This window comes from Marmota flaviventris, chromosome 10 (genome assembly GCF_047511675.1).
Source record: "Marmota flaviventris isolate mMarFla1 chromosome 10, mMarFla1.hap1, whole genome shotgun sequence".
Classification (NCBI taxonomy): Eukaryota; Metazoa; Chordata; class Mammalia; order Rodentia; family Sciuridae; genus Marmota; species Marmota flaviventris.
The window spans coordinates 68,756,389-68,828,477 of record NC_092507.1 but is presented as its reverse complement, the minus strand read 5'-3'; the positions used below and the strand labels follow the sequence as shown (position 1 = coordinate 68,828,477).

General features: G+C 36.0%; 1 pseudogene; it reads left to right on the top strand.

Moving 5' to 3' along the window:
* The first annotated feature begins 44,582 nt into the window (after positions 1 to 44,582).
* Positions 44,583 to 46,817, top strand: LOC114092555 (elongin-A-like; annotated as a pseudogene).
* Positions 46,818 to 72,089: the final 25,272 nt, after the last annotated feature.

Sequence of the window (72,089 nt, the reverse complement as noted above, 5' to 3'; positions counted from 1 at the left end):
GGGTATATTCTCACCATCACCACCTTCTGTCACTGAATTTGTGGTTTTGCATTTTACCTGAGAGGCTGATTAAATCACTGACACTTGGAGCAGAACAGGGACTTGTAATCTTTACACTGTGCTGAGCTCAATGGGGTCAGCAACTGTTCAAGGGACAGAGAGCCCTACACTGCCACATGGATAGCATTAAGTGGAGGAGACAAGGGAAGTGCAATATCTCAAGTTACTCTGGCTGAGCACTGGTTATTTCAGTCTAAGGGAGAAAAGGTCATGTATCCAGGAGATGTGCCTACAGTCAGGTTATTAATTGTGAGAAGAAAAGATGATTTGTTCATCCTCAATATGCCAGCTTCTGCCAACAGTACATCTTCCTAATTTTCCTAGCTCCTCCTCAAAGTATGAATGGGAAAGAATGAGGAAAAGAATAGGAGAGGTAAAGGGAAAAAAGAAGTCTAGAATATATCTTCAGTACTGGCTTGTTTAAGCTTATATACTAATAATCTAGGCAGAGCCAATAATTGAACGCACATCTTTTTTTATTTTTATTTTTGAATTTTTGGAGCCAAAGTATAGCTCTAAGTCTGACACTAGAAAATGCATCTTTTCTGAATTTATTCAGCAGTCCCATATTTGGTTAATTCACAATAAGAATTCTCCAGACACCAGTTGGTAGAGACTGAGCATTCCTTTTAGGAGACAGGCTCACTTGTCACCAGCATGTGCACAGTTTTCTTCGCTCTCATAGTTCAGCTCCCAAATATCCCCAATTTTTCTAACTTGCCCCAAACTCACTGTCCTTCATGTTCTTCAAGACCCAGGAACATATCTTTGTACGTTCTAATGCCATATAATGTAGATTTTTAAATTTATTTCTTTATATGATTATGAGCAAAAAAAAAAACCCAAATAAGTACTTTATTTTGTTTGGGTTTGAATTCAAAAGGCACCAAGCCAAAGTTTCCATATGCCAAGAAACCAAATTAGTTGATGGCATCCTATTTAAATTTCATTCCTCTGAACAAATCTTCATATGGCTTAGTCTAGATTCTACCAATTGCTTTTTAAATGCATTGTCAAATTGATTTGGCATGTAAAAGAGGTTTCTGGCAAGTTTTATATTTTTATAGAAAGCAAATCACAACCTTGAATTTTAAATATCTGGATGATAAATAATAAGTTAATCCAAAAATGTAGGTTTTGCAATGTATTCAGTTTATCTTGCATACACATGACAATATAATACAGAATTTGCACATTATTGGGACATCCTTGACTCTACCTCTTGGGACCCATTTTTTCCTGTAAACTAATCTTTACGGTGTCAGAATCAGTGTCAGATCTACACAAAGTAAAACAGCAATTTTGTTTGCAAAAGGTTAGCTACAGATAGCTGAGATGCTTCACTTTCTGACAAATGAGAGGAAATAATAAAATCTCAAGTTGTTGAACTATGACTTTGAATCAGAGTACAGCTACCATTAACATCCAGATAGAGATTGTGTGTAGCACTTTTAATGGATATTATATCTGAAGAAGATTCAGGGCAAGTCTTTTTTATTCCTTCTACAGAAGGTTTCTTCTTAGATAACAGGGTTAAATAGAGTTGATAATTGGAAGAGAGGAAGTACTAAATATGCAAACATAATCTCTGTAAAATATCTGAAACATGCCATACCCCTTCACCCCATGAAGTCCTTTAGTGGTCTCCACTGCCTACTAGATAAACATGGAACTCTGTAGCACACAATGTGGTCCCTGTGGTTTGGTTCTCATCTCTCCCTCTTTTCTTCCCTCTCACCTGGAGCCACCCTGTTCTCAGACAACACTGTGCTCTTTATCTCTGTGCCTTTTCACAGCAGTGTGGATGCAGCTGCCATAGTCTCATTGTGGTGTGCTTTCCTGTTCTGAGGAGACCTGGAAAGCGAAGATCACATTTCCCAATCTCTTCTTAAGCCAGGTTTCTAGACGAATTATAGGTTCCACCAATCAGATGCACTAGAAAAGGAAGATAAGAAGAAAAATAAAGACAAAAATATCATTGACACAAACAACATCATGTCAAATATTACTTTAAAAATTCACTGGTCAATTTCTATTTCTAAAGAGGAATTACCAAAACAAAATTAAAGTTAGCTTTAAAAAACTGTAATTTTAAACAAACATAATTACATGAGAATATTAAACCCTTTAATTAAAGTAAAAATTAGAATAATTGTATGATCATTCGTTAACTCAAGTAGATATTTGCTGGTTTCCTTCAATATATTCACTGAAAGAACTATATTCTCTGTATATGCTGGTGACCCAGTGTCTATCTAAATTGACAGAATAAATCATGCCATAGTATCAAAGAATCTCCAAAGCTTAGTAACTTAGATAAACAAAGTCTTCTTCGTATTCATGCTACCATTCCACCCACTGCTTCACTTTAGCACCTAGGATGAGAAAGTAAACGCCTTCTTGCACATTCCTCTTTGCTGAGTTACAGGACAAAGACATGCTCAGATAGGTCACTCGTCTAGAAGTTATAAATCACTTTTATGCACTGATTAGCCAGAACTAGTCCTATGGCCTGACACAACCATAAGCAAGCCAGGATGCCCTTGGAAGGAAAGAAAACCTGAAATATTTAGTAAATGTCGCAATTTCTAATATAATCTCTTTTGGATCACCGAGTATTTGGTTTATCTTTCTTTCTTTCATAAACTTCTGCACTCATTATTACGTGTAGGAGAAGATCTTCAAAATTCCACACAGTCACGGCATCAACTCTGGACTATCTATGATAATTACTACACATGGTTATGTACAGTAGTATGTACATCCTAACTTGGTGAAGGGCTATAATTAGGGGGAAAAAGAGACAAATTAGCTGTTTTTTTTTTTCCTCAAATAATATGAAACAGCAGAACAGGAAGAAAATAACTGCACTAGATAGTCCCATTTCCAAAGGGAAAGAATGAGACACAGCCCCCTAATCTGGGTAAGAAATGTTTCTGATTAGGCCTAAAGTCCATTCCCTACAGGAATTCTATAGGATTCCCTGGTTTCACTAGTTCCCCAGTGTTCTCCTGGGTCCTTAAATCTAATTTTTATGTTCTGTCTGTGTGAAACTGAGCATTAGTGACTTACTTGGCCACCTTCTGAGCTGAGCAATTTCTAAGCAGTCAGCTTTCTGCACACAGAAGATGGGAGGTCCCTGGGTTACCCTAAGTATCAAGCAGGCACAAAATCTATTAATCCAGGACCTGGTTTCTTCTTAATTGGTGTATTTTGTCTTGTTCTTGTTTTGTTCTCATTTATTTTGTTGTTGCGTGATAGCACCATGTGCCAACAACTGCATCAAAAATTCTTTCCAAGACCTTTGCCTCTTTTTTTTTTTTTTCCCCTAGTCTTAGCTGCTCTGACTGGGGCCTATGGCTTTAGTGATAGGACCAGACACTTATTCTGCTTTTCCTGAGTTGTTTTTCTTCAAACTGAGAAGATTTTACATGTGAGGCACTCCTTAGTCAGTTTCGAGTTGTTAAAAATAGATATGAAAGCCATACCCTTGATTTTATCCTTGTTTTTGAGTTTTATTCTTTGTAGCTTAAGTATTTCTCAACTTTATATTTCACTATTGGGAGTTTAGAAAGTGCTGCTTCTTATAATTTTTGGACTCTTCCTTTTTCATTCCTACTTGGAAACTGACCAGTTCTTTTCTAGGTGTGTCTCTCTTTCTTATGTTTTCATAATGTCACAAGAAGGTATCGACATATTAAACTAACATTCTGATATCCAATTCCTACCTTTAAAGCTACAATCTCATTAATTGTACCATAGTCTTCTCCCAAGCAATGGTCTTATCAACTTTTGGTAGACACATAATATGGATCGATGGCCTTTCTTCTGGTCTCCAATATCAGTTTCTTTAACATGTGCAAATTATTCCCACATGAAGTTAATTTCTCATACCAACTTCTGAAGCTTTCTGAAGGTGTTGGTTTAAACTGAGTATTAATGATCCCCCAAATCTCAGTGATTTAAAAAAAATCATGTTCCTTATAAGGGAACAATGTATAACTCCCTTTTTCTCTTCTGCCAAAATTTTGGTTTTAAAAAATGACCATAATTTATTTGTGGGGAGAGGGGTCATTTCCAAAAATCTCCCTTTCTTCAGACTTGAAAGTACAGCTCTTATTTCTGTGGGAATTACCTATATGATACAAATTCGATTACATCCCTGTGTTTACATCTTTTAATTATTCCCAATTATTCTAAGGATAATAGAACACAAATCCTTTTTTTGTTTGTTTGTTTTTAAGCATCGCATGATAAATGTTTTCATGATCTAATGGCTTACTATCTTTCTAATTAATGTTTGCCTATTCACCAACTTTATTCAGTTCTGGACATTAAAAAAAATTACTGAGTATTCTCACCTCTACCTAGAAGAAACCTCCACCTATTTCTTCCTTTTTGTTAACTTTACACATTCTTTAAGACATTCCTCAAACACAGTCAAATCATGCTTAATCCCATAAATGGTATTACTTGGAATTTCTTCCTTTAATAGTATCCTGTTAATATGATCATCAAATTTTTCTTATTGCATTATAATTTATGGTTTCTGTTTCTGTCTCCTAGAGTGAACTGTTAATTTTATAAGGCTAGTGAATTGTTTTCTTATTTATCTCAATTCCTTGGACAGTGAGATATAATAGATATCTGTTAATCACTAATTTACTCAATTCACATTTATGGAGTGCAGACTGGGTCTCTGGACACTGTGGTGGGCCAAGAAAAGAGAGGTCCCAGGCTAATGACCTAGGTGTAGGTCTATATTCAAAGTAGGGACTGGGAGCATGGGAGGAATAGATGAACTCTAGATAGGGCAGAGGAGTTGGAGGGGAAGGGAGAGGGCATGGAGTTATTAATGATGGTGAGATGTGATGACCATTATTATCCAAAATACAGGTATAAAGGCACAAATTGGTATGAATATACTATTTATACAACAAGAGATATGAAAAATTGTGCTCTATATATGTAATAAGAATTGTAATGCATTCTGCTGTCATATATAAATAAAAAAATGAATCTATATTCAAAGTATAGATTCAGGGAAGACTTCTCTGTTACCAGAGAAAAGATATCACCAGAGGAAGGTACCAAGGAATTCCTGGAGAAGGGGGGTAACTCTACTTAGGACAAGTGGGGTCCTTGATTTACATGACAGAAAAGAATTTCAAGATGTGTCAGTAGAGGCACAGAGATTTATTTAGGAAAACAAGGAATAGACATTCAAGGAAAAATGCAGACACTTTGGGGTTTTAGGATCTTCTTTTAAAAGTACTTGGTGAGGGTTAGGCATGGGGAAAATGTGAAATTGATGTCAGTCTCGTATTCCCAAGATCCTTAGGTCTCAATTATTTGATTAGTAAACAACTTGGAAAGTCCTCTAAATTATGTGTTTCTCAAAAAGTCATATAAGGAGAGTAACTAAGATCAGAGTAGGGACGAAGAGCAGGAGAAGAAGATTAACATTTAACAGGGATGAGAGGTGGGAGGGAAAGGGAGAGAGAAGGGAAATTGCATGGTAATGGAAGGAGACCCTCAGGGCTATACAGTGGAGGGGGTAGAGAGAGAGGAGGGGAGGGGAGGGGAGAGGTGGGGAGGGGGGAGGGTGGAGGATGGGAAAGGCAGAGGAGCACAACAGACACTAGTATGACAATATGTAAATCAATGGATGTGTAACTGATGTGATTCTGTGATTTGTGTATGGGGTGAAGGTGGGAGTTCATAACCCACTTGAATTAAAGTGTGGAATATGATATGTCAAGAAATTTGTAATGTTTTGAACAACCCACAATAAAAAATTAAAAAAAAAAGAAAAAAAGTCATATAGATCTTTACTTAATCTATTTATTAATGGACTAATTATCAGTACATATGTCATCATTGTAAGTGATTTTATGGCAACACTAAGATTTAAAATTTTTTTCCAGAAATTTGGGAATGACAGACCTGTGAGAAGAATTAACATTAGAATGACTGAAAATACATACAGAACTTTAAATTATATTTTGTTTTTCTTTGTTTCTTTTTTATGTATTTTTAAAATTTATATGACAGCAGAATGCATTACAATTCTTATTACATATATAGAGCACAATTTTCCATATCTCTGATTGTATACACAGTATATTCATACCAATTTGTACCTTCGTTCCTGTACTTTGGATAATAATGATTTTCACATTCTTCCATCATTAATAACCCCATGCCCCCTCTCTTCCCCTCTCACCCCTCTGCCCTATCTAGAGTTCGTCTGTTCCTTCCATGCTCTCGCTCCCTATCCCACTATGAATCAGCCTCCTTATATCAAAGAAAACATTTGGCATTTTTTTTTTTTTGGATTGGCTAACTTCACTTAGCTTCTGTGTACTTTTTAAAATTTCTTCTATCATACCTCAATTCCATTCTGGTTGGGGAAAGGAGCAATTATAGAAATAAGTTCATTCTCTATATCTTCTTATGTAAAAAAAGAAAAAAAAGGAAGAGATACGCTTTCGTTTCAAATTGTTCCACATAGATATTCACAAGAACAAGAAATTTTCAGAACTAAACAGTTTAGAATTTTTTTCTGGTATTAATTATTGACACATCTTTTAATTTCAGTTAGGAAATGGTTTAGCCAAGCCAATTTTCTTATAGTAGGCTGAATATTATTTGTCTTTTTTTTCCAGATTGTCTCTGAAGAACAAAAATATGATTGTTCACTTTATTTTTCAACTTTTGGAGCCATTTGTTCTCCATTAGCCATTGCTACTGTTAGGGCTTTGAACACTTTTAATTTACTCAGGATGCTTTGCCACTGAGAACAGCTGATGTCATTTCCTGAGCATGCCATGAAGCTCTTCTGTGCCCCAAAGGCATGAATAAAAACTTCTGCTATGACAAAGAAATCCAAGTTAGACAAGTTGGACTGTTACCTTGTCAAAATCTTGACCCTGATCCCTAACACCAAAGGTGGCCTGGTTCCATTACATAGGGTTTTGTAATACATTGTGCTAAACCCAATGTAAGCCACAAGGCCAAGTTTCAATTCTCTCATTTCTTCTATTCTGGAACCATATACTTTTATTAATGAAAAATTAATTTAAAAAAATTCTTAACACATTTATTTATTATTTATTTAATATGTTGCAGAACCGTTTTTCACAATGATTATGTGGATTTAGGTTTTGAACACCTGGAATCAGGATCATAAATTTTTAAGCTGGGTTATCCTGCTTTTAGTACATGGATATTTTCATTTCCGATGGATTACTCCAATATCTATTATTTTTCAGCTTTCTTCATATAGCAAAATCTACTTAGCACAATATTTTATAATGCCTCCAGGGGTATGCTTTTATGATCCTGATTTTTAAAAAATTATTTGTTTCTTTTTGTGAAGCTTTTCATAGCCTGGGGAGTATTTATCTTGCCATATACTCACCAAATTATTTTAGCTTCAACATTTCTTTTCTGAAAAGCTTTACATTTGTTTGTATGTTTGTTTGTTTGTTGTTCTGTTTACTTGGAACTGTTAAATGTTCTAAAATGAAAGAAGAGGAAGTCTAGATAAATAAGTTTTTTTTGTAATTGTTTTTTAATGTTTGTGCCTTTGCTAATGGTAATGACGAGCAAATGATAGAAAGGACAGTCACAGTCAACATAACCCTGGCCCAATGCTCACCTTCATCAGGTTAAGCCTTATTTCTGAGGTTTGCTTGGTTTTGTTTTTGACAGAACGTGAGTTACATGGAAGATATGGAAGACATATGCTATGATGGAGATAATCTGGAATTAGGCAAACCTGAGAATGTGCCCTTGCAAACCACTAATCCTTCAGATGAAATTGTTTCTAGAATCTGAGAATAATTCCTCACCTTGCAGGATTGCTGTCAGGTGTGGAGATAAAATACCACACTTGTGAAAGCATTAATACTATTTTTGCTGCTATCTTTTAAGAGAGAAAGATTATTCTCTTTAACCTTGTATAATTTTACTCGATTGGTCATTTGGGACCTTCTGCCTTTTTCACAAATTATTATTCCTTTAAAAATAGAATAAATGAAATTATAATTATTACTTCACATTCTAGCCACAATTATGAATAATGTTGACACAAAAATTCCAATGTGATCAGCAGTATTTGATTTTTTAATGAAATAAAAAAAAGAAAATCTTATCATATGTCAAGTATTTAGGGAACCTGAATTGAACTGTTACAATCTGCAAGGTCTAGCAACCTGAAATGGGAAGTGTAGGGCCCTCCAGCTGTTCACTGTGCCTTTAACTTAAGTCTTGGATAAGCAGAGAGTTTGGGGGAATATGAATCAGGGAATAACAGATGGTGATAACCTGACAACTTATCCTAGTGGAGGTGAACGGCGATGGCAGCAAATCAGTGTGCACCAAGACTTGGAATGCAAATAAGGTACAAGTAAAACTGACATCTCACACACACTGCTCCTAATTTATGCCTCAGAAGAGAGATTTTTAATGAACAATCAAAAATCCAATTGAGTGAACTCTTGATTAACTGTAAATGTAGAACAGGAATATGTGGATAATATTTTTTAAAAATAAACAACATTAAAAGTTGCTATATGAAGTTGAAAAGCAGGCATCTCTAAGATGGCATACACATTCTCAGATGCACACATACTCTGCTCTAAGATTTGAAACCTGAAGCAGTCATATTATTAGTTGCTCAGACTCTATGTATATGTGAGGAAAATCGTTTAAGATTATCACTTACAGAATTTGATTTCCACTTTTATTCTTCTTTGACACCTTGGCTTTTAGTCTACCAATTCATGAGTTCATGGATTATAATTAGTATTTCCCCTATGGAATGAAACACTGGTTTTAACATTAGTTTTCACCAATTAACAACAACTGGAGCCCTCAGGACCCTGAAAATTAAAAACGCTCATCAGAAGATATAGACATGGTCTTTGCTCTGCCATTCAGTTGCTGTGTGATCCTGAGGAAGTCATTCAACTACATAAAGATCTCAACCTCAAGTCCTCATTCAACCCGCACATCAGTCATTTAATCATCTCTGTGGTATTTAGCATTGGCCTTATTTTAAAGATATGGGAATTGAAGGACTAGCAGAATAGGTGACCCATCCAAGTCCCTCAGCAATTAAGAGACAAAGACAAAGTTTGAACTCTCTTATCTATCAAGTTCATGCTCATAGTATCTATACTACCTAGGAACATAGGATTAGGGCTTTAGTATAGCTGACCTTAAGTGCCTGGGAGAAGGGTCTCTATTTAATTTGTAAAGAAACCAGAACCTACTGAAGAATGTTGAAAAGCAGAACATGTTATGACTCAATTTGCATCTGAAGGAACAGTATGAAAAGAGTATGCCAAATGGAAAATGTAGAAAAGAAAAAAGCAGTTAGGAAAGTATCAAAGTGATGTGAACACAGTCAAATGTCCTCCCCCACCACCAACTTTTTTTCCTGATTTCACAATATTCTATTCTTCTGGTCTGATGAGAAAATGTTAGACACCTAACAAAGCAATATATAAGGAGCACCTTAGTTCAATTTCATAGCACACACATAGCTCAATAGACACAGACTTCTCCAAATGTGGATTATAACTAATCCAAATGGTGGCCAAGAGGTAGAATTAAACAACATAGTCGGCTATCTGTACGAATTTCCTGACCTTTGGAACTTCCTAATTTTAAAATAATAGCATTCCAGTAACAAATTCTATTGAAATATCCCCACATTTTAGAGAATCCTGAATGTGTCATTCTCTTTCAAGATGCCAGTAAGAAAAACATTCTGAATTACTTTTAAATTTCCAACACTGAAAAACCAAAAAGTCCCACATATAAATCCACAGAACAGAATTCTGATCTGCCCTTTCATTGAAGTAAAAAAACCCATCAAAACCACCACCTTTCTTTTTATGAAGTTTGCTAGTGGTTTCACACTTTTGTTTGAGTGACATGGTGCCCCTGCAAAGGTCAGGGTTTTTTTTTGTTTGTTTGTTTTGTTTTCCTCAGTGCTGGGGACAAATGGGAAAATCAAGCCTGCAAATGTGGATGCGCACTACTGTACTCAGCCTATACTCCCTTTTATTCATTCAAATTGAATTTATTGAATATTGAACATCTCCTAAGTACCACTGTGCTTGGAAGGGAAATGTGCATAAAGATGTGAAATGATCCTGCTTTTCCTGAGGATGAGAAAGAAACACAAAACCAAGGTGCACAGAGCACATTAAAATGCCGAATGGGTAGTATGACTAATACTTTGGAGAGGGAAAAAGATCAGATCTGAGTAGCAAAAGCTGCTTTATATACTCTTAGAATACTGTGCCTTCTCATATACCTTGTGTGTGTGTGTGTGTGTGTGTGTGTGTGTGTGTGTGTGTGTTTTAATAGACTTTCTGAGCCTTTGCATGGAGAAATCCCCAAACTCCAGTTGCTTTTCTTTTCCTGATAAATTACTTTTTCTTTAATATTCTACTTAACACTAACTCCTTACAGAAGGCCTGACTCAGCATGGGTCAAGATGTGTGTTTCCTCAGTTCCTTCTCACAATGCAATCTGTATTATAGTGACTGGTATCCTGAAAGTAAATGACATATTCATTATTCTGTAAAATGTGGAAATGCTCAACAAATTTCTATTACTGAAATGGTATATTTTTAATTGATATATATATTAACATATATAACATATTATACACGTATATATTATTAGATAGTATAGTATATTTCTATTTAAGAATAACGCTATTTATCTGTTTTCTCAGTGCACTACACAAATTCTGGAACATTGTAAGCATTTTTTAAATGTTTGTGGAATAAACACATACCCTGTTTTAACTGGATCTCCAAGAATGGGTAGAATTTCTACAACTCAAGATGACAGGGAGGGGACACCAAGAAAGAAGAATATGTAGAAAAACATAGACTTGTTCAAAGAATGATAAAAGGCGAATATTTTTTTTAATGGGGAGTATATCATGAGTAATGGGAGAGAAGTATTAAAGGCAAATAAAGATAAAGAGAGACCTTAAACATGAGAGTAAAACTGGATATTTTCGGCCACAGTTAATGAGGAATTTCTAAGCAGATGACAGTCATAATCAAGCTGTCATTTTAGCAATGTACCTTATGAGGTAGTTGCAATGGATTACCAGAGTGGAGAACCAGTACAGAGAACACAGATGTGATTTCAAAAAGTTATGATAGAGTGGTCAGTACCTGAACAAGGTCCCTGGCAGAAGAAATGAGATGAACCAAGAGAGCTAGGGACCCAAGTGGATAGAAGGGTAAAGAGTAGGGGACAAAGAAGCATGAAATACTATGTTTGCGTGAAATATAAATGTTGCATACTGATTGACACCACGTGTGGGCTTACAGGAATTTTAAGGGGTGGAACATGCACAAAATTAAGTGAATTAAAAACCAACTGGAATAGGCAGAATTTAGTTTAGTTCTGGGGATACAGAGTTTTATTTGGTTTTCTATTCTGACCTTTAGTTTTACTTGTTTACTTCTTGATTGGTACTTCTAGATTTCCTCCTGTTTGCTCTGCATTCCATTTCTTGTGTATTTATCTTTGGCTTTCTTACATTTACCTCTAGATATACTTCATTGAGGCAACCATCTAAACCATGAACTTCTTCAATTTTCCTCTACTTTTGATTCTGAACTAAATTCTACATAGAACTTTAGTCAATCTGAGGGCCACACAAGATGACTGGCAAATTAGTGAAAATACTGAGAGACATTTATAATCCTGAAGGAGAAATATTTGGAGGTGAATAGGGATAATGAGTCCAGCTAAATACCTGTAACTAGTTTCAGTGTAACTTAGACATCAGTTCAATTCCTTAGCCATTTATACTTAGGTGGGCTTTAACCAAACAAAAACTCATGTTTTGGGGGAAACCTAAAGCCTCCCAAAGATGTGTAGTTAGTATCATTGGTTTCCAGACTGTCAGAACGATATAGTATTTAAGGTGCTGAACTGTGAAACTCAGTTTCTGAAAACAATTAAATTATATGCACACACGTCCACAAAATATGAACCATTCAACAGTTTTCATCTTTGTTCAATATAGGGTACAGAATATTAATCTTGGATTTATATCAACTGCTCCATACTAAACAACTTACAAACAGATTAAATATTCTGTCTCCAAAATTTCTTTCAGTATTGTGTATCTCCAATTTCCCTCTTCCACTCAATGAGAGTTAATGAAACACCCAAAGAGCTTTGAAAACTGGCTACCTATAGGAGGTGAGAATAAAAAAAAAAAAATGATGAACACCAAAGGAGGGGTAGCCAGGATTAACTGCAACATAAAATCTCAATGAAGCACCAGTAAACAGAGTTCTAAGGAGGAAACGTGGCACACATCAGGTCTGCAAAGCGGGTGAAGAGCATGAAAACTGAGGAATTGTCCATGGTGAGTGTGGTAATTAGAGCCTCCTTACTGAATTCATGGCAAAAGAGAAAATTCAGAAGAGTCAAAGTAGAAGGCAGAGGGGAGAGGCTGAGAAAGGCTGTCAGAGATGTGGGCCCCAGGGAAATATTGTCTAAGCCAGCGCAGGCAACTGGATGGTATACATGTGCACATATCGGCAACATATGTGCTGATGAGCACAGACTCTATGCTATCAAGGCACTTAACAGTTTGTCATTGGAGTGAGAAGTCTCCATCTCCAATCTCTTTGTTCTTTTATCATTGATGAATAAAAATGAGAAAGTTTCACATTCACCTTTACTCATTCCATAAACATCATATCATCAGCCACGGGCAGAATAAGGGGGTGTGAAGAGGAAAGAAAGGTAGAGTGGGGAGGAGAGAGATGTCTGTTTTAGTTCATTCTAGCTCTCCAAGTATTCAGAAGCTCAAGTCAATTTACTGGTAACCATTGAATTCCCCTCCTGAGCTGGAATTAGGAATGCAGCTGTGACATGTGTCTGATTTGGGAGACTTTCCATACAGATTCCCAGTACAAAATCACTGTCTACAAAATCAGCTTACTACTTGATTTGATATGAACAACCCACAAAGTAACCTACCACTTGGAGACTGTGCAGTTGCCTTCAGCAGAAAATTTTGAGCTGTGAAGTAACAAATTTCACTTTAACACCTGGACATTCACTCATTCACTCTACGTGAGCTGGTTTATTTCCTTCCCAAGCAACCAGATCAATAAGCACATTTTCTAGATAATTCTTCTGATACCACTTTATTTTGTGTTTGGAGACAATGCTTTTAATCATATTATTTCAGAGTTAAAGAGGACTACCTAGAATATATGCCCTAACCCTCTCATTAAGGGATAAAACCTCAGTACTCCATAAAAATATTCCAGATCACACAGCCAGTGAGTTTCCAAGAAAGGAACAGAATTCCTGTGTTCTGACTGCAGATCCAGGGCTCTGCCCTGAAGTGCACATTTCTGTTAGCATTGGAGATTGCCAGCCCTTCTTACTGCTCATCTGAGTGTCTAGTCTCAGTTTTGCCATTAAGTACCTTTTCAGCCATGAGTATATTGCTTTCCTTATAGGCCTTAGTTTTGTCATGTGTAAAATGAGTTGAGTGGAATCGACATCAATTATCCAGTCAAGCTAAGCAATAACATGATTCTCTGACCATTGTGAAACCAACTGTCTTATACATTGGGTCTTTTTGTCTCACATAGTAGAATCCCAGTCAAGCAAGTGCAATTAAAAAGGAACACGGGCTATGTCAGAGATCACGAGGTAAAGTACAAGGAGGCCTTATCCAGAACTGGGACTAGAAACTGACACAATAAAGTTATAATTTTTTTCTTTTCTTATCTCTTGGGGGCTCCTGGACTGTTATATGAATATTAATCATATATTTCTTCCCGCTCAAATCAGTTCTCTGATTTACCAGACACAGAACATATTTGTCCACGGGGGCAGCCTTCACTCTCTGTTCAAACACTAGCAGGGACTAACTGGCATCTCTGAATCCTAATTCCAAATCTTTTCTCTATCAAATCTGATTGTTTCAGCCTGGGTTAGACGTCTACCCAGCTCAACGTACTGGAACTGGTAGGTCAATTCCAAGCTCCACTCCATCTGCAGAGATGGGCAACCTGATCTTGGCAGAGTCCCCAAAGGAATGTTGTATATTCAGAGCTCCTCGATTGACACCAGAATGACAACAGCTAAGATTCTGTGGCTATATCAAGGATGCTGTGTGCAGAACACCTGGGATGAATATTTTTCTTTCTGGGTTCGATCACAATCTACACCAATAACTAACTAGAAGAGATGCACGCCCTACTTAGCTATTCCAGACTATGTCTAAAGGATTCCATATTAGGGACTTGAAAAAGATCCTGCATGAAAGAGAAAAAGTAAAGTCAAGTTAACAGTTTAGAATGAAAAAAAAAAATAGAGTCAGGAAGTAAAGAAGCAATGAAAACCTCTCCAGAGAGGACAGCAAACCCAAAGCAACAACTAAAGAAATTCCACAAAAGTGAGGAATCTCTAGATACAGGAAGATGTGCAACTACTCCTTTGGGAGGGCCATGGTTTAAAGGGATTAAGGTAAATATTTAGGATAAAAACAGTATCAAGGAGGACAAGACAGCAAGGAGTTCAGTGTGATTTCTCTTTGAGAAGGAGCTGGTTTGTTATTATAATGAAACAAGCCCCCCGCTGGCACCTTTTCCGTGACTTATTTCCAATCCTATTGAGATTTCTACCCTTCAAAAGAAAGGATGTGGATTATTAGACTCTTGGCAGGGGGTACAGAAAAATCTATGTTGCTCTGGGTCCATCCCAGCAGTGGCGGATTAAGGTGTGATTGAATGGATTGTCTGCCCCACACTCTGAGGAGGTCCTCCATGTTCTGTCAAGAATCCCAACAAAGCAGTTTTCCCAGCAGAATTCCCCAGTGATGCTGCCATTTCTTTTTAATTCTTTTTGCTCACTCCACTGAACTGCCCCTGTTAGGTACTAGCAGTCATCCAGACAGTGTCTCTTCAGACACGGATGTCTTTGAAAGTTTTGAGGAGGAGATGGTGTCCTTTATTATTTTTGAAGTAAAAACAATGTTGAGCACCTTTGTGATCATCACTGTGCATCTGAATGGTTGGAATCAGATTCAGGCTGGGACAGAGAGATTTCTTTTATGAGCACTTTGCTATTCTTTAAAATGAAAGGATAGCTGTTCCCATCTTCTGTTGCTTTACCCTAGAGAATTCACAAATACTGCTTTATGAACAAGATAACACCAAAGCTTGTTTTCTTATATCTTTTATGGGAAATATTTAAAAACATACCTAAAGTATTACTTATTATTACCTATTTGTGTTTATATGTGAATTACACATACTCCATTACTATGTTATCAGAGACATATATGCTATGCTACTTTATATATATATATATATATATATATATATATATATATATATATATATATATATATATATATTATATGACATAGACACATTGTGCTTATGCTATCACAAATATAAAGCACAGACAAAGGCAAATAATCTGAATTGCTATCAAATTCATGGAGCTTATATAACTAAATATATAATATGTCCCGGAGAATTTGACATAACCAAGACAAAATTTATCAAGTAAGTTTTATGGACTTCTCCCCCTAAATGGGGAGGCCCTATGTGCCTTTTGTATACCTTAGTGAATCATTTGAAAGTTAAAGTAGTCTTGTTTTTGAATGGGAATTTCAGTTCTAATTATCAACTAAAGGCAAAAGAGACTTCTTAAGCATTCCCTTAGGAATACAAGTAGGAATGAAACAGAATGACTCTGAGGGGTTTGGGGTGGGGGAGTTCCCCTCTGAATTACGAACAATTTCCTCTTGTTAGGAGTGGAGACTGAAGGACTGCAAAAGCCCATCCCAACAGGTACCAAGAAAGCTGGGCACCCATTGTGCCCTCCTCAGTACTGTGTAACAGGCTACCTAGGTCTGCATCTGCATCGGCACATCTCCTGCCCTTTGTTTCACATCACTGCCTGGTCTCTAACCCTTCTCATTTGAAAGCTATACACACCTTCAGAGATTTTGAAAATGCAACTTCTGAAACAGTTTCTTCCATCCTTCTTCAAAGCTGCCTTTGAATAAAAACCTATTTTCATATCAATTTGACTTTGAATATTTCTGGAACAGCAAGCATTGTAGTCCAGGCTCTTCCTCCCAAGAAGAACTGGTACCATTTGGCAACATAAATAGAATGTATTTGTCATTTCCATGATCACAACTTCCTCCATGGATTATGATTAATCATTTTTAATGTCATGCATTATAACTATTATGTAGAATGGTCCTATTTCTTAATTAGTATATTTTATCCATGCAAGAACTTGCAAGTTTTTTACCAAAATGTAGATACCATACTTCTCAAACTCCAAGGATTAATTTCTATAACTCTAGATACATATATAAAAAAAGGATGCTCTAATGAAAACCAGTTTTCTGCCCTTTTCTGCTTTTCTGAATTATTAAGACCATGGGTTTTGTGCTTAATTTAATTTTTGTTAACATGTATTAACTGTAAACATTAGTGGAAGTTACTGTGATATTTCCTTGCATAGGTCCATACAGTATGCATTAACCATATCCATCCACACTTCACCCCTCCCTCTGCACCCCCCCCCCCCAGTCCCCCTCGACCCTTTCCAGTCTCTAAGAATTACTGTTCTACTTCCAGGTCAACTTATTTAGTTTCCACATAAAACAGAGGATATGTGATATTTTCTTTCTTTGGCTTATTTCATTTAATATTGTGTCCTCTAATTCTTTCCATTTTGTTGCAATGACAGGATTTCATTCTTCCTTATGGCTGAATTGTGTATATATGCCATATTTTCTTTATTCATTCACCTGTTGATAGGCAACTAGGCTGATGCAATCTTAGCTGTTGTGAATAGTGCTGAAATAACATGGACATGCAAGTATCTTTTGCAACCTGACTTCATTTCCTTTATGGTAGTTCATAAAGGAGCTAGTTCATAAAGGTAGATAACATGGTAGTTCTTTTTTTAGGTTTTTAAGAATTCTCCATACTGATTTTTTATAGTGGCTGTGTTAATTTTATATCCCCACCAACAATGTGTTCCTTTTTCTCCACATCCTATCCAACATTTGTTGGGTTTTTTTTTTTTTTTTTTTGTATATATATATATATATATATATATATATATATATATATATATATATATATTTTTTATATAAATATGTTATTTTATGTATATACATTTTACATATAAATATTTTATAATTATGAAATAAAATAATTTATAAAATAAAAATATATTTATATATTTATAAAATTAAAATATAATTATATTTTGGTTAAATATATTTTACATATATGTAAATATAGGTGTTGTTTTACATATACTTTTTTTGTTTTTACAAAAGCTATCCCAACTGAGGTGCAATGGTATCCCATTGTAGCTCTGATTTGCATTTCACTGAGCTGAACGTTTGTGTTTCTTTTGAGAAGTATCTATTTAGAATACTTGCCCATTTTTACATTGGATTAATCATTTTTGTTATTGTTGTGAAGGTTTTTGAGTTATTTATTTATTCTTGAAATCAATTTGTCAGATGAATATCGGGAAAATATTTTCTTCCAATTCTGTAGCTGTTATCTTCACTCTTGATTTTTTTTTCTTTTGCTGTGCAGAAGGTTTTTAGTTTGATGTAATCCTGTTTGACAATTTTTGCTTTTATTCCTGTTCTTTTGGGGTCCTGTCCAGAAAAATAATTTCCTGAACCAATGTCTTAAAGTACTTTCTAAGTCTCTTCTAATAATTTCATTGTTTTAGTCTTACATTTAGGTCTTCCACCCATTTTGAGTTTATTTTTGTACAGGGTGAGAGAGAAGGGGTCAAGTTTCAATCATACACATGCAACTATCCAGTTTTTCCAGCACAATTTATTGATGAAGCTGTCTTTTCTCCAATGTAAGTTTTTGGTATCTTTGTTAAGAATCAGTTGGCTCTGGGCTCTCTCTTCTGTTCCATTGTTTTATGTGTCTGTTTTTATTTCAAAACCCATGCTGTTTTGGTTATCATGGACCTGTAGTATATCTTGAAATCAGGTATTGTTATGCCTCAAGCTTTCTCCTTTTTGCTCAAGATTGCTTTGGCTATCTGGGGTCTATTGTGCTTTCACATGAATTTTAGGACTCTTTTCTAGTTCTGTGAAGAATGTCTTTGGTATCTCTTATGGAATCCACATTGAATCTATAGATTGCTTTAGGCAGTATAGACATTTTAACAATATTAATTCTTCCAGTTTATAAACAAGGGAGATCTTTCTACCTTTTCGTGTCTTCTTCAATTTCTTTCTTCAGTTCTTGTAATTTTTAATCTCATAGTTAAATTTATTCTTAGGCAATATAAGGGGTAAAAATAAGGATTGCTTTCATGATTTCTTTCTCAGCAAATTCATTACTTTTGTATAAAAAAAGCTACTGATTTTTATATGTTGATATTGTATCCTACTATTTTGCTGAATTTATTTATCAGTTCTTACTGTCTTTGATGTAGTCTTTATGTTCTTCAATGTAGAAAATAATTTCATCTGTGTAAAAAAATCATTTCATCTGCAGAGACAATTGACTTCCTTCTTTCCTATATGTATGTCTTTTATTTCTTTTCCTTGCCTTGTTGCTCTGGTTTAAATTTCTAGTACTTATATGTAAATAACAGCAACAAGACTGGATACCTTAGTCTTGTTTCTGATCTTAAAGGAAAAGTATTCAGTTTTTCCTCATTGAGTATGATGTTGGTGATGAATTTCTTATAGGGTCCTTACTATTTTGAGGTATAATCCTTCTGTACATAATTTGTTCAAAACTTCTATCATGAAGGAATGGCAAATTTTATCAAAGACTTTTATTTCATCTATTGAGAACATCATGATTTTTATCCCTCATTCTATTTATACAATATTTTATATTTTTTGACTCATGTAGATGAACCATTCTTGCATCTTGAAATAAAATTAACTTGATAACTGTGTATGATACTTTGACATGCTATTGAATTCAATTTGCTAGTATTTTGTTAAGAATTTTTGCACCTATGTTCATAAGAGATATATATCTATATATTCTCTGTATATTGTCAAACAGGATACCATCAGATAAAGGCAAAATGAACTAAGCAGTTCTAGTTAGGGATTAGATCTCTAGGGATTCCTATAGTTAGGGATTGATTTAAGTCAGTCTGCACTGGAAAACTTTGTTCCCTATAATGGTAAAAAGGGGAATAATTAATTCTAGAGCAGTTGTTTCCAACCTATTCCTTGCATTCTCACATTCCAATATGGAAAGTTGGAGACTATAAAGGGTTCTCTGTTTTAACAAAGACTTGCAGAAAAACAAAATGGAAATCAAATTGTTAACAAAGCAGAGGAGTATTAAAAGATTCAGAAGACATACCTAGTAATTCAAACAATCTATTACTATTTTTTTTTAAGTAGCAATTAGTCCGGTTGCACATGTCTATCATCTCAGTAACTCAGGAGAATCAAAATTTTAATTCAGCCTGAAGACTATCTTCAGAAAGACCCCATCTAGAAATACAGCAATGAAAAAGATTGGGAATGGGGCTCAATGATAGAATGACCATGGTTTCAATTCCCAGCACTGGAAAATAAAAGCAACTGAAATCATCACAATATCAAGATGCTCAGAAAATGAAGCAGTCTTTATCATACCCCAATCTAAAGGAGTTCCATGTGTAGGAATAAAATGGGAGTTTGTCAAATATGTTATAAGAATTCTGTGGCAGTCTACCTTCTACAGGAACCCTGCACTGGGGTCTTCCTAGTCTCATAACATGCTATTTTTTTCCTAAAGATATAAAATTTTGATTAATCCTTACTTTATTTGTAAATAGCTCACTTTCTTTGGAGTTGAAGTAGAGGCAATTGCATGTTATTTGGCATGGGAATTAAACACATCATGATATCCTTATTGACTATCAAGGAATGAAGGTTCATATTGAAGAAAACAGTGTTCCAGAGATGCAGTTCCATAACGGACAATTGAGGACTAAGCCTGGGCTTGACTGAACCATTTGAGTGTTATATCTTTCAGATACCATCCTCCCTTTATGGGTGAAAAGGGAGATAAAGTAAGAAAGTGAAATTATGAATTTTTGCTTAAGTCTTTCCTTCTCCAAACCTGCCCATTGCTAAATATGATGACTATAGAGGGGAAAATGTCACGCTTTATTTATTGATTGTCTGTATATATCTGCCTACCTTATCATATGAAATTTCTTAGCAGTTGATACCTAATTTATATAACTGTATTCTTTTGCTTTTGTTTCATTTTTATTTTTGAAACTGAATGCCATGTGTGCCAGGAAACGTGTTTGTATCATTCTGTAGAATTAGACTACTTTTGAATTTTCTGTTTTTGTTGCTAACCAGAGATAAAATAAGCACTTCTAGTACATCTCCCAAAAATTAGTTCTCAGAAAAGACTCCTAAAATGTGAAATCATTAAGTGATACCATGCCATGCCCAAGAATTAAAACAAAGTCAGTAAAGTCTTCTGAAATTTTAGCAAAACCTAAAATAGTGGGCATGTTCCAGACCAATGTTGTTATCTTGCAGTACTTTGATTTTCATCTCGATGTTCGACCAAGAAGGAAAAAGCACAAAACCACAAATCCTCTTGGGGGAAAATTCCTAGAAATTGAAGAACAAAATATTACCCAATGACTACCTATACTTATGCAAATCATCATTAGTTGCATTAGAAGATTATTTATATAGCATTCTACCCAATGTTGCTTTTATATGTTCACTTTGAGAGTTAAGAAATGATCTTATGAATCTTATCAATTAATAATCAATAACAGATATTTATCAATTTTCAATTATGGAATTATTAAACTATGATTAAGTCAGTGGCAATCAAAATTCTATTTAGAAATAATTAATTTAAATATAATTTTTCAAAAAATATAATCCATTACTTTTTACTTCTGCTTTAAAAATATCAAATCATTTGAAGAAGGCTCAGACCATGTTGTCTAAATAGTTCCTGCAGAATCATGGGCTAAATCATCTGTTTTGTTCACTCTCTCTCTTCTGCCATATATCAAGTGTTTATAATTTGCAAGATATTGCATTTTACAGTTAATATAATATCTGATTAATCCTCCTACTAGCTTCTCAAGTAATTATCATCCTCACATTAAAAACAAGGAAATCAATGCTTAAACAAATAGAATCACATTCTTCTAGAATGTGAGAAAGTTAAATCAAAATCTTAGCCTGTCTGACTCTAAAATTGTGCTCTTCATCCACAGAGTGGCTTTTCTCAAGAGTTAGAAAGTGAATTCCTTGATTTTGCCTGCAGAAAAAATGAAAAAGTCCTTAAGGCTAAAGACTTATCCTTAGAATTTATGTAGGAGTAGGGGACCTACATTTCTTTTCTTTCCCTTAAAGGAGGTTTGGGGGCATGACATGAAACTGACAACCCAAAAAGGAGTAAATATTGATAATATCCAGGGTGGGTGAATGGGCTTCTAATTTTTATTACTATTCAGGAAGTGTCACTCAAACAAGATTCTTTTATTGCAGTGGTGCTGTGGATCACTGTCATAAATTTTCTGTTTGTACAATTTTCCCTCTCATATTGTCAAGTATCTCAAGGTTTTATTAGTGGCCTGCCTGTAATTAGATTCCAGGTACAGACTCACACTCTTCTTTGCAGTCAAAAAATCAGAAAGATGATCACTGTTTTCTGCCACTCCAGTGAATTCGGTTAGGGATATACAACATGTTTGTGGTAATTTCATTTGTGGGTTGCACAATGCCCAGCGACAATGGACTCTGCTGTCCTGCTGTTTCCATAACTTCCCCTCACTTGGGATTGTGTTCCACATGTACAGTTAGGTTTCTAAATGACAATCTCCCTCTCATATTTTGAGAACCATACAAATTAAAATCAGAATTTAAAAAAAAAAAATTAAGCCTAGTTGTTTGTTTCATTTAGGTCTTCAATATTCTCAACTATCTCCAAGTGCTCCTTTTATCTTTATGTAATTCCTGGCATCAGCGGAGGATTTGATTTTAAATATAACTTACTTCCTGGGAGTAAAATCCCCAGAGACTACTTGTTGTTGTTTTTTTCTTCTGAAATCCACAGGTTAGCAACACTTCTTTCTTGTTTACGTGCAGTCAAGCTGGCTGAGCACACACTGAGAAATTCAGCACTCATGCACTTACACACTTACTTCATGCAGAATACATGCTGAATTTATCCCTTAGATCTAAATGATATGACTTTAGTTTAGATTATTTGAAAAATCTGTTGATATCACACTTAATAACACCTTAGTCACAGAACCTGTCAAATACAAGCAGAAAAAAAAAAAAAAAAACCTAGATAAATATATTTTGGGGAAGATAATTACATACGGAAAGGCCACATCACCATTATAATCTACCAGATCATGAGGTGACATTGTTTTACCTATATATGAAACCATGAAGGCCCTTCTTCTCTATTCATCTAGGGACTCAGAATTCATGGCACATACGCACTTCAGAAAAAAAATTAAGGTAAAAAAGATGCTCAGATATTAACGGAAATCTCCCATTTTCTTTTGATTAATTAAAAGGGATTTTAGGAGAAAACTAATAATGGTCCACAGGGAAGAAAAGGCCATTAAAGTCAGAGAATATATATTAGCAATTATCCTACTTTATTTACAGCCCATTTTTTTCCTGCTAAAAACAGGAATGTATAAAACATATAAATTGACATAAAATAATAAATATATGCAAAATTTATGAAAACCTGAAAGCATATTATAAACATAATGTTAAGAATTAAAATATTTCACTGTTTTTTTCATGGTGTTTTTAAATATACAAGATGAACTTTCAAATATTGAATAAGTAAAGTAGGATTGAAATCGAATGCAGCTCTAATTACATTCTCTTCATTTTGATTTTCATTTAAACATCTACTAATTCTCTTTTTACAGAGAAATACAGAATAGAAATGAGGGTGAGGCTAGAATGAAGCAGCTGAATTCTGGATACTCGTTATTTCATGGAAATATCAAGGAGGATGCTTGAAGATGTGCCTATGAACTTCGAACTTTGACAATGTCAACAGTGTAACTCTGGTCTAGACCTGCTTTGTGTGCATACCAGTCCCTTTACTTAACAATGGAATAACCCTAAGAAATCTGGACTTTTATGTGCCTGACCTGAAATTAGGGTTACAGTCCCAGAAAATTCCTGTCTGGATTCCCAGAGATCCAGACCAAAAAATCAGAGGTGTGTTATGTGAATACTAATGTTGACTTTTCTTAAACTCAGAGTCAAGAGCCCATAGGGTTAAGCTCCAAGTACATTTTCTGTAATAAAGACCTGTTCCCACAGGAACTCAAATGTAGACATCAATTACTAAATAGTTATGGATCAAGTTTAGTGCAAAACACAATTTCTGACTCTAGAAAACAAAGATGCTCTTCAAGTTCAATGAAAGGAACAAATTGTTCAGAAAAGGTAAGTAGCATGTGATATAATGTAGAAAGTTTGATTTTTAAAATTAAATTACCACTAAGTGTAAATCTATTCACTCCTTTAATTTCTCAGTTTCTTCCTCCATAAAGTGAGAGAAAAAAATCTACTTCATAATCATTGTGGTGATTAAATGAGAGTTTGGGTTTAACGCATCTGGCATATGGTAAGCACTCAGTTGTAGCCATAACACATGTTTAAAATAATTAGTAATATAAAATAGAAACTTGATAAAGACCAAATTCCTTTCTAACACCACACACCAATTTAATAAGTGCCAAAATAATGACTCAGAAAATAAGAATCATAGGAATTCACTGAGAAATATTAAAACCTTCAATAGTTAATGCAGGGAGAAAACATACCAAGACAGCAAATGTTTAAAGAAGGGAATTATTTGAATGTTTGAGGAATAAGTGAAAGATTAGTTGGAACTATTTAAATAGCATGAAATAGAGTAGAGAAAGGCAAAATTCAAGAGGTAAAAAGCAGTTAGAGAAACTTCTACATTTTGATAAATATCACATAGAATATGAATGACATTTGAATCAATTGAAAATAGAAGAAAAATCTCTGAAGTGCTTTATAATGTAGTCAGAAAGAAAGCTTTTCAGCAATGAATGCTACAAGAAATTTGTTAAGTTGTATTTTCACCATCTATACATGTTAAGCCAATGTTTGCTGCTGTGAGAAGTATGACCCCAAGTCTCAATAACATTATAATAAAAAATTATTTTTCATTCACATAAATTAGATGTTCCTGGTGCATGAACTACTTCTAGATTGTTAATATTGATCTAGGTTTCTTCTGTTTTATAGCTTTGATTTTCCTCTAAATCTATACAGCATGCTCTATTCAGTCAAAGAACAGGCAAAGAAAGAGAGGGGAAGATTGCAGAAGGTTTTAATTAGTTAGGCCTGGAAGTGGTTTCTATCATTTTTGTCTGAACACTATTAGCCAGAATTCATAATTATATGAGCCTATTTCACTTGAAACGAAGACTGGGAAGAAAACATTTTATTTCTTTTAAAATTCATAGAGTTTGCCATATCATGTAAAATATTTGTTCAGGCTAAAATTTATAAAACATTCAACTTTTGGTCAACAAGCTAATGTGGTAAAAACTGATGTCTCTGTGATTTTATCAGGGTATCTTTCCTATTTAGAATTGGTTTATCAACCTCATAAGAAATCACTGAGGTTTTTATTTTTAACCAAGTAGACCTAAATCAATATGTGTGATTAGTTAGTTTGTAAATTATCTAATTTTTTTTAAATTACTTGAATTTTCCAGATCTGTCTGAATGTCTTGATACAACTACTTCAATATTTGGTTGTTTAATAAGCAACCTTTCCAAATGTCTCTATTCTCCTCATGAAGTTCACATATTAATTACTGAAAGAATATTTGTGACTAAATATCTAAAAGTATTATGACATATCCATAAATGAAATATTGGAAAATTTTAAGTGGACATAAAATAAAGAAAGAGGAATAAATTACACAAAAGTGTGTTGTTTGAAAGAAGGAATGAGGTTAGCAAAACCCTACCAAAAATAAAATAAAATAGATAAATAAGACACAAATAATAAATATTAGGAATGAAAAGAGGTAAAATTAAAGAATTTACATAAGTTAAAAAGATAAGAAAAAGCTATTATAAACAACTCTATGATGACCTATATGAAAATTTGGATGAAAAGATAGATAACTACAAATACACAATGTGGTAAAACTGAAAGAGAGTAAGCAGAAATGTGAATAATCTTATATGCACTAAAAACATTAAACTTGGGATGTAAAACTGACTCATTAGTCATGAGAGAAAAACAATTTAAAACCAAAATCAGTACTATACAAGTCCACTATACCTACTTATATCAAAGACCTATAATGATAAGCATTACCCAAATGTGAAGCTACTGGAACTTCAGTATGTTTCTTGAGTGGAAACTGCTAGAACTGCTTGCCACATGGAAAAAAAAAAGAGGTATGAATCTCTCACATAAAATTGAACAAAAGAAGCACAATACAATATTCCTACCATGTGATTCTATTACTGAAAACTTAGCAAATCGATTGTCCCATTGTGGTGAAGAGAGAAGGTGCTAGGCAAGAGGGGATACACAAGGGACTTTTGGTTCACATATTCTGTTTGATTTACTAATCTGATTAATGGTTAAAGTGTGTGTTCATGTTTCTCAAGATAATTATTTATTTTTTGTATACTTTAATAATATTTCCTTCTTTCTTTTTGGTACTAGGAACTGAACCCAGGGGCACTCAATCACTGAGTCACATCCTCAGGTTTTTTGTTTTGTTTTGTTTTTTAATATTTGATGTTGAGACAGAGTCTGGTGAGTTGCTTAGTGTTGAGGGCCACAGCTGAGTTGGGATGACGCATGGCATTTTTGCCAGAAGTAGTGGTTGAGAGGTGACGCCAGCGGGCCATTAAGATGATGACTTTTGAGTTCTCGCACAGTTCCCGTTGAGTTCCGGTTGACCTCTCGCGGGGATTCCTGAGTTCAAGTTGATTGGTGAAGTTCCGGTGGTGGGAGTTCCCATTGGTGTGTGGTGTGTCCAGGGAGAAGGCCGCGTGCATGGCGTTCGGGGAGTTCCAAAATAAAGTTTGTTCCTGCTTGAGTGGCTCATGATTTGTGCCAGGCCAGACTGTGGCAGCTTAGGACCTCACTAAATTGTTGAGTCTGGCTTTGAACCTGCAATCCTCCTTCCTCAGCCTCCTGACCCACTGGGATTATAGGCATGTGCCACAGCACCTGGCTATATTTCTATAGCTAAATATATTGTTTATATTTTGGGATTCATTACAAAATTCTCTGGTATCTTTATTAGAAAACAAACAAGTTTATACTACCTGAAAAGAACAAGGCTGTTGTAAATTAACTATGAATAAATGAAGCAATAAAATATCTAGAAAAAAAAGCACCTTAGAATTTCAGCTGAAGAAAGCTTATTCTAAGTTTATTCCATTATATATATATATATATATATATATATATATATATATATATACACACACACACACACACACATATGTGTACATATATACATATATTAGAACCAAGGAAGAAAAATTAAATATAAGGAGGCAAATATTGAATAATGCATTTTGCACAATTATAATATAAAATACAGAATTTAATTCCTCTAGAAGGCAGAAAAAATAGGAATCATGAATTTAAAAGAATCAATTGAAGCCTTGTTGCTTTTGCTAGTTAATAAGGAAGTGTTAATGTGGCATTTAACACTTAGATTTTAACTACTGATCAGATAAAAATAAACTGGGAACGACTGGGCTTAAACTGTTAAAAAAAAAAAAACTTGAGAAATGTGTACATAAATAATTTATAGGTCTGCTATTTTCCCCATCTAGTCAACTTGTCCCCACCCCTTTCAGACCCAAACTGTGGTCTTACTTAGCTATTTAGACTGGGACCCAGGTCCAGGAGAAAAATCTTGGTTAGTCCAAACTAAAATGAAGTGTATTTCCACCCTCCCTTTTCATAAATGGGCTTAGAAAAGGTTGTGCTGCTTAATTTCCACTAATGAGAGTGCTTTGTGGAATGGTAGCTGGTATGATGTGGACAAGTATCCCCCAAAGGCCTATGTGTTGAAGGCTGGTCACCAGTCTGTCCCACTATTGAGCCGTATTGGAACTTTTAGAGATAGAGTCCAGTGTGAGGAAGATAAGTTATTGAGGATGTGCCCTTGGAGAAGATATGGGAATGGAATTTCTTCCTGTTTCTCTTTGGTTCCGCAAACTGTAAGGTGAACAGGTTTCCCTTGTCACACATTCCCCACCCCGATGTACTGTGCCACCACAGGCCCAAAGCAATGTAGCTAAAATCTCTGATGCTGTGAATCAAGAGAAAATTTTCTTCCTTTTAAGTTGATCTCTCTGGTATTTTGTCATGATGATGGAAAAATGACTAAAACAGTAGGTCTTAAAGAAACAGAAAATGAGGCTTTCATTTTGTCCCCTAACTTTTAACACTGCTATTCCCTGAGATGCTACAACTTGCTTGCTTCACAAGGGAAAATAATCTGTTTTTTGAGAATAAAGAATAATGTTACAATTGAAATATAAAATTGACTAGCCATCATCCTCTCAAGCAGATAATATGTTTCGTAATTGTTTAACCTAGTGATTCTGAAAGCGTTGACCCCAGATTATCCACATCACCTGGGGGGAACTTGTCAGAAATTCTTAGATAACACTCCAACTGACTGGATCAGAAATTTTGGACTTGATCTTGATGGCCCTGTAAAGTTTGAGAACAAGTGCTTTGTGTCGTTTTTGAATTGAGTTTTCTGTTACTTGTGGAGTAAACACTTTTGATATAAAAAATGATGATTGTGGGAAAAGAGACATACATAAAATTGTGAAAAACAAAGAATAATATAAAGCTAGCACCTGGTAAATTTTCTTATATGCAAATGATACCTCAGTAAAGAAAAATGCAACCCACATACAAAAGACAAAGAATTTACTCCCAATGTCTATGCTGCATACTTGAAGCACCTTTCTGTTTGAGGACAGTTTAATTAGCTACAAATACCTCAAGGTGTCAACATCATTCTTGTTGATTCTATGTTTTAGTTAGGATTCATTATTTATTGTAGTTCTATGGTAATAAGGAATCAAAGATCAGACTACTAGTTCTGTTCCTTTGTTCTCTCACAAATCTCTCAAAATACAAGGATAACTGAAGAAATAGAAATAGAAATTCTTTCACCTTTCCAAAATTACATAGCACTCTAACCCTCAACCTCAATATTTTAAGAAGAGCTGCCAAATGTGGTGAAGAGCAACTGGTGTAAGAAACAAATGAGATCATAGGCAGACCTCAAACAAAGCCAGCAAAGCATAGCTATCCTCAAGTAGGGATTGCATCCCAGCAGGAGAAACAATACAGTTTTCTGTTTAAAACAAAGGAAACAGGACACACTGAGGAGTGAGAAAAGTTTCACTGGTGATCTGGCTCTACAGCAGGATCAGGAGCTCCACAGGAAACACAAACACTTGACTTGACTAGAGAGCTTTGATCAGATGGGAGGAAAGAAACCCAGAATCTTGAAGTCTAGTACCTATTGATTTATACTGGCCATAAGAAGGTATGATTCAGGTAAATCTATTGCATATACCCCATGTGGCATTCTGAGTTTCTTTGTATACAAAGATGTATTCCTAATAACCTCCAGGACTGCCACCATCCTTCTCTCACACAAACCTCCTGCACAAATCTGGTTCAGGAAGAACTCATTTTATCAAACAATCAAACTTAACCAGCACTGCACCTTACTCCAAATACTACAAATTGAAAAATAAAGGCTATATACAATAGCAACAAAATAATCACATTGCCAAACATACTATTATAATGTAAAAAAATCATTAAAACAATCAGAGGTCAAAGCAAATACATAGAACTTATGGAAAAGATATGACAAGTGCAAAGAGATATTATCTGAAAAAGTTTGTGAAAAAAAAATGTGTTAAAAGCAACCATATTTGCTGTAGATTTCCTGATCACAATGCAAAGGAAAACATACTGCTAAAAAGACGAAATAACTGGAAGTCAAGTTGGGTGGGGCAGGAGATTGAACAACACACAACCAAACAATGAGTTTAAACAGCAGTAGCCATAATTGAGATGGAAAATATTCAAATATGTAATTCAAAAATATTTTATAGAAACATAAGACTAAACTACAGAGGAGAAGGAAAATTTACTCAAAAAAAATGATACAGAATGATCCACACTAAAGCACATACTGGTAGAGTTCATCGTAGCCTAAAATGAATCCAAATAAAACACCTCTGTTAGGAATTGAGTCAAAAACATAAAGTCACCAATAGTATGACCTAAAGACTTCTTACAGAGAGATTGCTTATGTTTTCAGCAAAAGAAAGTATAACACAAAATGTTTATAATCAGGAAACTTTAGATGCCAACAAAGAGAAAAGACAGAAATTTGTACATGTGTGGGAATTCTAATTCCCAAGATCCCTGAAGGAAAATAACAAAGAAAACCAAAAGATGAATAAAGAAACTATAGGAACAGGACTGGGTAGAATACTGAACTCATTTAACTGCAATACTAAGACCCAACAGCTGAAAAAAATGTGTTAAAAGCAACCATATTTGCTATAGTTACAAAGTCAAAAGAAAATGTCCCAAACCAAAATAAATAAACAAAATGAGGTTAAAGTACAATGATTGAAAATTGGAGACAAAAGAAGGGAAAAAGGGGGTAGTATAAGGACTATTATATAAGTAATATATTTTCTCATCTTTAAGAGATGGTGATTAAGATATATATTTTTTAAAACTGATAAAAAATATACTAAAGGCATATTTTTATTTAAATATTTAATGGCATATAATATAAAAACTAAGAAAAGGAGTGTTCATCTGTAACTTCATATACAGAGAAATCAGAGAATTAAAACAATTTTGTCATCGTTCAAAATGGAGATTCAATAGTTACTGTCTGAAGATGCATAGTAGTAAGTAGATTACATGAAATTATGTTATAAATGTAATTGCTATAAGAACTGAAAATAACTGAAAAAATGCTACTATAGAAGTTTCTGAATTATCACAAAAAATCACACACAAGACAAAGAACTCCAAGAGGGAAAAATAGATAATAACAACAAAACAAATCAAACAAGCCATAAAAAATGATTGTGCAACACACAGTATGATGAAAGAACTAAGACCAAATAAATATGTTCCTTCAATAAATACAGATAGGCTAAGCACATGCCTATTTAAAAATACAATAAAAGAGTGTCAGGTTGAAAAAGCAAAACTCAACTATATGCATAGAATGGATACAAACCTAAGAAAAAAAAGTATCTCAAGAAACACTGAAAATAACATGACAGAACAGAACAATGAAGAAAACAATCAAAGAAGACACTAGACAATGGAAGGACCTCTCATGTTCATGAATCATCAGAATTCATGTTATGGTTTGGATGGGAGGTGTTTGCCTAAAGCTCCTATGTTAATGTGCAGAGGTGAAATGATTAGAGCTGTACCCTAATCTATTTGATGAATTAATACATCTAATGGATTAATAATTGGAAAAGACTATTGTACTGGGTAACACTTATTGCCATTTAGGGTGCAGCTGGATGAAGTAGGTCACTGGTGGCTTGCCTTTGGGTTTATATTTTATACCTGGATCCTTGCATTCTCTCTCTTTCTGCATCTTGGCTGTCACAAGTTGAACTGATTTCCTCCACCATGCCCTTCTATAGGGGTGCTGAGCCTTACCTCTGGCCCAGAGAAACTGGAGTCTACCAACCATGGACTAAATCTCTGAAACTAGAAACCCAAAATACTTTTTCTCCTCTACGCTGTTCTCCTCAAGTATTTAGGTCATAGCAATGAAAAGCTGACTAACACAATTAATATTATTAAAATGGCCATGTTACCAAAAGCAATCTACTGATGTAATGTAAAACCCTTTAACCAAGAACATTCTTCACAGACTAGAAAGAACAATTCAAAAATTCACATGGAATCACAGAAGACCCAGAATAGCCAAAGCAATCCTGAGCAAAAAAAAAAAGCAATGATGAAGATGTAACAATAATCAATTTCAAAATATACTACAAAAGCCATAATAACAAAAAATGGCATAGTTCTGACATAAAAATTGACATATAGATCAATGGAACAGAATAGAGTACGTAGAAATAAATCCAGGAGGCTGTAACCATCTGAATCTGGACAAAGAAGCCAAAAAATATGTTGATGAAAGGACAATTTCTTTAACAAATCGTGCTGGAGAAACTGGATATCCATATGTAGAAGATTACTGCATAATAATTAGTTCAAAATGGATCAAAGATCCAAGTACACAATCTGAAATTTTGAAACTGCTAAAAGAAAACATATGGTAAATACTTCAAGACATAGGCACAGGCATCGCCTTCCTAATGGGGCTCTAATAACTCATGAAATAATAGCAAAAATTGACAAATAGAATAACATCCATTTAAAAAGCTTCTGTATTGTGTGTGAGAGAGAGAGAGAGAGAGAGAGAGAAAGAGAGAGAGAATGGTGAAGAGATAGCCTACAGAATGTGAGAAAATCTTTGTTATCTACTCTTCCAATAGAAGATTAATATCCAGAATATATAAATAACTCAAAAACTTAACAAAGAACCAAATAACCCAACCAACAAAAGGACAAATGAGCTGAACTGACCCTTCTCAAAGAAAGAAGTACAAATTGCCAATAATTACATGAAGAAATGTTCAACATCTCTAGCCACCAGGAAAACTCAAATCAAACCTGCATGGAGAATGCTGCTCACCTCAGTCCTAATGGCCATCGTCAAGAATACAGAAAACAATTAAGTGCTGGTGAGAATGTAGGGGAAAGGAATCCTCATACACTGATGGTGGGATGTAAATTGGTACAGTCACTATGGAACTCAGCATGGAGGTTCCTCAGAACACGTGAGAGAGAATTATCATGTGACCCCCCCCTGTGCAACCTGTACCTATACACCTAAAGGAATTAAAGTCAGCATCCTGGAGAGCATTACTTGCATAAACATATTTGTCGTGACACAATTCACAATAGCCAAGTTATGGAAATAGGCCCATCAACAGAAAAGTGAATAAGGAAAATGTTGTATATATTCCAATGGGTATTATTCAGCCATAAAGAAGAAGGAAATTTCATCATTTGCAGCAAAATGGATGAAATGGTGATTATCACATGAAGCAAAATAAGGTAGCCTCAGAAAGACAAGTGTCATGTTATGTTTCCATCTGCAGAATCTAGGGGATAAGAGACAAAGTGGGAGTAGAAGAGAGAATATTAGAGAAGAAAAAGGGAATCAGGGAGGTGGAGGGCAATGGGGAGGTTATGGGAATAGGAATGATAAAGTATGTTGGATCTGTACAAATATATAACAATGAACCCATTATTCCATATAATTAATGTGTACAATGAAATAAATATTTAGACAAAAAAAAAGAAAAGAACATACCAGGAAAGTGTATAAAACACAATTATAAATAAGAAGAAAGTTAGATCAGCAATCAAGACAAGACAAGGTTGAACTGAGGACAAAAACAATATTTTAAAAATATAAAAAAATAAGCAGAAATACCAAGGAAATGAAAAGACTACCAGGATATAAATTTAGCCAACTCATAGCAGGTCAATTTGAAAATGTAGGTAAAATAAATGATTTCTATTTAGAAAATGCATAAGGAGTTTGAGAATTACTAAACAAATTTATTTTTTGTGGGTGTTCCATGATAGGTAAATGCTACAAAGAAGAGTTTTATTGCTAATGTCACAAATTTTAAAGCAGACAGAACAGTTAAATAAAGGTATCAACATAGCAGCTATCTGTATAAAGCAAAAACAAAGAAGATATTCAAGTGCAGAAGTGGGAAGATGTTGGGGGGTGTCCCACTTTTTCCTGTCCATCATCAGGGGTCCTAGACAACATCCCTGTGAAAAAAGACAGGTTAACAAGAGAAAAGCATAACAACTTTAATTGATCATACTTTTATGTGACATGGGATCCTTCAGATGGAAGGTCCGAAGACTTATGGTGAACTGTCCACTTTTATCTTTAGGTTTGATGAAGCATGGACAGCAGTATAGAAGTATGACTGGACATAAAGGGTAATGGGCCGGCAGGGAGGAACTCAGCAAAGTCTGTCCATTCAAACTCTCCTTGGTCTTTTTGTGCAGCATATTTTTTTTTTTCCGAGTACAGAAGATACTACAACCTACGATCTAACAAGATATGTCAAAGAGTATCTATATGACTAACTTTTACACAGAAATTCAAGAGAAAGTTATAGCAATATTATTAGGTTTTACAGCTAGTTTTTGAAAAAAAAGGGGGGGGGGTGGTATTCTGGTTTCAATGACCTGCTTTGGGAAAAAAAAGAATTCTAATTTCTGTGGCTTTTGCCTTGGGGAAGAATAAAGGGTGAGCAATGGGGGGCGGGGTGGGGGAGGTCAGAAGAAACTTTCATTCTGAGGCTATTTCTGAGGCCTTCCCTTTGGGGTATCATTTTCTGAGTCTTGACACAAGGGAAAAATAAAGCAAATAATGGAAGACTTCAACCTACAATTTTATTTATGAAAAGCTGGTCATGGGTACAAAGTATATGTAAGGATATATGACCTATAAACACAAACGATAATATACACCTATGAGTACCTTATATAAGATTGAACTTTGATGACAGAAATATACCTAATTGTAAATTAAACATGAAACCTACACACACAAAAAAAATTCTGCTGATCATAAGGACACAAGGAAAACCTCAATAATTTTGAGTATATTTAATACAAAATATATTTTCTGATCACTAGGCAATAACAGTAGAACATAACAGGAAAAAAAAAGTGAAACTCCCTAATACCTACTAAAGTTTAGTTTCTATTAATCAAATTTCAGATAAAAGAGAAAGAACAACTAGGATTGAAAATTTAAACACTGAATTTCAAAATAATAATCAATGTTGCATACATTTATAAACAAAAATACTTATAAAGAAAAGAAATATAGGGCTGGGGATGTGGCTCAAGCGGTAGTGCGCTCGCCTGGCATGCATGCGGCCCTGGTTCGATCCTCAGCACCACATACAAACAAAGATGTTGTGTCTGCCGAGAACTAAAAAATAAATATTAAAAATTCTCTCTCTCTTAAAAAAAAAAAGAAAAGAAATATTAAGCCAAAATGTCTTTACACATGAATTTTATTAAACTTTAAAACCAGATGATGCCAATATTTTATTAACTATTCCATGGTGTATAATAAAGAAAAAATACTTGCAAAAATATTATTAATTATAACACTTCAAAGAAAGAAAACTACAGACCAATATCTCTAATGAACCTAGATGCAAAAATCCTCAATAAAATTCTGGCGAATCGGATACAAAAACATATCAAAAAAATTGTACACCATGATCAAGTAGGATTCATCCCTGGGATGCAAGGCTGGTTCAATATACGGAAATCAATAAATGTTATTCACCACATCAATAGACTTAAAAATAAGAACCATATGATCATCTCGATAGATGCGGAAAAAGCATTCGACAAAGTACAGCATCCCTTTATGTTCAAAACTCTAGAAAAACTAGGGATAACAGGAACATACCTCAATATTGTAAAAGCAATCTATGCTAAGCCTCAGGCTAGCATCATTCTGAATGGAGAAAAACTGAAGGCATTCCCTCTAAAATCTGGAACAAGACAAGGATGCCCTCTCTCTCCACTTCTGTTCAACATAGTTCTCGAAACATTGGCCAAAGCAATTAGACAGACGAAAGAAATTAAAGGCATAAAAATAGGAAAAGAAGAACTTAAATTATCACTATTTGCAGATGACATGATTCTATACCTAGCAGACCCAAAAGGCTCTACAAAGAAACTATTAGAGGTAATAAATGAATTCAGCAAAGTGGCAGGATATAAAATCAACACGCATAAATCAAAGGCATTCCTGTATATCAGCGACAAATCCTCTGAAATGGAAATGAGGACAACCACTCCATTCAAAATATCTTCAAAAAAAATAAAATACTTGGGAATCAACCTAACAAAAGAGGTGAAAGACTTATACAATGAAAACTACAGAACCCTAAAGAGAGAAATAGAAGAAGATCTTAGAAGATGGAAAGATATACCCTGTTCATGGATAGGCAGAACTAACATCATCAAAATGGCGATATTACCAAAAGTTCTCTATAGGTTTAATGCAATGCCAATCAAAATCCCAACGGCATTTCTTGTAGAAATAGAGAAAGCAATCATGAAATTCATATGGAAAAATAAAAGACCCAGAATAGCAAAAACAATGCTAAGCAGGAAGTGTGAATCAGGCGGTATAGCGATACCAGACTTCAAACTATACTACAGAGCAATAGTAACAAAAACAGCATGGTACTGGTACCAAAACAGACGGGTGGACCAATGGTACAGAATAGAGGACACAGAAACCAATCCACAAAACTACAACTTTCTTATATTTGATAAAGGGGCTAAAAACATGCAATGGAGGAAGGATAGCATCTTCAACAAATGGTGCTGGGAAAACTGGAAATCCATATGCAACAAAATGAAACTGAATCCCTTTCTCTCGCCATGCACAAAAGTGAATTCAAAATGGATCAAGGAGCTTGATATCAAATCAGAGACGCGCCGTCTGATAGAAGAAAAAGTTGGCTACGATCTACAGTCGGTGGGGTCGGGCTCCAAATTCCTCAATAGGACACCCATAGCACAAAAGTTAATAACTAGAATCAACAAATGGGACTTAATCAAACTAAAAAGTTTTTTCTCAGCAAAAGAAACAATAAGAGAGGTAAATAGGGAGCCTACACCCTGGGAACAAATCTTTACTCCTCACACTTCAGATAGAGCCCTAATATCCAGAGTATACAAAGAACTCAAAAAATTAGACAATAAGAGAACAAACAACCCAATCAACAAATGGGCCAAGGACCTGAACAGACACTTCTCAGAGGAGGACATACAGTCAATCAACAAGTACATGAAAAAATGCTCAACATCTCTAGCTGTCAGAGAAATGCAAATCAAAACCACCCTAAGATACCATCTCACTCCAGTAAGATTGGCAGCCATTAAGAAGTCAAACAACAACAAGTGCTGGCGAGGATGTGGGGAAAAGGGTACACTTGTACATTGCTGGTGGGACTGCAGATCGGTGCAGCCAATTTGGAAAGCAGTATGGAGATTTCTTGGAAAGTTGGGAATGGAGCCACCATTTGACCCAGCTATTCCCCTTCTTGGTCTATTCCCTAAAGACCTAAAAAGGGCATGCTACAGGGACACTGCTACATCGATGTTCATAGCAGCACAGTTCACAATAGCAAGACTGTGGAACCAACCTAGATGCCCTTCAATAGACGAATGGATTAAAAAAATGTGGCATTTATACACAATGGAGTATTACTCTGCATTAAAAAATGACAAAATTATAGAATTTACAGGGAAATGGATGGCATTAGAGCAGATTATGCTAAGTGAAGCTAGCCAATCCCTAAAAAACAAATGCCAAATGTCTTCTTTGATATAAGGAGAGTAACTAAGAACAGAGTAGGGATGAAGAGCATGAGAAGAAGATTAACATTTAACAGGGATGAGAGGTGGGAGGGAAAGGGAGAGAGAAGGGAAATTGCATGGTAATGGAAGGAGACCCTCAGGGTTATACAGTGGAGGAGGTAGAGAGAGAGGAGGGGAGGGGAGGGGAGAGGTGGGGAGGGGGGAGGGTGGAGGACGGGAAAGGCAGTGGAGCACAACAGACACTAGTATGGCAATTTGTAAATCAATGGATGTGTAACTGATGTGATTCTGCAATCTGGGTATGGGGTGAAGGTGGGAGTTCATAACCCACTTGAATCAAAGTGTGGAATATGATATGTCAAGAAATTCGTAATGTTTTGAACAACCCACAATAAAAAATTAAAAAAAAATATTATTAATTATAACAGCAAATATGACAAAGCACAAGAAAAAAAACTAAAATTTAAATCTTACTAATATCAAAGCAAAAGTCCTATTAAATATTTATTTAATATTTTAATTTGTTTTAATTAGTTTTACATGATAGTAGAATGCACCTTGATGTATCATACTTAGATGGGATATAATTTCTCATTTTTCTGAGTGTATATGTTGTAGAATCACATTGGTCATACTGTCTCATGTATACATAAAGTAATGATGTCTGTTTCGTTCTACTATCATTTCTATCCCCACATCCTCTCCCCTTCCCTCCCTTCAATTCCCTCTACCTAATCTAAGGTAACTATTCTTCTCTAGTGCCCCTCGCCCCCTATTGGGAATTAGCATCCACATATTAGAGAAAACATTTGGCCTTTAAAAAAATTAACACAGAATTCAATTAAGAAAATAATATATCATAACCAGGTGTCATGGTTTAGGTCTTCAATGTTCCCCCAAAAGCTCATGTGTTAGAGTCCTGGTGCTCACTGGAGCTACTTTTAGGAAGTGGCACAGAGTACAAAGACATGAGATCATTGAGGGTGTGCCTGATATGGGCAACTGTGCTCCATCCTGTGCTCCTAACCTTGATGTAGCTTCATCTCAGCCCCAAAGAAATGAAGCCAAGCAATCATGGACTGAAATTTCTGAAATTGTGAGCCAAAATCCTTTTCTCCTATAAGTTCAATTTTCTCAAGTATTTTGTCACAGTGACAGAAAGCTGACTAACATACCACATACCAAGTACAAATTAATTTAGGAATGAAAGAATAATTTTATAATAATTTGATAATCACTAACCATTACTGTATTTCTCAAAACACTTTTCCCTTGATGTTAAAATGTTTTGACAAAATGTCAGTGTCTGATAAAATAGTAAAAATAGAATATTATATTTTGTACTTCCTTAACATGATTACATAAATAGGTGGAGAGATATATATATACATATAAATATATATGTAGGGATATATGGGAGATGAGTGTGTGTGAGATATGAGAGAAATGTATATAAGTGTATTATCTATTTACCTAAACTTGTTTAGTCAGTACTAAAGTTCATGTCTTGCTGAATGGGAAAATAATAATTGTTAAATCAAGAGCAAGATATGGATTCCATAATTATCATCACTATCTAACATTTAATTATAGGTGAGGACCAATGCAATCAGAAAACTGAAAACTATTAAGAATCCTTGGAATTGGGAGGAAAAAAACACTTAAATTTTCTCTATTCACAAATGATTATAGTATATCAAAAAACTTCCAGAGAATGATGAAAAGAGTAACTTATACAATAAAATATTATTCATCAAGAATTAAAACAAATATGAAACACCTATAAGCATATATTAACATCTAAATTATATGCATATAGAAATAAAATAGTCAATTGAACATACAACAAAAGAGAAAACCTGTTTACTATAGTAACAAAAAAATAAAATATTTAGGAGTAAACCCAATAAGAAATGTGGAAAAAAGAGAAAACTTTTAAAACATTCCTGAAAGACAGAAGTAGACTAGAACAAATGAACATCCCTTATCATTAAAAAGAATTGTTCACATATTTATTTTCCTAAAGGAACATAAATTTAATATGGTACCAAAAAAGTATCTACTGATATTTTTCTAAAGCTAAACAATTCTACTCTAAAGTTCATATGGTGGAAAATGCAATAAAAGCTAGTAAACCTAAAACTTAACAAATAAGAATGCAACTATTTCTGTCTTTTTATTAGATCAACTAAAATTAAAATGATCAACACCAAAGGTTAAGCATTTGAAACTTGCATACATTAGTTAAAGGAGTTTAGTATAGAACTAATAGTTCATATCCCTATTTGTTTTAAATATTTTTTCTTTATATTTTTTTTATTTGTTCTAATTAGTTTTACATGACAGTAGAATGCATTTAGGCACTTTGATATATCATATATAAATGGGGTATAATTTCTCATTTTTCTGATCATACACGGTGTAGAATCACATTGGTCATGCAGTCATATATGTACATAAGATAATAATATCTACTTCATTCTACTATCCTTCCTATCTGCATACCCCTTCCCCTCCCTTCACTCCCCTCTAACTAATCCAAAGTAACTCTATTCTTCCCTAGCACCTTCATCCCTTATTGTGAATTAGCATCCACACGTCAGAGAAAACATTTGGCCTTTGGTTTTGGGGATTGCTTAGCATGATAGTTTCCAACTCCATCCATTCACCAGCAAATACCATATTTTCATTCTTCTTTAAAGGTAAGTAATATCCTGTGATTTTTATTTTTAAAATTTTTATTTGTTTATTTTTAGTTATACATGACAGTAGAATATATTTTGACATATCATACATACATGGATTATAACTTCTCATTCTTGTGGTTGTACATGATGTGAAGTTATACTGGTCATGTTTCATATATTAATATAAGTAAATTATGTTTAATTCATTCTACTGTCCTTCCTATTCACATCCACCCTCCCTTCCCTTCATCCCCTTCTACCCCCACTTATTGTGAGTCACCATCAGCCTATTAGAGAGAACATTCATCCTTTGGTTTGGGGGGATTGGCTTATTTCACATAGCATGATAGTCTTCAGTTCCATCCACTTATTGGCAAATGCCATAATTTAATCCTTCTTTAAGGCTGGATAATATTCCATTGTGAATATGTACTACATTATCTTTATTCATCCACTTGTTGAAGGACACCTGGATTGGTTCCATAGCTTAGCTATTGTGAATTGAGCTGCTGTAAACATTGATGTGGCTGCATCACATATGTGTTTTAACAATTTTGCTCCTAGGTGTTTTGCCAAGAGAATTGAAAAGTTAGGCCCTCAAAATAATTAGTTAAATGTGTTCACATTATGCTTAATGTATAATTGCCCAAACTTGAAACAGTCCAAGTGCCCATCAGTAAAAGATAATTACAGTATATTTATACAATAGAATATTACTGTGCTGTTAAAGAAGTCAATTACTCATACACACAATATAAATGACTCTCAGAATATATTGATGAGTGAAAGAAATCTTACATAAAATTATACTTAGTGTATGATTGCATATCTGTGAAGACCTAGAACAAGCAAGATTAATTTAGGGTGGAAAAAATATCTTTGAGGCAATAGTATGAGTGGGGATTTACTGAAAATAGAATGAAAAAACTTGCCTGGGTTGTGAGGTGTATAGATCTAACATTTAGAATGTATGAATTCCATTCTATACAAATTTACTTAAGAGGATAAAGTAGAACCCCAACAATTATCTAACTCTTTTTGAAAATATAGGTGCTGAAAAATTAGAGAGGATGACACTGATAGCTGCAGTTCACTTAGAAATACATTAAAAAATAAGATGGCCCAAAAAAGGGATGGTTAATTGGATAATTGTGTACAAATTAAGTTTAGAAGGAAATTAATAATAAACTATGGGTCGTGGTATATTCGTGTTCACTGTAAAATTCTCTCAACTTTTTTGAACATTTGAAAGATTTCATGATAAAATGTTGGGGGCAGGAAAGAAGAGCAAAAGCAAGAATGAAAACATATATTATTACACTTTTAAAATTAAAAAGAAATGTGTTTGCAAGAATTCATAGGCCAATGGAACAGAACAGAATGCCTAGAAATGAACTCAATTACAGATGAAAATGTTGTAGACAATAAAAACTGAGAAATGATTGATGTCATATGTATAGTGATATTTATTTTAAGGAATTGGCTCAAGCAATTGTGGAAGCTTGGCAAATCCAATCTAAAGATGTAGGCCTTCAGGCTGGAGACTCAGCAAGGAACTGTGGTTGAGTCAAACGCATCCTGCTGGCAGAATTCATTTTTGCAAGAAAGTTGATCTTCATGCACTTAAGGCCTTGGATGAGGCCTACTTTGACTATGGAGGGCAATCTACTTTACTCAAAGTCCACTGATTTAAATATTAATCTCATTCAAAAAATATATCATCGAAACAATCAGAATAAAGTTTGACCTAGTATCTAGGCAACCATGGCCCAGCCAAATTTACACATGAAATTAACTATCATTATATATATATATATATATATATATATATATATATATATATATATATATATATAGCAAAGACTTGAAAGAACATAAATATTTGAAGAATGCATAATTAGATTCCATCACACTCAAAATCTAGATGTAATGAAAGCAAAATATCATTAATTTTGGCTAAAATATTTTGCATGGCAAAAATGATGTTATATGCAAATTAGAAAAGCAAATGAATAAAGAACATTTGCAATACATATTGTAAAGTCATAATCTGATATATAAAATTTCCTAAAAATTAAACAGAAAAAAAAAATACCAAAAAAAAAAAAAATGGGTGACATTCCATGCCTTCTAATACAATGCTCTGAGAAGGACAGGCATCACATATTTCATATTATTTCCAAAAATGTAGAATATGAACTTAATTATGAGGAAACAAACAAACCAAAATTGTACAATAGCATACAAAACAATTGGGATGAACTATTTTTTGAAATGTCAATGTCACAATAAGTTTTTGTTTTGTTTTTCAGAAAGGAAGTGAGGAGTCTTACTGACTCAAGAAGACTAAAGGGACAAACAAATGCAGTGTTTGATCCTTGATAGATTTCCAGTGGGAAAAAAACAACTATTGAAGACTATTAAGGTTTGGATGTGAGGTGTCCCCAAAAGCTCACATGTGAGACAATGCTAGGAGGTTCAGAGGAGAAATGATTGGGTTGTGAGAGCCTTAACCCAATCAGAGAGTTAATCTCCTGACAGAGATTAACTGAGTGGTAACTGAAGTGATAAGGTGTAGCTGCAGGAGGTGGGGCATTGGGAGTGTGGCTCTGGGGTATATATTTGTATCTGGTGATTAGAGTCTCTCTGCTTTCTGGTCACCATGTGAACTGCTTCCCTCAGCCACACTGGTCTGCCATGTTGTTCTGCCTCATCTTCAGTCCAAGGAATGGAGCTGGCTGTCCATGAACTGAGAGCTCTAAACCCATGAGCCCCCAAAGGAACTTTTCCTCCCCTAAAATTATTCTGCTCAGATCTTTTAGTCACAGCAGTAAAAAATCTGACTAAAATAAAGACATTATTGGGACAACTGAGAAAATCAGAATATTTATTTTGTATTAGGTGATTGTGTCAGTGTCACATGCCTTGAGAATAACAATATGATTGTGATTAATGGGAGAATGTCCTTATTCTTAAAAAAAATGAATGCATATGTGTTTCTGGGTAATGCCTCACAATTTCTGAAACTTCTGAACCTTTAGTCATTCTCATGTGTGTATATACAGAGAAAAAGCAAATATAACAGTGAACTTAAGTGAAGATGATATGGGTGTTTCTTGTACTTTTCCTGAATGTTTTCACAGGCCACCCTGAAGCTACATTTACCTTCAAAGTAGCTTCAAGTTGGGTGAAGGGAGCAAACCTTTTGTTCAGCCACCCTCACTGATGGCTCATCTGATGTGGGCTGCTGCTGGGAAAAGCATGTCCCTGGGCAGCACCACAATACAATTGGGACAATCCTGGAAGGGGCTGCAAGCTGAAATCTCATCTGTGGCACTTCCAGCATCAGGACCACAAATGCTCCCTACAGGGACTTTGGCAGCACATCACAGTGTCCACTACAGAGTACTTCAAGATACATAAATTTCAGAAGTTATTACCAGAGGGGACATTATTTTGTTGGCCAGAAAGAAACAAACAGGAGGGCAAGTCCTGTGAACCAATGTGGCTCCTGATAACACAGCGGCATTCTATCCTGGTATTGTTATTGCTGCAGAGGATTTATTTTTGCAATTTTTTAAAACCAACTCATGTTCAGGTGACTCTACAGAAAACAGTTCTTTTCACCCTGAAATTATGTGCCCGATTTAGCTGAAAGAAATATGGTAATACATGATCTTAACTGAAACACAGTACAGCAATTTTCCTCTGAGAAGGTCAGGGTTAACCTTCAGTGCCCTTATTCATACAAGCAAACGTCTTTAACTTGAATCAGCATATTTTCATTAAGTTCACATAACCCTTCAAGGTGCAAAAAGGGCTTTCAGCTGCAAGAAGGCAACCACTAATTAGAAATAAAATTGCAAGAAAGGCACAGATAAACTGCAAGAATAGCACAGACATTGCAGGCAAGGCATTGCAAAGGATCTAGAAAGTACTTAGAAGTGCAAAATAGAAACCAAAGCTGGGCTCTTTGACATGAGAGATTTCAAAGATGCAATGGGCCTTTTTGTCTTAATTCTAATATTTATAGCTACACACACACACACACACACACACACACACACACACACACACACAAACTTAAAGAGCATTACCCCTGAAAGCCTATTTGGAATAGAGTCTATAAATTTCAGTTTATGTAGGACAGTCACAAATGCAAATGTTTTATCCATTTGTTTCCATACCATCAGCTATCATTTCATTCTCAATATTCCCAGTTTAGCATTTAGAATGCAGCTATCAGCCATACCTATAACCTGAAATTAATTAATTTATCATTATGCATATTTGGAAGTCAGAGATTATAGGTGACATACAAGAAAATGAAAAATCATGGCAGGTGCACAAAGATTCAATGACAGTCCATGTGCCCGGTTTTTATTTTTATTTAGAAATACAACACAGTGCATGACCCATAATAGGTATGTAATATGTATTCATCATTCAAATTTTAATAAATCCCAACAGAGGAAAACCCTACTTTTAGAAAATAAAAATAACAGTATTGATTTAAGTGTTGCATATATTCTGAACAATTCAAATGGGTTCGATCTCATAAAAATGGTTTATACAATGATTTCTTCTTAGTTCCATCAAAAACTTTTTCCTAGGTTGTGGGAAAATATTGCACATCTTGGCAAAATATAAGTTCTAAAACTCAATAAACACATTGCCTACTTTACACCTTGGCACACTGAGGCTGTATGCTATTTTCTCAACACTGTATCCATTTAAAAGAAAGACAATTTTTTTCCATATTATTTTCCCCTGAAAACCTACTGAGGCAGTGGGGGGATGTTTTCTGATTATTTTTCAGTCTTATTTCAAATGTACATAAGCTCATACTTGGGAGTTGTCAACTTGAATCTATTTTTCTTAGATTCAAGTTTACCTTAAAGTGACTCTATATATAAATTAAATAAATGGGTCCACATAAGGATAGAAAGAGGAAGAACTCAATAGATTGGAAAACTCTTAGACATGAGTATCAGAACAGTTGTAAAAGCATTTGAAAAGGTGGTACTTGTGAGACAGATACAGTTTGAATCATGCTTCATAGAATTAGTAAGGTTGACAAATCAACACTAGGGCAATTTGAGTTATTACTCTTTACTTTTAAAATTCATTTGGGAGTACTGGCCAGGAGGCCAGGCCAGTGACAGCGATGGTGGCGGAGTTGGTGCTCCAAGTTGTGGAGAAGCTGCAGGCACGCCTGGCTGCAAACCCAAACCCTAAAAAGCTGTTGAAATGTTTAAAGAAACTCTCCACCTTGACTATTACAGGAGACTTTATTATGGAGACTGGGGTCAGGAAAACAATAAATAGCTTTTGAAAACATGAGCAAGTTGGAAGCTTTTCCAGGGACCTAGCGACCCAGTGGAAGGAACTGGGGCTGATTAACAGGACTTAAGCAATTTCTGAAAGTGCCCTCAGGATGTTCTTCAGCGAGAGAAGGAGATGGAAGGAGACTACCAAGAAAACTGGAAGGCTTAGGGCAGCTGATCCTACAGTCCTGGCCATAGACAGAAGAAACAGAAAACTCTCAGAGTTTGAATGACTTCACAAAATGTCTCAGTCATGACAGGAGAGATGAAAGGAAGAGGTATCACAGGGTGTCACCTACCTACTCTTCAGACCCTGAATCTTCTGACTATGGCCACCATCTGGTCCCCTCCATCCTACACTAGTCCTCATTGGATATACACAGACAATTACAGTCACCAGAGGAGGACCATGAGTCCATTATTCCACACCAGAAGGCTGGAAAAGGCCACAATAATGCCTTTCAGGATAGACTGGGAGTTAGTCAAGAACAACACCTGGGTGAACCCCAGGGAAAAGGGATCTTGAATCAAAACAAAGAACACAAATCTTGCCACAAGGAAAAATACCCCACAGAAGCCAAGGGTGATGTCATGGCCTCTGCTTTGGGCAGAGAGAAGCCACGCAAGGACCTCTCAAAAGAGGAGACCCAAAGACTACTCCTAGGGGGTTCATGTCAAGGAGAAACCACCTTCTAATGCTGCCAAGAAAGAGGAGAAAAGAGAAGGCAGACTCAGGAGGAAGTTTTCCTCCTCCTCAGAGGTTGTATCAGACAACCACCTTAAGAAGCCAAAGCAAAGGACTTTGCACAAACCAAAGTGTGGACAGCATAGACACAGGCAAAGGAGCCACAGACCTGTTGCCCAAAACAAAAAGAAGGTTTCTAACAACCTAAAGGCTCAAGAAAAAGAAAGTAAAGATTTCTAATTTGGATAGAAAGTCCCTGGGTTCACTCCCTGAGGTAGAGGATGTGGAAGATGAATTCGAGCAGCTCAGCAAGTCTTTTGACTCATACCTCCTCATGACCAACTGAAGAAGAAAGAGAAGAATTGTGAAAACTCCAGCCACCCGCACTTGGAGACAAAGGACTTTTAAAAAGTGATTCTAAAAGCACTAGTCAAAACTTGGACTCAGTTCAGAAATTACCCATGGCACATAAGAGCAGGTCTGAGAAGCTGCAGCTGGCTGGAGCTGACTTAGTCAGGCTGAGAAAGGTCCCCACCAATGCACTGCCATTATTGTCAGGTCTCACCTTACCCACCATGCAGGCCAATTACTGTCCACTTCCTTCCTGTGAATTGATGCCCTCCTTCCAGCCAAAGTGAAAAGCATTCTCTTCACCCCTGGGAAGAAGAAGGAACTGGATTCACTGGACGCAGAATGAATTCCAAAATGCAGGTGTATTCCCGTTGCAAGTGTGCCTATCTCCCCAAAATGATGACTTTGTATAAGCAATACATCTAAGAGGTATATACCTGATCAGCTATATTGCATAGAGGAATACATTCATGTATTAATTGAAGGCACAGATCAACTATGGAAAGCTCATTTGTCACCAAGTCTTTAAAGAAGAAAGACTGGGAGAGTATTAGTCCTGGTGGGATAAGTACCTGTAGCTTCAGGATGTGTGAGAGCAGTGGCTATGAATGCTGACAAATGCACATGTCAGTAAGCCCAAAGACTGAAAAGCAAAGATGGCCTTTGTCAACTCTGTGGCCAAGCCACCTCGTGATGTCCGACAGAAGCAGGAGAAGTTTGGAAAAGGAGAAGCAGCTGTCCCTGAGAAAGTCAAGATTAACTCAGCCCCATACACCACAGGAAGCAGCCATGTTCCTGCCAGCAGCAGCAGCTTTAACCCCAGCTTTGAGGAGCTGGCCTACGATAGCCCCAGCACCAGCAGTGCCCACTGGGCACAGGTGGTCAGTAGCACTGTCTCCTATGTTCTTAGGAAACCAGCTCTGAAGAATATTGCACCAATGATGCCAAGTCAATTAAAGCTTTCAAGAACAGATTTTCTCAAAGACAAACCAAGCACTTTCTTTGGAGATGGAATTTGGGGGACAAGAAAACAGGATGACCGGGCTGGGGAGTAGGACTTCCAGAGGAACCCAGAAGCTTGCTTTGTGGAGCCTCTTGGCCTTGGAATCCTACATGGTCACAGGTGCTGCTCTGCACACCTATCTGTGCCCACAGCCCTATACCTTACATGGAGCATACTTCAGGATTCTGAAGATGGTGTGAAGCCTCAATCTCAGGATTTTAAGGTCAATTATACTTTCGTTGTTAATTATCATCTTTGTAAACTACAAGACATAGTTTCAATGAATAAATATTGCCTCCAGTTTGTATTTATATTACCCTCCAGAGATTTTTGTTTTTGTCCTCTACCACACTTAGCTTTTTGATTTCCAGGTCCCTTATTAGAGTTAGATGAAGCCATTCCCTGTCCCAGGTCAGCTCTCCTGAGTGCTCTCTGGTCTAGAGGGAGAGGGGCATCCCCAGAGCCTGTGTAGTGCTCACTGCACTGAGGGCCAGGAGTGAAGGCCAGGCCTGTCTGTCCCCAAGGAAGCCTCCCTGTGGGGACAGCAGTGTTCAGGGGCTCTCCTCATCAAGACCCTCCACGGTGTTTCCCAGAGTCCTGTGCAGGGGATCATCTCTTTCTCACCCACTCAGTAGTATTTATTAAGGGAGCCTGTTTGTAAAGTCTAAGAGTCCTCACCCTGTCCTCTTACAAATCCTTTTTGTCGTTTTTGCTTTTTGAGTCTCAACTGGAAGACACAGAACCTTGAGTGAAATTTGCACAGACTCTCAGCAATTTAATATTTCCAGTTTCTGATTCAAATTTTAGGTGGTTTCTTTTCTCCTCCCCTACCTTTCCCTTTCTCCATAAGCACGAGGATGAAACAGAGGCATGGCAGGGCTCTTTATAACCCTGAATACAACTTCGGAATTTTAAAAGCCATCATTTTAATCGCCTGTTCCCTGCGAATTGCTACTAGAAGTAAATGTTTTTTAAAGTTGTAATGCTCTAATGGAAAAAAATTAAAATAAAATTCATTTGGTACTGTTTTGATGCGACAAAAAAGACAAGTTGTTTGAACTTGAGTACAAAAAGCTTGTTATCCATCAATTAAATCTGCCCCCGCCCACACACATACACACATACACTTAAAATAAGGTAGTTGTTCCATTGCCCTTGATTTTATTTTGAATGAACTGTACTATTTTTTTTTGGTAGTTTCTGTTTTTTCTCCTTCCTGCGATATTCATTTTGAATCTCTGTGTCAGGAAACACATGTGTTATCTCTAAATGAGAAGTGCATGCAAGAAACTCTGCCAATGTTGAATTTCAATGAACTTGGTGGTTCTGATGTCATGAAACTCTGTCAAATCTTAGCAGAAATTATAGACAGATTTCTTAAGGAAGCTTTTAAACCAACAGTCTTTTCTGTCAGCATTTAATAACAACCTAACATCTATGTTCTATCAAGGTACTGAAGCATAATAGTGAGCCCCTGAGGAAAAATCGTAATGTTCTCAGGTCAGTTTAATAACAATATGCACTTATAATTTCAAGCATTTTTAAATTTTCTAATTGTGTTTTTCAGATCTACTACCTGACAAATGTAAAAAATAATGGGCAATGAAAACATTCATTTATTTGATGCTTGGGAATGTTTCTGATTAAAGTGATTGCATATTTACCCAAAAGTTCTCTCTTTACATTTTGACAAAGGAAAACTAATATGAAAATTTTTATAGGTGTTTCCTGTTCTAAATGTTATAAGTGGAGACATAATAAATACTATTTAACAGATCAACCAAAGGATTAAATACAAAATTTTAAAGTTCCTTTTCATTTTATCCATTAACATCATTACATTTCCATAAATACCAATATTTAATATAGACAACATACAACAGTGTTGATTACCTTAAGTCAGTCAAATTTTTTAAAGCTGAGTTGCAGAATTCTGTTGAGATCAACATTTGAATGTCAGTGAATGCCTTGGAATTCTTACCACAGTTATAGGGTTCAAAGTGCGGTTATTTTTCAGTTAACTGCAACCACCTCACATCTGCTTTCCTCCTGCTTCAGCTATTTTTTTGAATATTCAACACTGGAGAGGCAGAGCCATGAATAGAAATGTGTAAGTGATTCAAAAAGATTCCTAGGACTATCTTTGCTTTTAACCTGTTGGGTCCAGTGACAAATCATTCCATAGCTGCTGATCTCAGCTCAGGCCAATACTTTCAGCATTTAGAGGCAAGAGGTAGGCTATAGAAATCAGCCTTTCAACAAGCCTTCTTGCAGATGATAGAATTAAAAAGTCAAGTTACGATGCTGTGCCCCATAAGTAGCTGCTGGAAAAGTGCTGGGCCATCTCATTGTTATACTTCAGGGGAGAACTTGTAAAAGAATTTTCAGTGCCATTCATAAAGTAGATAGGCTGGCAAGAAATATCCAAACGGAAGGAAATCATTATCTCAAAGAGACATCTGCGCTGTCACATTCATTGAAGTATTATTCACAATAGCCAAAATATGGAAACAACCTAAGTACCAGTCAAGGGATGAATATATAAAGAAAATGAATCTTATTCAGCCATTCAGAAAAGGAAATTCTGCCATTTGTGACATGGACAAACTTGGAGGGCATTACACTACGTGAAATAAGCTAGGGACCAAATGACCAATATCACATGATCTCACTTACATTGGGAATCTAAAAAAAGTCATATTTACTGGGAATAAAATAGGGGTTGGGGTTGTGGCTCAGTGGTAGAACGCTTGCCTAGCACATACCAGGCCCTGGGTTCGATCCTCAGCACCACATAAAAATGAATAAATAAAATAAAGATATTGTGTCCAACTATAATTAAAAGATAAATATTAAAAAGAGAAAGAAAGAAAGAAAACTGGAAGTGAAATAGGGATTCCCAAGAAAGCAAAGAGGAAATGATGGTCAAAGGATATAGAATTTTACTTAAAAGATGAATAACCTCTGAAAATTCAAAGTAAGCATGATAACTGTAGTTAATAATAATTCTCTGTGAACTGGAAATTTTCTAGGACAATAGATCCTAAGTATTCTCATTACAAAAGAAAAAAAAAGGGGAAAGAAGAAAAGGTAACTATGTGAGATGCCCTGATGAGTACCTTAATTGATTGTAATCATTTTATAATGTGTATAAATACCAAATCATTACACTGTAGGCCTTTAATACATATAGTGTTCATTTGTCAATCATATCTCAATGAAGCTTGGGCAGAGGTCAAAGTAGATATGCTATAAATTTTGGAAGGAATGGGCCTGTGTAAATATCTGTTCTCTTCTGTTTTCCGTATTCACAGCACTAACAAAATGCCTGAATCAGTAAATACATGGTAAAAGAATGAATGTGCCCACAGCTCAAGAACCACTGCTACCCAGATGTTTGGGTCTTTCCCTTCTTCTGGTAGTCTCACCAATTTCCTGAAGCTAACCATAGTAAATATCCTCAGGGGAACATACCTATGTGTGTGTGTATGAATGTATGTGCACTTGTGACTAATAAAAATGGATATAGCTATTAAAGTTATGCAATTGAAATTAAAAGCACAGAATAATGTAATGTTTAGAAAGCCAAATTTTCCCAGATTTGAGTGCATTAATGGAGTTATTCAAAATTTTAAAACTCCATTACTAGTTATTAGGGATTTAGGGCTTTAATCTTAGACTAATTGAAATGCTTGGAAAATTAATTCAGCCAAAATAATAATTAGATTTTAAAAGACCTTAAGCTGAAAATGAAATCATAGATTGAAATTTAAATTGGAATAAAAGTATTTAAGAACAACAGACACAAATAATTAAAGTACAATTTATTTGGTAAACTCACAGTACAAAAAAATTTTTATTTATTTGGGGCAATGACCCAAATTCACAGTTAGAATAATATTTTAGTTATATTTCATATGTCCACCAATAAAAAGGAATTGCCTTCCTTTACTCTTATTTAAAGTGGCAGCTTATCTTATCTATTTGTAGTTTTTCCTCTCTTCTCATTTTGCATTTATCTAAGCGATTTTACTTTCACACCTCTATCATGAACTTGTCCATGTTGTAAATAACTTCAGACTGATCTCATCTGCCATCCTTTTTCTGAGATTCAGGCTTATCTAACCAGGCATCTCCATTTGGATGTTCTGCAGACCATAAACTCACTATGTCAAAGCTGATCATATCCTTTACTGCTTAATCCCTAAATCCTGTATTTTCCTTTGTTTCTTATCTCATTACTTCCTTAGTTAGTTCAAATAGTACAAAATCAACATCAACTTTCTCTTCCTTACTCTTCATACACAGTCAATTTCTGTCAATTCTGCCTCCCAAAGTTCTCTCTAGTCATTATCCTCTCATTCAGGCCATCGTTGTCTCTGGCCTGGCTGACTACCACCCTTTTCGTCAGTCACTCTGTGTCTGATCTTGCCTCTGCCACTAACTACACCTCCGTCAAGTCCTTCATCCTACCCACAAGAATGAATCCTACAATAGAGCAAATCCAGTCACTATGGCCCATGGAACAGAGTCTTTCAATGGTTCACCAATGCACTAAGATTTAGCATCAGATACATAGTCCAACAACCAAGGATGTCATGATCTTTTTCCACTGCTTTACTCACTGACTAAACTTATGTGATTATGAACTGCTGAAGTAAGTCCATTGTCCTCTGAATTGCATCCCCTCAAAATCTATATATTGAAGCCTGGATCCCCAGCATTCCTGTATTTTGAGATAAGACTTTTAAGGATGTAATTTGAGTTAAATAAGGTTGTAAGTGTGAGGCCTTGTTCCAATAGGTTTAATGTCCTTATAAGAAGAGTATGAGACACCAAGAGAGCATGCACACGGAAGAGGGGCCTGGTAAGGACACCATTGGCAAGACAGGAATGGATGCTTACCAGAAACCATCCCTGACAGCAGCTTTATCTAGGACTTCTGGCCTCTGCAATTATGAGAAAATAAATTTATGTTGTTTGACCTACCCAATCTGTGATAATCTGTCATGGCAGCCCTAGCAGACTGCTTCACCTTCCTTCTATTCTGAGACTGGAGATACCCTCCTCTCCTCTTTCTGCACCCTCTTCCTACTCCGCCATTGGATGAACTAAGTCCTGCCATATCTGATTCTTCAACTAAACTATTAACACAATTAACAATCTTAACTCCAAGCAGCAGTGCCTTAGTTGTTCCTCATACATAACAGACAGTATGGCCTCTTATTACTGTATTTCAGTGGTTTAGATTTAAAATTCCATGTAACTAAAAATTATCAGGGACAGGAAATGTATCTTATACATTCTTTATTCCCAGAGACTAGGATAGGCCATCAAGTTATATTTGTTGAACGAATGGGTGAACAATATCTGGTACATAGTAGATATTCAAAAACTGATCATTGAAAGATAGACAAGTTAGGAAAAAAAGCTTCAAATGACATTGAGGGGAAATTCAACTGACTATAAGTAAAGAGTAACTGCAAATATTTAGCAAAAGAGCAAGTAAGGGGAAAATGAAGCACTCGATTTGATGTTCAAAAATAATGGTAGCACAGGATACATAGGCAATAACAACAACAACAAACACATTGCAAAGTACAGATCAGATAGTGTATTTAGAATATATTTAGATATAAATAAATTTTCTACAAATAGCCTTGTGCATTCATGTACAAGGGGACAAATTTCATCTCCTTGGTTTCCCTTTCCTCCATATACTACACCTTTAGTAAAAATGGTTATAAAATAAACCTTTTAAGATTTCATGAGATATTTCATGTTTTGTCCCTCTAATGGTTCTATTAAGTCTCTTCAAAGGGGCACTTTTCTACCAGAGCAAACTTGAAAGAACAGAACATTTATTCCAAAAGCAATTTCCTTCCCCAGTTATTTTCTGTATTCCCTTGGCAGTGTTTTTCAACAGTTTTACTTGAATAAGAGCTTATTTGGTCCCAAACCAGTTTCTCCTGCTGCTTGAACCTGCAGTCAAGTCTCAGACCTTTTTGTGTGACCCCCCAATCTGCTACCATGGAAATGATTACAATCACACAAATACAGTACATATTTTATTGCAAGATGAGTCCAGATATTTATAAAGAAAAAAATTAAAGCAAACTCTTACAAAATGCATTTATTTTGTCTCTTTCTTTCCATCCACTGAAAGAAACTGAATCGTTTTCCAAATGGAATGCTTATGTCTATGGAAAAATGTTAAAATAAAAATAAAAAGGTAATGGTGATGCTGACGGTGATGACAATTACTTATAATTATATCTTCTTGTAAATTTGTAACAGAATATGTTTTACAATGATGCTAAGAAGAAACAGGGATTTGGGGCTGGGGTTGTGACTCAGTGGTAGAGCTCTCGCCTAGCACGTGCAAAGCCCTGGGTTTGATCCTCAGCACCCCATAAAAAAATAAAATAAAGGTATTGTGTCTAACTACAACTAAAAAATAAAATATTCAAAAAAAGAGAAAGAAACAGAGATTAGTTATAATTTCCCCATTTTACAGATGAGAAAACAGATCTTGAGAACTTTTTTTTTAAACTTAAAATTGTAGTTTTTCAACCTGAAGAGGTATAGGGTGCCAGTTCATTTGTTCTGCAAATGAGGATTCTGATATATGGGCGACTTTCCCAAGATGAAATAACCAATAAGGATCAAGTTTCTCCAGATATGTTGCATATACAGAGGAGGAGACACAAAAGCTGGATTCTTCGGATGCAGTAATTCCATTCTGATAATAAAGGCAGTCCCTTAAGAAAGGTATGCTTATTATTTTAGCTGTCTTTTTGTAAGAGTTCAAAGTAACCAAACCAAGCTGCCCTTTTACCAGTAAAAGGAGCCTTTTTGGGAAGTTTGGATAATAATTAACCAAAACTTGTAGGAGATTGAGATCTGTGATGGACTTTTGAGGGCTAATTGGTGTCTCTTTTAGGTAGTAGTCTGACACAGTGCCTGTTGCTTTGCTGAGGTCCCTACAGGAGGACAGCTCATCTACAAGTGGTATTTTCAGTTTCTCCCATCTTTACCCTTACTACTTCATTACCACTCCTACTAGAAATTAAAAATAAAAAAAAAAAAGAGGCTTGTAGAAAAAGAAACTGAACTCCTCCCAAAGTGGCCCTGGATTCATGGTGTCAGAAAGGCACTTATGAAATTAAATTCAGCAAGCATCCACCAAATATTTTTTTTTTATGTATTCATAAAGGTATTTTCAAAAACAGCAGCAGCAGCCCAACAGAAACAATGTAATTTTGTAAATTGTATTGTTTTCCAAACAGGGAGCCATAACACAGCTTATTTCTGTTTAAACTGAATTACAAATCTGTTCTTTTGCAGACCCTTAGTTTTCTCTCACCCAAACTTCACTGAATCCCCAGAAGTCCCACCCCCCTCACCCTCCCCATTCCCCCAACCCCACCACCCACCAGTCAGATGGAGTTTTCCAACCAGGGCAACAAAAAACAATGATGGTAGCCCTTCCTGGTGCCTCCCTAGGAATTTAGGTTCTTTCATGCAGTTTACAAATTGTTTCCCTTTCTATCCAACCTCTTTCTGCCAAAGTGGCTTGCATCTCATCAGATCAGGACTAATTTTGTTCTGTAAACATACACTTCAGATTCCATTCACAACATAGTCATGGAATCTGGGAGGGAAATGGGGACATTTCCCACACTTGCAGCTCCATGGCCACACTGCCATCATCAAAGGACAACACGGGTGCTGTCACTGCAAGATTCCCGATCTTCTACAAGGGCTCCCCAGAGTCCAGCATCAGCCTTTGAATCTCCTTCCTAATTCATCCTTCCTGCTACGTTCCCTGCCCCTTCCTTCAGCCCTTTCAAACAGTGTGTGAGTGTTTGCTTCTGAATGGTGTTTTACTCTGCAGTCCCCAGGTGTTTCAGCTAAAATTCCTGGGGCAGAGAACATTTATAGTTCAGCACATGTTTTCGTAGTCAATGGGAAAAAATTTTTCCTCTACTCCTAATGGACTTTCTTCAGTAATATGCTTCATGGCACCCCTGGTTATGTGGGAGACTGACGTTGCCAGAATATTTCTTTTTTACAGCTTTTGTTGCTTTGACAGCTTTGATTTTATGGCAACTTTAATCATGTGTGTCCTATTCCTTCACCTCTGGCATTTTGCAAATATTCCATCTCTCTCTATCGCTGCTACCATAACTGCCTTCGACAAATTGTGATTCATCAAACTGTTTCCCCCCATGTCTTTCTACCACATCCACAGGGAAAAATCCCAAAGGGACCTGCATCCAGCAAACAAGGCAATGCTAAATGCTCTTGAGTGAAGAAATCTATTAATTAAAAGGGGGAGGAGAGACAGAAGAGGAAAGAAGAAAAATTACGTGTATAAGTTAATGTGGCCCCAAGACGCCACTGGCAGTAACTTATGTGCTGACACTTTAAACAGGCTTTATGAGTCTGTTTACTCTATTCACAACTATTCATGAAAAAATATGCTATCAAGTACAACAACACAAAGTACATGTGTTATCTCAAAGATACAGTGAGTCAATAAATCATACCTGAGCTTTAACAATATCATATTTCCCTTTCTTGTATAATCATAGAATAATGGAAGTGGAAATGAAAAAGAGCTGGCGCTGGGAAAGACCAAATAGGTTATCCATTCAATCTTGCTCTGACAAAGGAGCAGTCTAGAGTAATACATCTTAGGTTTTGTCACCTGGAAATTAGTACTTTCGTGGTGTCACAGCTTTCAACCACCTTCTCAGCAGTTTATTTCTGAATAGCAGCAGAGTTCTAGTTGTTTTCCCTTAAAGAACTAAAATTTGGCTTTACTAATTTGTCTATCCTCTTTCTCATTCTTTGGACCTTCTGTAAAAAGGTCCTCTGCTGTGGACATTTATAGTGTTTTAACAAAAATTGAATTATTTCCTGGCTTTTATTAACTCATCTAGAATAACTCCAATGTCCTCTGCCTTTCTTTGCAGAGGAGATACAGGCACCCCATCACATACAAACTGTTTTGTTCATACTGTTTCCCCCCAAGAGGGTGAGATTAGCACCATGGCCTGAAAACCTTTACAAAAGAAAATGCCCCTCTTCAGCCACCCTCCTTCCAGCACTTCCTAAACTAGGGAGAGATTTGCCCATGAACCCCAGCAGCTTGCTCTCATCACCCCACAACCATTTCTGCCTATTGTACATCTATGCTTCAGATTAATCTGTCCCACTTTACACTTAAATCTCAGTAAGCTATAAACTCTGTACATGTTCCAAGACAGTGTGATTCATTTTTATTATTATTCTTCTCTGGCAAACGCTGACATTCTTTTCAAATTTCATTGAAGTGCTATTTATCACCTTATATAGATCATTAGAGATTTTTTTCATTGTAAGTGATATTAATGCCACAGTTTACTAACTACCTCTCCAAATTGATCAATTCATTGACATTTTAAAACATTGTGATGTTTTGCCTCTAAAAGCTAAGAGATTTTTCAAGTCAGATATTTTACAGAAGTCATTACTGTTATCAGAACTATATAAGTGTCTAAAATGTGTTAGAGTTTGAGACATTGATACAGAACAATGGATAGTTTAGTCACTTTTTACCTCCATATTTGGCGTAAGGTAGGTGTTCGATAAATACACACAGAATTAAATATGTATTATTACATAATACACCATTTGTCAGAGATGAATATTTTTAAGTGTTAATTTTACTATACAAAACAGTAAGGTTTAACATTACAAACATGAGATCAATGTCTAGAAAATATATTTTTCAATGTCCAGAGTTGGACATTGCTATACGGTTTATATGTATTAAGTCTAAACCTCACAAGATCCCTGAAATTAAGAGTAGTTGACTAAGGTATAGAGAAGCAAATGCCTAATATCATGGTTCTCCAGAGAAACAGTACAAATAGGATACACATGTTCACATACACGCATGTGTGCACGTGTACACACACCCCCCCACACACACACAATCTTACTAATGCATGGTAATATAGTAATGATTATGGTAATAATTATAAAAATAATTATAATAATTACATTAGTAAATTACAAATGTCATATATCAAAATGACATTTATTATGGGAATTGGTTCAAGTAATTATCAAAGTCAAGAAGTCTACTTTCTGCCCTCTACAAGCTGGAGAACAGGAAAGCCAGTGTTGTGATTTGGTTTGAGTCTGAAAGCCTGAGAACCAAAAAATTCCAATGTCTGAGGTCAAGAAAAGGTGATGCCTCAGCCTGAGAAGAAAGAGAGAATTTGCCCTTCCTCTGAATTTTTATTCTATCTGGGTCCTCAATGAATGATATGAAGCCAGCCCACCATGGTGAAAGTCAGCCTTCTTTTCTAGTTTACTGATTCAAATGCTAACCTCTTTCCAAAACACCTTCATCAACATACCCAGAAGGAATGTTTTACCAGCTATCTGAACAGTCTGAAACATGAAATTAGCCATCACAGTAACTGAGACAGAACAAGAACCCAGGTGTATCTCAGAGCATCTGGCAGGTTGCACAGAATATGAATTTAAGTTAGGAAAAACACAGCCAGGATTCAGGTGTGAAGGGAGGGATGTGTAGGGAGGAGAGAGAGACAGAGTGTGTGTGTGTGTGTGTGTGTGTGTGTGTGTAGTTCTCATAGGAAGCTAATTAAAACAAATCAGTAAATACATAAAAACACTGCTTAGGCCTAACAAGACACATCTGTAGAAACAATGCTGCATGGATATAATCCCAAAGTCATTAGATTATTACTGTTTCCCTGATCTACAGACTATAAGTTATGGGTCATAATCTGTTGTTTGGTCATGAAATCAATTTAGTGAATCATGGTCTTGTTTTAGAGATACAAATTAATATATAAAATATCACAGTTAAGGGCTGGGGTTGAAGCTCAATGGTAGAGCACTTGGCTATCATGTGTGAGGCACTGGGTTTAATCCTTAGCACCACATAAAAAGAAATAAATAAAATAAAGGTATTGTGTCCATCTACTAAAAAAATTAAAAATCACAGCTAATTGCACATAGTATATATTGTTTTCTTGATATTTGTTTTATATATATGTATTTGCCCAGATACAGGTATGGGTGTGTGTGTTTGTGTGTGTGTGTGTGTGTGTGTATGGTTGTATGGTGTGTGTGTGTGTGTGTGTGTGTGTGTGTGTGTTTGCCTGCATCTGTGTATTGGTTTTTAACAAAAATTTTTCTTCCACTTCTTTTAAAGCCATTTTTGTAGGTGACAAAAGAAATTAAGACAAAAGTGTTAGAATTTACTTTTAATGTCAAATTGGTCAAACCTTATGAAGAAAAACCAAGCCAGATGTTAAAAGACATGATTCTATTTCTAGCTTCATTACCTATACATAGTTGGTTCCTATGCAATTCAGGATCTCTAACTGGCTGCATTTCTACAAAAAAGGAATAAAAAGAATTTAAATGACCTCATCTACTGTAGTTTAATAATACCACTTATGACAAGTGATTTAAAATCTGAGAGAAATACACACAAAAAACCCCCACAAAAATATCACATGGATTTATTTAACTCTTGGAAAACTATGTAAGGATTATTTGGAAAAATTCTTGTTTGACTCACAAATTTCACTGCACAGCTTCCTCTTCCTGTGAACTATCAACTTTTGAATTGTAGTTTATACTTTATAATGAAGTTTCACATATATAAAATTTTGGCTTCAAGGGCAAATTTCTAGAATAGGCAGAGCAACTTGCTTTATAATATAATATCTTATTTTACAAATGAGGAAGTCAGTCTCAAAGAGATTAAATGATTTATTCATGGCAGCCACAATGCAGTTCCCTTGAAATATTAACAGCTATTTCTTATAAAATTATGATTATTTCAGTTTTTATTCAATAATCATATTAATCTATTTCTATGAAGCTAATGATATCATGACATTTTTCTTCCAACCATCACCCACAAAAACCAATATTGACACAAAGGCTAAACAACCCTATTTTGATAAAAATGAAAAATGTGTTTGTCATGTTTTTGTTCACCTCATGTACAGGAGAATGATAGTTGCCTACCCATAATATTCACTTTCTTGCTTACCAAAGGAACCTCATTCTATCACATATCTATGCCTTAATGAGTATTATTCTGTTTTTAGCTCAGAAATAATTCAAATCTATCAGAGTATCACATTCTTCTTTATCAAATATGATTGGATTAGAGATGGGGCTGTGATCCATTCTGGTCAATAAGATCTAAAATGGGGGTTTAAAAAGTTGGCTACGATCTACAGTCGGTGGGGTCGGGCTCCAAATTCCTCAATAGGACACCCATAGCACAAAAGTTAATAACTAGAATCAACAAATGGGACTTACTCAAACTAAAAAGTTTTTTCTCAGCAAAAGATACAATAAGAGAGGTAAATAGAGAGCCTACAACCTGGGAACAAATCTTTACTCCTCACACTTCAGATAGAGCCCTAATATCCAGAGTATACAAAGAACTCAAAAAATTAGACAATAAGAGAACAAACAACCCAATCAACAAATGGGCCAAGGACCTGAACAGACACTTCTCAGAGGAGGACATACAGTCAATCAACAAGTACATGAAAAAATGCTCACCATCTCTAGCAGTCAGAGAAATGCAAATCAAAACCACCCTAAGATACCATCTCACTCCAGTTAGATTGGCAGCCATTATGAAGTCAAACAACAACAAGTGCTGGCGAGGATGTGGGGAAAAGGGTACACTTGTACATTGCTGGTGGGACTGCAAATTGGTGCAGCCAATTTGGAAAGCAGTATGGAGATTTCTTGGAAAGCTGGGAATGGAGCCACCATTTGACCCAGCTATTCCCCTTCTCGGTCTATTCCCTAAAGACCTAAAAAGAGCATGCTACAGGGACACTGCTACATCGATGTTCATAGCAGCACAATTCACAATAGCTAGACTGTGGAACCAACCTAGATGCCCTTCAATGGATGAATGGATAAAAAAAATGTGGCATTTATACACAATGGAGTATTACTCTGCATTAAAAAATGACAAAATCATAGAATTTACAGGGAAATGGATGGCATTAGAGCAGATTATGCTAAGTGAAGCTAGCCAATCCCTAAAAAACAAATGTCAAATGTCTTCTTTGATATAAGGAGAGTAGCTAAGAACAGAGTAGGGTCGAAGAGCATGAGAAGAAGATTAACATCAAACAGGGATGAGAGGTGGGAGGGAAAGGGAGAGAGAAGGGAAAATGCATGGAAATGGAAGGAGACCCTCAGAGGTATACAAAAGTACATACAAGAGGAAGTGAGGGGAAGGGGAAAAATAATACAAGGGGGACAAACGAATGTCAGTAAAGGGGGCAGAGAGAGAAGAGGGGAGGGGAGGGGAGGGGAGGGGAGGGGGGATAGTAGAGGATAGGAAAGACAGCAGAATACAACAGACACTAGTATGGCAATATGTAAATCAATGGATGTGTAACTGATGTGATTCTGCAATCTGTATATGGGGTAAAAATGGGAGCTCATAACCCACTTGAATCAAATTGTGAAATATGATATATCAAGAACTATGTAATGTTTTGAACAGCCAACAATAAAAAAAAAATAAAAATAAAATGGGGGTTTACTGAGTCAAAGGGGTGGGACTTAGAAAAAGAAGTGCAAAGAAGATAATCTGACTATGGAACAGTCATTCAGCAAGCATGAGGCAAACTGGCCTGAGGACCAAGACAATTTCTTGAAGTTTTAGCATTGAAAGATGGAAAGATGGGGGCTGGGGATGTGGCTCAAGCAGTAGCGCGCTTGCCTGGCATGCGTGCGGCCTGGTTCGATCCTCAGCACCACATAGAAAAACAAAGATGTTGTGTCCACTGAAAAACTAAAAAATAAATATTAAAAAATTATCTCTCTCTCTCTCTCTCTCTCTCTCTCTCTCTCTCTTTAAAAAAAAAGAAAGATGGAAAGAACTTTAAATCTCTTATGACATTGGAGTCATACTATATTAAAACCACTTATATGTCAAATAACATAAATTTACTCTCGAGTACTCATTTTAAACAGTGTCTTGGTACTTGCAGCCAATCATATTTTACTAAGTAAAAACCTCTTATTACATTTGGATTGAAGGTAGAGCTTTTGATACTAAATATTTTGTCTCCATGTAACTGATGTTTGTTTTACAATTTCCTCCATAATTTATAAATATTCTAATTTAGCCTATGTTTTTTAATTTGGTTACTCTAAAATATTGTTTTTATGCCTATTATGTTTTTTCACTGAGTGACAACTTTTATTTATTTTTTTATATATTTAGGAAATCCAATGATTTTAGAAGCCTTTTCAGATACACATTGGATAAATGACATCATACATATTTAAAAACATAGGTTAATGATGTTTCACAAGTATTTAATTTTGAAAATATTTAGAAATCTCATTTCAGTGTATTTTCACTTGTGAGGAACCATATATGAAACACAGTGCATATGTCAGAGGACAATAACCTAGCCAAGGGACATGAGGGAAATGCAAATGACCTTGAGGTGGCACCTGACACCTTCTGACGCCCTATTCAAAATTATGTGTCTATGCATATTTTTCTGGTAGACCATCAGTAGCTTTATCAGAGCCTCCAAGGACTAAGAATCACTGAGCATGATGAAAATAATCCTCTTCCTTTATCTTTCCTGAATCAGATAAACATAAGCAAACATTCTTCATTCAAATAAAGAATGATTTGAGCTCTAATTTGTCACTTCATATAGACATAGTTCATGGACATAGTTATATACAAAGTTATACCATTCAGTGGAGTCTAGAAAATACTAGAAGCATTAGACTTTTTTCATAGAGGAAAATATAAATTTAGCAATTGGATTTTTAGTTCTGTACCATTTCATCCACAGCAACATAGAATGGCTTAATTTTCTTTCCAATACTCAATAAAGTCAGCATATGAAAAATATAGAAAAAAATTCTTGGAAAGGTATAATATTCATAAAATTGTCCTGCTAAACATAGGGAGACTAACCCTAACACATTTACAGTGTCTCAATTCTGGGTTCCTTTCTGAAAACATGACTTCATACTCGGCTCCAACTACTCCAGGCATAAATTATAAAGGAAGTGCTTTTCTCCCTGGGATTAAACCTTTATTCTTTGTGTCTGTGAATGTATCATTCCCTCTTCTGCAGTGTGCCCCCCCTCTCTCCTTCACTTGTTGCCTGGCCTATTTTCCAAGTTTCCATCCTTGTCCCAGGAGAAGAATCTCCTAAGAAGAGGGTGTGCTCTCTCTTTGCTCTTGTACAATCCTAGAAATTCTTCCAATAGATATTTATTTAGTGCTTACAAATGTTTATTCAATACCTCTAAGCACTGGGCCTACAACAGTGATCAAAACAACACCTCCCACTCTCATGGAGATAATAATCTAATGGAAGTAGATAGATAATAAACAAATAAGCACATAATATATGGCAAAGCAAATAAAGGTTCTGAAGAAAAAGAAACCAGGGTAAGCAGACAGTGTAGAGAAGGAGGAAAATCCTCCATAGGAGCAAAGTCTTTGAGCACAACCAAGAATTGAACGAGGGAGACAGGAGGCTGCCTAGGGAAAGCATTCTCCAAGAAAGAGGAGCAGCAAATTCACAGGGCAGAGCATACTTGGAATGTCTGAGAAAAGCAAAGAAACAGAGAGTGAGTGGTGGAAGGGTGAGAGAAGTGGGAGATGAGGTCACAAAAGCAACCTGGTGCTAGCTCACTCTTTTAAGCTCTGGCAAGGATTTTTTAGCTTTTATTTCAGTATAATGAAAGCACTGGAAAATTTTTAGCAAAGAGTAACTTGGCTTTGTTTCTATTTCTAAAAACTCACTGTACCAGCTTTGAGTAGTATATAGGTTTGTCAGTGAGGATGCAGGGAAGGCATTGATGAGGCCCTAAAGTAGTCCAGTTGAAAATTGATGCTCGCTACTTGTCCTAGGGTGACTGCAGATCCAAGGAAGAGAAAACAATGAACACTAAATGTTTTGAGAAAGTAAGTGTGCTGGAGAAGAGGTCAGGGAAATGGTGAATCCACTCAAAAGGGCAGTGAGGTCAAAGGACAATTACCACTATGATATATGACAGCATATTTTACCTGGTGGGAATGATCCAGATAAAAGAAAAATATTGGTGATGTAGGATCCAGAAGGGCCAATCACTACATATGTGATAAAAGGTGGGATCCAGGATGGAAAAAGATGTGCTGGCCTTTGGAGATCACAGACAATTCAACCACTGTAGTGGACACGGATGCAGAATTTTTAAGAGCAGGTGTAAGTAAGGCAGGAGATATGGTACCACAAATCCTATACATGGGAAGAGGTGAGGAGAGAGATGTGGTAATAAATCATGTGAGATGTGCACAAGGCAGTGGTGCATCAGGCCAGCTGGGAACCTTCTGACATTCTTCATACTGAATGTAAAGTAGGATCAGTCAACATATGAGAGTGCTTTAGGCCAGTCTCAATTAACTTCTAGAACCTCAGGATGAAGCAGGGAGAAATTGGATTTAACTAGGACAAGTTCTTCTCAGAGGAATTTAATGGAGAAACCATTTCAGGGTAGTTCAGAATGAATGTAAATAATGACTTGTAATGCCAGATCATAGAATAAATCCACTAAGGAGGAAAGAAAAGACCTGCATGGTAATGATAGACAGGGAAAAGTGTGTGGGCATCAGTTCAAAGAATTACTGAAGTAAGAGAATTTGAAAAGGAGTGACTAGAGGAAAACATGGTGATCTGGATGGGGACAAGTCTGATGGTGACGCAGTATTCCGAATGACTGTGGAGAAGCACACTGTGGTGAGATAGGGAGCAAAAGTGTGGCAATCCAAGAGTGTTGGGTATTCCGTACGCTGGTGATAGGGGAGACACACTGCAAAACCACACTGGGCGATTCAGATCTTCAGAAAGGTTGAAGAATGCTTGAAATTGTTCAACATGGACAACACCCAAATTACAGGAAAGACTGCTGACAGGATGTGGTTTTCCACTGCTGCTGGGAACAGCCATGCCAGATTATTCTGCCTTTTAGTATCCCAATATGCAGTTATTGAAACCCAGGCAATACTGGCTAGCAATCCATCACTCTTTCCCCCCCAAAATGGATTCCACACTGTGCCTTCTTCCTATCACATATTTTCTAATCAAAATCTAGCTGGGCATGTCTTATAGAAGAAACCTAAATTGTAATTTTGGGACCTAATCCGAAAAGGAAATATGAAAATTAAGCCCGTGGGATCCACCTTGGAAGTACAGGTTTCATACAGGGAGACATTTTCCAACCATAAAACAAAAGATATTTAGGAGATGCTGTGCAGCCAGCACCACAACATATATAAATGGCAGGTCTTTATGTATTTGCTTTGATATTTGCAGCACTTTTCATAATGCATAATTAAAATTAGCATGCAATAAATGTTTGCTGAATAAATGGATAACAAATAAGTAAGTAAAGATTTTTTTAGGCATACCTATTTGTTTTCTCTTTATTTTGACACTTGTCTCCATCTTAAACTCTACAAAGAATGTAAACTCAACTGAGCATTTCTTAGAGCATTAAAATTCTGCTTTAAATCTCAGGATTGTTCTGTACATTCAGACTCCTTTGGGGGGCCGAGACATTTGTACTCTCATTTATTTCAACATAACTATCCTAAGGAGGTGCTGGGTCTCTGGTACTGCTTGAGAATATAGAACTGAATGAGGATTCATCAAGCAGGTATTTATTGAGCCTTTACCATGGCTAGGCATTTTTCCAAGTGTCAGGCATAGAGCACCAAATCAGAGATAAAAAATCTTTTCTCTGATGGCACAAATGTATGCTTTCTATTTTATAAATATGCATAAGTGATTATAAAATAAAAGCATGTTTATGGTAGAGACAAAAAGTGTACAAAGAAAATAAAATCATCTATGACAGCACTAACACAACTCTTGTGCTCCTTGATACATGTTTCTGCAGTTTTTCCTAACTATATAAGCATAAACATTTTATTACAAAACAGAATGTTTCCTAAACTAACCATTTTCTATCTTGTCTTTATGGATATGACAAATATTTTTCTATATCATTGTATAGTTTATATAACTATACATTGCATATATGTATATATAGAGTGCATATATATATTATTCTGAGAAATTAATACTATAAACAGACCCATTTAAGCAGTTTCCAATTTTTCCTTATTATAAACAATACTGCAGTGAACATCCTTGAACATTTTTAGCTGCATATTTATCCGATTATTACTTTGGAATCATTTCACAAATGTGCAATAGCTAGATCAAAGAGTAACCATATTTTCAGGTTGTTACTATGAATGCCAAACACCTCTACAGAAAAAAAAAAAAATCAACCAATTTTATGGTAAGCTGTGTTGCATATGAGAGTGCTGATTTCCCAAGTCTAGCTGATTGGCTTTTTTGCCTATTAATCAACTTCTGATGATTGAGCCAGTGATTCTCTGCAGTAGGTAGAAAGGTAGTTGAGAAGCTGTGACTAGATAATAATTCAACAGATTTTTTTGATATGTACCATATATCCACAGGATTACCTGTGCCCACTGGGATCCGTACCTGTTCAATGCTGATAGGAATGCTAAAAGAGATTGCTGAAGGGAGAAAGGAAAAGAGGAAGGCAAATGCATTAGGAAAACTTCCCCTTATCGTTACTACCAAACCATCTTTTCATTAATAAGCAATGTTCATTACATCAAAGACTGTACTTATATAATGTTGGTACTGACATATCAAATCCAGATCTATAGATAACATTTGTACCCAGTACACAGAGTAACTAGAGGTAAATGGGAATATAGTCAATATAACACATTATGCAGCATTAAGTAACAGACACTAAACAATTGAAAATGTATGATCCATTCCTTAGAATGTATACTTTTCACTCAGACACAATTCTAGAATTTCCAAGAAGAGATGATGCTTGAATGAGAAGCCATTTTCCCCTCCTAAGTTTGTTCCCTTGTCCAAATTGTAATAGTTAACACTTATTGATGTACACTGCATGCCAAAAATATTAAACATTAGTTTACTCTGTCCTAATAATATTAGAATTATTCTTCCCATTTTATTGTTGAGATCCAAATACATAGACTAAGGTCATAGCTAATATATTGCAGATTCTCTACTTGAAATCAACTCTATTGATAGTAGATCTCACATATAAGTTTATCCTTTGTGTCAAACTGTTTTTTAAGTAGTTTCAATCACTTCTTGAGACCAGGAATAAGAGTAAGGTCCAACAAGACAACCCCAGAGGTCTCTTGCCTCTAATTCAGAATTTTTCACCATTCAGAATTCTATCATCTCTGTTATATAAGATCCCACAGAAATGAGAACTAAGATAACCTTTCACAAGATAATAAAATCACCCTAAATATACACTTTTTATTACTATTATCAGAGCTGGCAGGACCTCATCTCCCCCTCTTCACTCTCTTTCTTTCTCTCACCTGCCCCTCTCCATCCATGTCCATAGTCTAAATCCACTAGCCTTTAACCTCCTCAGACCCAGACAGAGAAAGCTGTTTATAATAAGAATAGAGATTAAGCTACCTCTATTCTCAGTGACAAATGACACATCCAAATCTCTATAGATCCATACCACAGGTGTCAGTTGTGGGCTGTGTCCAGGGTCTTAGTCCAAATCCTCTTGCTTCCTCTTATCTGTGCCTCCTGCTTGGCTTGAGCCTGTGCACATTAAATCAACCCCACCTGGTTAGACTCCAAAGTGCACCCATGGCCTCTACCTTGACCTTAGCTTTTCTGGTCCATTTCCCAGAGAGCATACCTCCCAGTTGTACAAAGGGGTCCCCTGCGGGCACAATGGCTGCCTTTGTCCAGGAGAGTTATATCTTCCTATGTTTTTAGAAATTTTTTTTTTGGAGGGGGGTGCTGGGCATGGTGGTGCATGCCTGTAATCCCAGCAACTTGTGAATTCAAAACCAGCCTCAGCAAAAGTGAGGTACTAAGCATCTCAATGAGATCCTGTCTCTAAAATAAAATACAAAATAGGGATGGGGATGTGGCTCAGTGGTTGATTGCCCCTGAGTTCAATCCCAGGAGAAGGGAGGTGGAAGGAGGAGGAGGAGGAGGAGGAGGAGGAGGAGGAGGAGGAGGGGGAGGAGGAGGAGGGGGAGGAAGAGGAGGGGGAGGAGGAGGAGGGAGGAGGAAGGAAGGAAGAAAATGGTTTCTTTACCCTGCAACTCCTGGGGATTCAGATTGAGCATCTTCTGGATGAGAGAATTGTATTAGATAAAATTCCTTCTATTGCTTCCTTTTAGCTTCATAACAATTCTAAGAAATATCTTCTATTTATTTCTTACTTTTCACAGGCAGATTATGAAACTGCATGGTTTGAATGGTTATGACTCACCAAAATTCAACTTGACACACAGTGCCCATTGTAACAGTACCAAGAAGCAGGCTCTCAGGAGCTAAGGGGTCATGAGGACTCTGCTCCAGTGGATAGGTTTAGTTCCTTTATAAAAGAGCTTGAGGGAGGAAGCTCACCCCTTTGCCTTTCTGTCTTGTGAGGACAAAGCAATGGGAACCACCTCAAACATAGAGATTCCTCCCCAGACACCTAATCTGCCAACTTCTGAGCTTGATAGTGAATGTCTTAGCCCCCATAATTGTAAGCAATAAGTTTCTCTTATTTAGAAATCACCGGACTAAATTTTTTTGTTCGTTTGTTTATTTGTTGTTTTTTCAATAGCAACAGGAGCAGGCTAAAACAGTGATTGGTCTAGCTTTTTACAGAATGGAAGGCAAGATTTGAATCCAAGACTCCTATGTCTAGGCCAATGTTTTTCCAGTATAACACTGATAAGGAACCAGTCATACCAGCAATAAACACCTTTTGGAACACAAATGTTCCTTTTCCATGACCAGATTTAGTAAGTTTCAGGTGAATAAACAACAACAACAGAAAAAAAAAAATTCCCTATGTCTTGCTCACGAGTCTCTCACTCACCCTCTATGGCTTCAGGTCAAAGACAGACTGTGAATTAGGCAGGCAGCCACCACTTTGCCCAATAGCTACATGTCAGAAATGAAGCACAATCTACAGTAGAGGAAGATGTACCTCCCTTAATAATAGATTAAAGAGTGAATTGACCTAGGCAAAACTTTAAATGCACAGAGAAATTGTAAAAGGGTAAAAAGTATCTCACTGCTTTTCTTATACCCCCACAAAGTCCCCTCAGCAAGATGTGTCATCCCAACATGAGTCCCATGCAAAGGTATTCCAATTAGTAAAAGACCTTAGGCATCTCAACATGTAAAATAGCATTCAAAAAGATTGTGATTATATAACATGCCATATCCCCCCTCAACCCAGCCAAAAAAGGGGGGTAGATTCTGCTGTATAACTCTTGCTTAATTGCCCTCATAGATTAATCGGGAAAGAGAATGATTCTATCTCTTCCTTTAACCTTTTGATCTCTTTCCTACTAGGTTTATTTCATTTTCTCAAAACCACAAAAAGAATTAAAAAAAGGTGATCAAGGCTGAAGTCATCCCCTTTGCAGTATTCCCTGTCTTGACATACTTTTTTTTATCACTAAGCCAAATCATGTAAGATTTCTGCTTAATAAATCACAGGGTTACTACTGCTAATTGTTACAGAATTTCTTGGCAAAATGCTCCTTTATTTAAGTTAAGCAATATTTTTTGAAATGTATTGCAACAGTTACGTTAACTGATTATAATTAGAATTCTAGTTTGCACTAAGATATTATGTTCTCTGTATCAAAACACACACACACACACACACACACACACACGCACAGTCTTGGAATCGACAAAACTAGTTTACAGCAAAAGAGGAGTCAATTTCTGAGACAGTCTTTACACCATGAAAAATATTACTGGAAATCCTATTAGGATCTAAGTAGACATTGCACTGCATTATGAATACCAATACCATTACGTTTCAAGCTTTCCCACAAATAGAATAATCACTCAAGCCAGTGCAGGGGTTACCTAGAAAACAAATGTGACAGCATTTATCATGTTTCCCCTTGTCTATAAACAGAGAATTTGTATCTTTCCTCTCCACAGTATTTTCTTAAATGCCATTTGATACTAACTAGAGAAATGGACTAATAAAGGTTTTAGAATAAGAAGTAGCATTTAGGTTGTTGCTAAGCATTTTAAACTGTGAAGAAAATAGCCTTTTATCTTCATCTGGGTGAAAAGAAGAAGGGGGGAATTTACCAAAGCCTGTGCTTATCTTAGTCTAGAAAATACATTAGAAAGTATTTTACTTCTTTTCTCTAACATCAGAGAATTGGTCACTTGGTTTCCTGAACTTGCCTGATAGAGAGCAGTCATTCAAAAAGTTCAATGAGAGATCTATATTTCTAGAATTATACAAGTTTTTATGACTTGAATGTACAAGTTTCATAACTAGAATTTTTCTATCAGCTGATCAAGGTGATTATTGAATGTACACATGATGAACTAAGGACCAGAAAAGCTGAATATGATTGTTTCTACCATCCCTTTACCTAATACTTTATTTCCTAATCCTACTACCAGCCTGTTGAAGTTGGCTTTCAAGAAGGAAAGCAGAAAAAAAGACTTATGAACATGGCCAATGATTGCTTACTAATTTACTGTACTTGAATAAGATGACATTGGATCAAAAGCTGCTTTTCTTTTCACTGACATTTGTTGAAAATTTCACTTGATAAAAAAGAAAATGCCTTTTGTGTTATGTGTCTGTAATTCCTCAATATCAATGCGGCTACCCAAATCAAATTAGTTGCCTAATTGGAACTGGAAAAGATGAATGTGTTTTAAATAGTCCAAAAATATATTATGGCACATATAAGTTTTTCTTCTTCCCAGATTCCACATTTCTGCCTGTAATTGGAAACTGCCAGAGGTCACATCAAGAAGATTTTACAATTCCCTCATGATCCGTTCACAGCATAGCTCCAGTCCATAATAACCAATGTGTATGCTGTTTTCCATTCAAAAATTCAGTCAGAACATTGCTTACATATTATCTTGAAGAAATGAAACAACATGTTTTGTGTCAGGATGGTTCTCTGTTCTCTCATCTTTCCTTTCAAAGAAAATTTCTCTCTCTCTCTCTCTCTCTCTCTCTCTCTCTCTCTCTCTCTCTCTCTCTCTCTCTCTCTCTCCTCCATTTACTTGTACCATAAAACTTATTCCTTCCCACTTTCTATGATAATTTAATCCCACAGGCCTCTCCTTAGCTTCTTCAATTAACCTCTCCATATTGGCTCTTATGCTTCCATCTTAAAAAAAAATGCTCAGGTTACTCCCATTTTAAATAAACTTCTACCAATTGTGCTCAGTTAATTTAGCAATAACCTCTTTCTAGTAATTCTAAACGGCATTTTCTAGCTGATCTTGACCTATTTCTTTATTAAGTTTCTTTTTCCCCTTGATTTCTTTAATGATGAGTGATCTTAAATTATTTTCCCACTTTTCTCTCTTTAACTGACTTTTCTATGTCTCACATTCTCAGCTGTGTTTCTCAGGATTCAGGTCTCAGTCCTTTATTCATCAATCTTTCTTTTGAGTCTTTCTGCAATTTAAATCACTATCTTCAGCTACACTATCTCTCTGCATGATTCCCCGGTAATTCATACCAGGCGAACCTCTAAATTTTGGGGTTGCTCATGCAGTGACTCTACCCATGCAGTGTTTTCTTTCGGTTTCCTCTCTGTGGCATCTCTCCTGCAATGCTCTTTCTATTCATGATGGCCTCAGGATCCTTCACAATCTAGATTCTCTGTTTTCTGACTAAATTGATGAGATGTGAAGAAGCATAAAGTATTATAAATGAGATTTGTGATTCCCTTTTTCTTTTCTTTCTTTCCTTTTTTTTTTTTTTTGTATTTTTAATACTCAGCCTGAAAGCCACACCTGTCACTCTGAAACTGCATTACATTGGACATAACTCAGTGATATGATTACACTTAACTGGAAGAGAGACTGAAGTGTAAGGTCAACATATACCAAGAAAACTGGAAATGAACACTAAGAAGCATCTGGCCATCTCTGCCTGAGAGCCAACTCCTATCACCATCCCTGACTAACACCTGAATGAGTCCTTCTTTCATTCTTGCTAGAAGCTGGCCAGGGATAGCTTTCCCATATCCCCCTCCAACCCAACATATTAAAAATATCATATATTCATATACATAATAAAATCCATATTTCATTGTAAAAATGAGGAAAATCAGCATCAGAAGTATTAAATGAAAGGGCAAAGTCCATCCAGATAGCCAGGACCAGGTACTAAGCCACACATCAAGCCTCATAATTCCACTCCCATTCCAGGTCCAGCAAACACAGGAGCGCACTACCCCGGGCTTCTCTCAATCTTTCTCACTCTTCTCCTTCACACATGCTTTTCCCAGTGTCTTCCTCTGCCGCAGTCTGGCTGGGCACAATCAGGAGCCACTTGTCAAAAGAAACTAACTTTATTTTTAGAACCACACACGCCAAACAAAACAGCCTCTCAGGAAAAACCCTCAGAGCCTCAACTGCCACCACCGGCTTTCCCCAAGCCTCTCTCTCCCACACAAGCTTCTCTCCACCTCCCACAATCCTCCTGCTCTTGAGGCCGATTGGCTGGGTCACGTGGGCGGAGCCAAAAAAGTCCCCCAATGAGCAGCTCCGTGGTCGGAAAGGGCAGGGAAACAGCCCAATGAGCATCACCGCAGAGGAGCCAATCAGCTAGATGTTGCTGGGGCCGCTGTGAGCCAATCATCAGCCGGCAGCTGGAAGTTTGCTGGCAGCTGGAAGTTTGCTGGGGCCCCTTCGGCTGTGGCTCTCAACATCTCCCCCTCTCTGTTTAAACAACAAGCATGTGGCTTAGGGACCGTGCCTGCCTTAGGTTGTCCAATAGTACATATGGTCCTTAGGTTGGTACCATTGCAATTGGATCTTACCCGTCACTGACTACCGGTCCAGTATACAGCCACACCTGTGGAGAGGTCTTTGTACTAGCGGTGGGGTGAGGTTCTTTGCCTCACCTCTGTTGGCCCCCAAATTTTAGCTGGACGATCATGACAAGCAGAAGGGAGGAAGATACACCAAGCCAATTGACGGCTCCTTTTGGAAAAATTGTTCCACCAATGACATCATCAGCAAAAATACCCCAACACTACCACAAGTCGCTGCACCAACAGATAGTTCACAATGCATACAGGTGAGCTCACAATGTGTCCAGGCAAGTTCTGCAAGCAGTTCAGTGATGGCT